Here is a 72,089-nt window from a genome sequence, read left to right as displayed (position 1 = left end):
TCCATCAAGGTATTTTAATGAAACTTAGCTACCAGATCTCAAGTAAACTCAGTGTCCTCTTGGTTTGCAATAGTAATGATTGAGTCTGCTAGATTTCATTAGAGATCAAACATCAGATGCTTTCATTCGTAGGCCATTTCTACTTATAAAAGTTTTAATTTGCTTATTAGGTTCTAGTTATAAGAAGTTCTTATTTGTTTGGTTGAGTTTGAATACAAAAAATAATTTTTGAAGCCTCTCTGATGGTTGTTCATTTGTTGTCGACACAATCTGTTGGTATACGTATTATATACGATGTTGCTTGACTGTTAGCCCATGCCTTGGATTTATTTGTGAATGGGTAATTAGCATGAGATTATGAGATGTTAGTTCCTTTCCGCCATGCTTAATGTTCGAGAGTTGGCCGCTCAAATGCTTTCTATTGAGGCCCGTGTAGGATTTTGCAAGATCAAATAGTCGCATAAAAAGCTTTAGTTAATAACTAATTTGTTGTCCTCATGGTAGTTTAAAATTCTGTTTAAGGTGGCTCTTGCTATATAATCTTCTCATTTGGTTGGAGTCCCAAGCTGTAGGTTAGTGAAGTATGCCCATTCTAAAATTAGTTCGTTATCCGAATTCCTCTATTCATTAAGTTCGGCGTGAGTTGTTTCTCATAAGCTGTTCTTCTGATCTTAAAGAAGTTGTTACTAATAATAATAGAGTTTATATGTCTATATTGGTTCGGTTGCCAGTGGGCTTGAACTTCTGTTGAGTGTCATGCGTTTCCTTGTTAGAATGCAAAATTGATAGCTAGTCTTTATTTGAACTTGCATTTTTGAGTATTTGTTTGTGTTGTTTAGACCTTCAAGGGCTCTTTTCATATTCTGACCAGCTGTAGTTTATCCCTCTTATTTTATATCATTTTGCCCCTCATGTGTTTTTGAGTATTTATTGTACTGTTCGTGCTTGAATTTGGGTCGTGGGGAGTGGTAGAAAGGCCAAAGCCCATTAGCAATTAATTTGTTCCATGCTTTAGGTATCAGGCTCGGCCTAATAAAAAAGAAAATTTTAAAAACAAAACATGAGCATGAATTGAATTGTTCTTCCACTTAGTTTCTTTATTTAGTTCCTTTTATTTTCTTTATTGATGATATTGTTCGCTAGGAGCATGCTTAGGCCGACCACCTTTGGGTAGACAAGCTTTAAGACTTCCGTTAATTTTGAGGCAAGAGGTCGTTCCCTTAGTTAAATTTAACCGGGGAATGCCCCGAAAGATTTGTATATATTTTATCCGGGGTATGCCCCATAGTACATGTAAATGAAGATTAGAGATTGGATGACGTGAGGAAGCGTAGAATAGAATTTTAATATTTTCTTTTATTTATTTTTATCTTTTTAGGCGGGGACGACCTCTAGCCTCTTGTGTGTTTATTTTTTTTTTTTTGTGTTTTTACCTCAATTGAATATTTTAAAAGTAAATTAGATCAAGTAAGAAACCGTACTAATTACGGGACTTGGGGAGTGCCTAACACCTTCTTCCCAGGTCAAACGAACCCCCTTTCCCGAATCACTGGTGCGGACTTGGTTTTAGAGTCTAAAATGTTTAAAAAGGAATTTTTTTTAAAAACGGTGACCTGGTACACCGAAATCAAAGTCAGGTGGCGAATCTGAGCTATTTCCTTTTGAACACAATTTTGTCACTTTTTAATTAAAAACCCTTGTTTGAGCTTTACTAAATCACTTTTATTATTTTTAAGAGGGTTAAGTGACGTTTAAAAAAAGGGGGTGTGACATCTCTGGCGACTCTACTGGGGAGTTGCAGGTTCGAGCTAGTACTTGATTTTGTTGGCTTTTTAGAATATTCGATTGAGGTTTTTTTTATGTTTTCTTTATTTGATTTATTTTTGCTTATATCGCTTTATTTGCTAGTTGTTTTATGTGTTTATAGTTTTTCCTTTATGTATTACTGCTTTATAACTGTCATCATATGCATTACCTGGTCAATTCTTTCTGCAATAAGTCTCGGAGTACGCATCACGTACACGAACTCTTCGACCATACGCTCCCCCGAATTACCTTGTTAGTGAACTCCAAACTTAGGTCAGCCTTTAGGTCATTCTTATTTGCATCATGTCATTTAAACCTAGCAGGGCTCATCCCAGGTATCGTGTCCCATTGTAGGAGGCCTATCCAAATTATGTCAAAAATGGGCCCGTGGCCCAAAATGACATTTAATCATCCTATGTGCTAAATATTGCATCTGTGAGGGTAGAAAGGTCATTTGGCGGACCGACGTTTTGGATAGAAGGGTGAAAAATGAAGCAAGTAGGGCCCGATTATATTTTCTTTCACAACTTTTTCGAGAAAAAAACCAAAAGAAAAAAATGAAAAAGAAAATCCAAAAAGATTTTACATTTTTCCATTATTTTCCAAAAATCCAAAAAATGAGAAAAAGAAAATCCAAAAAGATTTTACATTTTTCATCATTTTTCAAAAGACAAAAAAATATATTTTCCAAATTAGTGTCATTTTAAGCTTTCTCACATATCCAATCTTCCCGAACTACGTGAACCTGATTCTCGTCTTCCGGGGCAAGATACGTAGGCAACCCACATAGGGTCCGGTCTTCCAAGTAGGTCCTAGGTTCTTGGTCGTAGCCAAATCTTGCATGTATAGTCATATTTGGCCACATCGGTCGTTTTTGCAAAAATAGGAGTATTTTCTCAAAGTAGTTTGTTATCTCCTGTCTTAGAGCCCTGAGTCTACAATAAAGTTTCCTCTCGATTCTAAGGTCTATTCCTGTTAAATTTGTGTGTCTAGCCACTTTTGGCAACATCGGTCATCTTACAAAATAGGGTATTTTTGCAAAAGTGGTTCAATTATCCATGTTTTAGGATCTTGAGTTTACAACTCGGTGTCATATCACTTTAAGATCCATCCATGTCATGTTTGCGTCCCTAGCCACATTTGGCCATATCGGCCATTTTTGCAAAATGGGCCATTTCCGCAAAGTATTTTTTAAGGCCATGATAGTTGGGATGTTGGAGTCATGTAAGCTTTAAATGGAGTATTTTTCATGCATTAGGGGTCAACTTTGTCAAGTTTGCACTAATAGCCACTTTCAGCCACTTAGACCATTTTGCAAAATATAGCCAAATCGTGTCTTACATTTGTCCACTAGGAAACGTTGTGGTGTCACGTAGTGTCCCAAGTCGCTAACCATGTTTTCTTCATTCAGGTATGGACCCGCTAATTCGATCCAAAGTGTTGATGGTAGTAAAGATTCCTAGGAAATTAATCAAGTGGTGGAAAACGTTTTCGTTGTTAGAGCAGCATGAGTTAATGCAGAAATTGGGCACCCTCACTTCCCTTCTTGATATCACACCTCGCCCAGACTTAGTGGAGGCGATGTTGACCTATTGAGATCTGCAAAGTTTGATTTTTAGATTTGGAGAGTGTGAGATGACTCCTACCTTGGCAGAAATGTCTGGTCTCACTCGTTTAAGCTATATAGGCAAGGACATGATACTTCTCCGAGACCATTCTAGGACAAGATTCCTCAGTGACCTGGGACTGAAAGATAACAAGCATTTAAAATGCCTCGAGCAGTCCTGGATATCCTTGGATTATTTGTTTGCTAGATTTGGACCACATGATAGTTTTGACGTCTTTTGGGATGAGTTCTGCACAACCAAGGCAAAGTGGCAAAGACGTCGCCTCGAAGCTTTCAGCCTTGCTTTGTTGGGATTATTGGTTTTTCCATTAGATGAGAGGCACATTAGCACCCGTCTGCAGTCAGTGGTAATGGCACTATTTCATGAGAAGCAACAAAAAACCCTTACCGTTGTGCCAATGATCTTAGCAGAGTTGTATCGAGCAAAAAGGCGGATGACGAAATCAAGTACGTGCAATACTGGAACAATGCAAAGAGGATGAAGAAAAATACATTAGTAGAGGACGTTGACAGGCCCGAGTGTACTCAGGAGTACCTGATTTGGTTACAGTCCGTCCCACCAAGGGTCAGCACCCCATTGCCAGCACAACTTAGGGGTCGAGCAGTTCAGACAGATGATTTGAGGAGGCATCAGACCAAGATCCTTGGGATAAGCTTGAGTTGATAAAGTCTCAGTTAGCGGGATTGGCAGCAAACGTGGAGCAGCATAGCCAGTATTTGTTTAAGGTTGGCCTTCAGGATGTGGGGGCACACGCCAAGGCCTTTATTCCCAGCATCGGTGTTTCTTTACGAGGCATGTTACAGGGTTTGAACATGACGGACAGCCCAGGACCATCCTAGCCAGGACCGTCGCATTCAGGAGCAGCTTGAGGGGTCATTCTATTTAGGTGTTTTGACATTGTCTTATGTTGTCTTTTACTTTCGTGTCTTGTCTAGAAATACTGAGTCCTTTAGGTAGTTTCAAAGTCTGTCGTAGTATAGTTGAGTCTGTCATGTCTTGCATTATCGTACTTCCTAATGTATTTTAATATCGAAAAGTTTTTAAATGAAAAATCCCAAAAATATTTTATTTCTAGTTTATTTTCCATCACTTTTCCAGAACTACGCTCGGTTTGATTCATAAGGGACATGATACATAAGCAACCTACATCTGGTTCGATCAAATCATTTTGCAAAAGAAAAAAAGAAAAAAAAAGAGAAAAAAAGAAATAAAAAAGAGAAAAGAGTGATAAGAGGTGTTGGAAAAGAAAGAGAATGAAGGATGGAACTGAGCAAATTGGGATGATACCATATGATCTTGCGACCCTCAAAGCCATTTTAGAACCGCTAATTGTTGCTAGGTGCATTGCACGTAATGTGATATTATTATTTGATAAATTCCCTAATGCTAACATGGTGGTTTTGTGTTGTTGTCCTTTGTCATCTTTATTTAATAACATGAAGGTGGTTAGTTTGTTGGCATCCTGGCAAGTCATCCATACAACACCTGATCAAAGCATCAAACAATCATGGCTAGCAAGGAAACAGACACTAGAGTTGTAGACCCACCAAGGGAGATTGTTGAGTCGGAATCAGAACTGCAAGAGGATGTCTGAAGGCTGAAACATCAGATGGCGGAAATGTATCAGGCCTGGATTAAGGGACACCCTCCACCTCGTTCCCTACGAACTACACAGAAAACCCTGCTTCCATGCCACTACTCTCTCAATCCCAGATGCCCAATACCATTGATCTTTCCCCATAACACGCACATGGATTTACCCCTTACCACAACTACCCCGGCACTTCGGCCCAAACCTTTCATGCTCCACCAGCCAAAACAACCTCGTACCTTGCTCTGACATCTGCTCCTATTTTTGTACCCCCTCCACCAGCTACCCTCCACCGATCCTCTAGTGAGCCCGCATTCCCCGCTCCCGATGCCCACTACTATGCATTGGAGACCACATTCAAAGTCCCAGATCCTTACTCTTACACCTCCCAATTTGAGCCTCATGTTGAAACTGACAAACCACCCAAGAACGTAGAGCAAGAGGAGATGTTTAGGAAGGTAAAGAGTCTAGAGAAATCATTGAGAAATATGCAAGGGTTGGTAAACCAGGCGAGTGTGGCCTATAAGGATTTGTGTTTGTTCCCTGATGTCTAACTGCCTGCCGGGTTCAAGATGCCCAAGTTTGACTTGTACGACGAACATGGGGATCATGTAGCTCATCTGAGGGGTTATTGTAGTAAAATGAGAGGCGCCGGGGGAAAATATGAATTACTGATGGCATACTTCAGCCAAAGTCTGAGTGAGGCAGCTTTAGAATGGTACACCCGCCAGGACACTAGCAGGTGGTACATCTGGGACGATATGGCTCAAGCCTTCGCCTGGCACTTTCAGTACAATATAGACATTGTTCTAGACCGCCTATCTTTGACCAAGGTGGAACCCGGTGAAAGATTTAGAGAATATGGGTTCCGATGGAGGGAGCAAGCTGCACGAGTCAATCCTCCGATGGAAGAAGACGAGATGGTTGAATACTTTCTTTAAGCCTTGGAGCCCACTTACTATGGCCATTTGATGTCAGCCATTGGTAAGTCTTTCAATGATGTGGTAAAGATGGGAGAAATGGTGGAAGAGGGGCTCAAGTCGAGCAAGATCATGAGCTATTCTGCTATAAAAGCAACCACCCAGGCAATCCAGAGTGGTACCGGGAGTTTGTTAGGCAAGAAGAAGAAGGACGATGTTGCCATGGTTGTCTCTAGACCATGGCATGGCCAAAGGGTTCACCTCATCAGTACACCCATCCTCGACCCTGACCTCAAACCTATGCCCAAGCTCCATATAATCCACCACAATATTACTTTTCCCCGCAAAACCCCTAATACTCAGCTAGGCCATCCCAATACCTTGTTCATCATGCATAGTCATATGCTCAACCCCCTCCTTACCCACAATGGCGTGCCCCAGCCCCACAGAATATCTACCCAGCTCTACAAAACACCTATCCACCTTCGCAACCCTACCAAAATCCCAATGGTTCAAATTTTCAACCAAGGCCAGAGTATAGAAGAGAGAGGCAACAACAGAAACAAACTTTTACCCCGCTTGGGGAGTCCTATGCTAGTCTGTTTCAAGGTTAAGGCAGTTGGATGTCCTGAGGCCGATTGAGTCAAAGATATCAAATCCCCCTCCAAAGAACCTCGATTATTCCCTAAGATGTGTCTATTATTCTGATGCTCCAGGGCATGACATAGAGAAGTGCAGGTATTTGAAAACGGCAATCCAGGATCTCATTGATACAAACCAAATCGTAGTCCAAAGCCCAGACACGCCAAATATCAACCAAAACCCTTTGCCAGCCCATGCAGAGACGCATATGATTGAAATAGTTCACAAGGATGGGGAGCCCAAGAAGCCTTCTAAGTCCGTCATGATGATTCGGGCCAGTGAAAGTAATTTGGTTAAAGCTCCAGACTCTACCAAAGCAAAGCCTTTGATAGTTGAAGGGGCGACAGAAAAGCCGAGCTCGCTCAATTTGAAGCCGCCGGTGTTGGTCGTGAAAGGGCTGTCGAAGGATATTGGGGAAAGTCTAGAAAGCTCAAAAGTGGTAGTGCCAGGGATTCCAAGTAAGCCTGTCATAGTTGTGAAAGAGGCTCGTATTACCCCTATCATCATTAAACCAGTGACCCAGTTGCCAATGGTTGATGCCAAGGCTGTTCCGTGGAATTACAAATGACTGATGGTGACATACAAAGGAAAAGAAATAGAGGAAGAAGCTAATGAAGCTGGAATATTGACTCGTTCTGGGATATGTTTCACCCTAGAAGAAGATTAAGGAAAGCCAAGCCATTCAAGGATAGCCAAATGCCAGTAAAGAAATCGGTCGCCGAAGAAGAGGTTGATGAGTTCCTTAAAAAGATGAAAGTGCAGGATTATTCCATTGTGGAGTAGTTAAGGAAAACACCATCTTAGATTTCTCTTTTGTCTTTGCTGATACATTCAGACGAACATCGCAGGGTCCTGATGAAGATTTTGAATGAGGCACATGTTCCTGATAAGATCACATTAAATCACCTGGAAAGATAGCTGGCAAGATCTTCGAAGTAAACATGATCACTTTCTCAAATGATGAACTTCCTATGGAGGGTACAAAACACAACCGAGCTCTTTATCTCACGGTGAAGTGTGAAGATTTTGTCGTCTCAAAGGTTTTGGTTGACAATGGCTCTAGTGTGAATATTTGTCCCCTGTTTACTCTGCAAAAATTGAAGATTGGCACTGAAAGAATCCACATGAACAGTATGTGTGTTCGAGGCTTTGATGGGGGAGGTAAAGATTCTGTTGGAGATATAGTGCTCGAATTGTCGATAGGGCTAGTTGAGTTCACCATGGAATTCCAAGTGTTAGATATGGCTGTCTCCTACAATTTGTTATTGGGCAGGCCCTGGATACATGCTGCTAACTGTCACACCTCCTTTTTACGCACCCGCGAGGGTGCAAAGGAGTTTTTTCCAATTAAATGACAATCGAAACGGGATTTATTTATTTATTTCAGAGTCGCCACTTGGGAAATTTAGGGTGTCCCAATTCACCAATTTTAATCCCGAATCGAGGAAAAGAATGACTCCATATTACAGTCTGCGTACCAGAAATCTGGATAAGGAATTCTGTTAACCCGGGAGAAGGTGTTAGGCATACCCGAGTTCCGTGGTTCTAGCACGGTTTCTCAACTGTTATATTCGGCTTGATTATATGATTTTATACAAATATGAACTTATGTGCAAATTTTAACTTTTTACCGCTTTCATAATTATTATTATTAAGAATGTGAACATCGCTTAAAACATGTCATTGGACTGCGTCACATGAAATGCACCCACAATCCGGAACATATTTTATTTGATGTTTTGGGATTTGGATTTGGGTCGCATGAAATGCACACCCGAGTTTAAGAAAATAGATTATTAAACACGCGCCTAAAGAGACTATCGTGTTATTATTCTGGGAAGGCCGTGAAATTCGCTAAACGGCTCTCCCGAATTCTAGGTATTTTAATATATATATTTTGTGAGGGCCCCGCAATTGATATTTTTATTCGGCGAGGCTCATCTCCTTCTTATTTTTTTTAAGGAATTTGCAATGTCGTGGACATGCATCTCGAACCACGTTACAATCAATGTACCCGCGATTTAGAGACACATTTCAACTCCGCTGAGATTTGGATTTGGGTCACATACATATGCACCCGAGTTAGGGAGGATAAATTATTAAAGGCGCGCCTAAAGCAACTAGCGCATTATTATATTGGGTAGGGCCGTGAATTTTGCTAAACGGCCCATCCCGGAATCTAAGTATTTAATACATATATTTTGTGAGGGCCCCGCAATCTATGTGTTTTATTTGGCGAGGCTCGTCTCATTTTATTATTTAAGGGCAAACTTAAAACAACTACGATTTTCTACTAGTGAAGTCGTCCGAGATTAAACAAAAAACAACAATTCTAATAAGTAATAATATCCATGGTAAAAAATGGTAATAATATCCATGGTAAAAATGAAGAGAAATTCAACCAAGCCGATACACAAACAGTGCATAGGAAATCCATATCATTTCATTCCATTTAAGCAAATATCACAAGTTTAGAAATGCGTATGCACCTGTTTGAACTTTGAAGCACGAACGACAACCAACTGGACCGACAACTGTCGGAAACCTCTCCAACGACGGAACCTCGATGTCAAGCTCAACGATATCAGACCGGAAGCCACGAGCACATACCAACGACGACCTCAGACGGACTGCGCGACGACAGCGAAAAAACAGCGGTCACTGGGCACGCGAGTGACGACTGGATAATCGCCTGTTTGCGATGGAGATTGGAGGAGAAGGGGTGGTTGTTCGGAGAGTGGTCGACGAGTGTGATGAACACGAACAACAACAGCAATGGCTGCTGCTCGAACGGCGCAACAATGGTGACAGAGGTAGGGTCGACGGGCAGCAGGGCTTGTTGGCTGGGGGGTAGGTTGTTTGATGATGAGGGAGTGAAGCTGGGGGCAGTGACGACGAAGGCGAAGCAGCAGTGCTCGTCAGATTTAATGGAGGAAGAAGGCGATGGTCGTTCGGACGTGAGGGGGGCATCGCGACTGGTTTTTGGGTTACGACGGGGGTGATGAAGCTGGGCTGGTAGTTTGGATAGGTGTTTGGGTGGTGGTGTTTGGACGATGCAGCAGTAGCTGCTGCTTGATAGCAGCTGAGGCGTGGGGGGTCGTTTGGCTTGAGGAAGGAGCAACTATGGTGGTTTCACGGGGGTGGGGAAGTTCGGAGGGGTGACGACGATGGTGAATGTTCGGAGGAGCTGGGCGTCGTTTGTGGTGTGTCGATGGAGGTGGTGCTTGGGTGGTTTGCTGGTAGCGGGTAGTGTCGAGGGAGTAGGGGCTGGTAGGTTTTTTTGCAGTAGGGTTTTTGTTTTGGTTTTCTTCTTCTTTTTGAAGAAGAAAGATGAACAGTGCCTCTCTTTTCCAAATTTTTCAAGTCCGTTCGTTGGTCCCTTTGAAAATGTCCAAGTCCGTGCATTTGTAGCTTTGGCCAAGAAAAGTGGACCCCACGTATGTAGGGGTCCAAGGTTTGTGTCCCCCATGCGCGGTGGGGTTCCCCGTGTACGGTGTTCCGTCCGTGTTCCCCACGCATGTCCCCCACGTGTGGTGGACCCGGATTATTATGGGCTAGGTCCGAAAATTAGGCCTAAAACCGGGTAGTTTGAACCCGAATATTATTCTTTTGCCCGGATCCGAGAAATAGGAACACGACGTTGCTCAACTGATTATGTAAGCAAAGTAGCTACTAAAATAAGACTAATTATTTAAAACAAAACTATATTATTATTTTTTAATATTTTTTCGAGATTAAAATAACTACAAAACATTAATAAAACTATTTTTGTAATTTTCGTTTTTTAATATAAAGATAAAATATTAAGTAATATTTTTTGTATTTTTCAAAATTAAAATGACTACAAAACATTAATAGAACTGTATTTTTTTGGTAATTTTCGAAATTATATAAAGTACAAAAAATAAAGTGCAATTTTTGTATTTTTTTCAAGTTTATGAGAAATACATAAACCAAAATTTATATATATATATTTGTATTTTTTCCTTTTGCAACGAAATAAAGTAAAAATAGTCAAAATAGCTATATTAGATCTAAATTAAATATTTAAGCTAAAAATGTAAAAATTCCAGGGGAGGGTCAAAAATCAAGTGTCTACACTAACGCAGTCTCATCTTCTCTCCACCAAATGGTAAAGTTCAAATGGGACAGGCAGGAAATAGTTATGCACGATGATGAGGACCTGTTAGCTTGTAATGACACAATTGTTTCGTTTATCGAAGCTGAAGATGATAAGGGACCCTGGGTCTATCAAGCTTTCGAAACAATGTCCGTTGAGAAGATTCCTGAAGGAAAATGCATTCCGGGTCCTAAGCTATCCTCCGCATCTGTTATGGTAGTGAATGAAATGTTGAAGAATGGTTTTGTGTCGGGCAAGGGTCTGGGCTCATCTCTGTAGGGTATAGTGCATCCAGTGCGCCCTAGTGGGAATCCTGGTACGTTTGGTTTGGGATTCATGCCCACAGGGAAGAACGTGAAAAGGGTTAAAAATCTGAAATAGAAGGTATGGTCACTCTCTAAACCCGTCTCGCACATCTCCAAGTCTTTTGTCAAGCCAGGGGCCGAAAAACCTCCAACCTCCTCAATCCCAAAACCTATGGTCGATGTTGATGAAGAGCTAATCAAGAGGTTCCAGAGTCTGTTCGATGATGTCAATATGGTAGAAGTTGGTGAAGGTTCTAGTAAAGCAGATGTGCAGCTCGTTGGCCCAAACGTGAAGCTTAGCAATTGGGAATCTACTCCTCTCCCCACTAGGAAGGAGTTTTGGTAGTTTACTTTGTTTTCCTTTCTGTTGTCTGGGTTATTCCAGAGTTGTAATCAAGATTTTTATTTTTTGCTTGTTTTGATGTTCAAATCCTTCTATCCTTTTATTTTCAATGAAATGCAATTTTCCGTTTTCCGTTATTCCTAATAGTGTTTTATTTTATTCTTTTTTCTTTTGTACAGTTCTTTTTATGCTGGTTGCAATGACATGACATGCATGAAGAATTTTCAACCGAGTCTTAAAAAGCCAATCAAATTCTAAAAAATAATCCAAGAAGTAGAATATGATGATGAAATAGAATATGATGAAGAAGCAGAATTTGAGGAAATTAGTAAAGAGCTAAAACAATTTGAAGAAAAACCAAAGCCTAATTTGAGTGAAACTGAAGCAATCAATTTAGGGGACCAGATGATGTTAGGGAAATCAAGATAAGTGTGCATTTGGAGCTGCAAGTTAAGGATGAAATAATCAAAACATTGTTTGAGTACAAAGATGTCTTTGCATGGTCATATGACGATATGCCGGGCCTGAACACTGATCTGGTGGTTCATAAATTGCCCACGAATCCATTATTCTCTCATGTCAAGCAAAAGTTGTGAAAGTTCAAGACTGATATGAGTGTGAAGATCAAAGAAGAAATCACAAAGCAACTTACTGCAAAGGTCATTCGGGTCACTCGATATCCCACTTGGTTAGCTAATGTTGTGCCAGTATCAAAGAAGGATGGTAGGACCAGGGTATGTGTTGATTACCGTGATCTTAACAAAGCAAGCCCAAAGGATAATTTTCCATTGCCAAACATTCACATTCTGATCGATAATTGTGCCAAACATGAAATTGGGTCTTTTGTGGATTATTACGCGGGATATCACCAGATCTTGATGGATGAGGAAGATGCAGAAAAGACAGTATTCATCACGCCATGGGGAACATATTGTCATCAGGTAATGCCATTTGGTTTGAAAAATGCTTGGGCAACTTATATGAGGGCGATGACCACCATATTTCATGACATGATACACAGGGAGATTGAGGTTTATGTAGATGATGTGATCATAAAGTTAAAAAAGCAGTCTAACCATGTCAAGGACTTGAGGAAGTTTTTCCAAAGGCTCCGCAGGTACAACCTCAAGCTCAATCCAGCGAAGTGTGCATTTGGTGTCCCGTCGGGGAAGCTACTGGGATTCGTGGTTAGTAGATGCGGCATTGAGTTAGATGCATCGAAGATCAAAGCCATTCAAGAGTTACCACCGCCAAAGAACAAAACAGAGGTGATGAGCCTTCTTGGAAGGTTAAATTACATCAGCAGGTTTATTGCTCAGCTCACGACAACCTGTGAGCCTATCTTTAAGCTGCTGAAGAAGAATGTTGCAATCAAGTAGGCTGACGAGTGTCAAGAAGCTTTTGATAAGATTAAGAGGTACCTGTCAAACCCACCTGTACTGGTCCCACCAGAGCCTAAAAGACCTTTGATTCTCTATTTGACAGTCTTGGATAATTCTTTTGGCTGTGTATTAGGTCAACATGACATCATGGGAAAGAAGGACCAAGCAATCTATTATCTCAGTAAGAAGTTCACTCCCTATGAGGTTAAGTACACTCTGCTTGAGAGGACATGTTGCGCCCTGATTTGGGTGACACAAAAGTTGAAGCATTATATGTTGTCCTACATGACTTATCTCATTTCTCGCATGAATCCTCTAAAGTATATCTTTCAGAAGTCTATGCCCACGGGAAGACTTGCAAAGTGGCAGATTTTACTTACAAAGTTTGACATCATCTATGTGACTCGGACCGCGATGAAAGCCCAAGCCTTGGCCGACCACTTGGCCGAGAATCCGGTGGATGATGAATATAAACCACTGAAGACTTATTTTCCTGATGAAGAGGTCATGTGTGTTGACGAGGTTGACCGTGATGAAAAGCCAGGTTGGAAACTCTTCTTTAATGGAGTTGCTAAAATGAAAGATCTCAAAATAGGGGCTGTACTTATCTCTGAAATAGGGCAACACTACCCTATAACAGCCCAGCTTCGATTTCATTGAACCAACAACATGGCCAAGTACGAAGCATGCATTCTGGGTTTGAGGTTAGTTGTAGACATGGGAGTCTAGGAAATACTAGTTCTGGGAGATTCAGATTTGTTGGTTCATCAAATTCAAGGAGAATGGGTGACGCGGGACCTGAAGCTTATACCGTATCGACAGTGTCCGCATGATCTTTGTCAATGATTCAGGTCGGTAAAATTCAGATATATTCCCAGGATTCATAATGAGATTGTTGATGCCTTGGCTACTTTGGCATCAATGTTACATCATCCGAACAAGGCTTATATCGACCCCGTGCATATTTGTGATAAACATGCTTATTGTAATATGGTGGAAGAGGAAATCGATGGCGAACCTTGGTTCCATGATATCAAGGAATACATCAGGTTGGGGGTATATCCAATACATGCTACAAGTGACCAAAAGAGAACCATTCGACTCCTGGCTAGTGGATTTTTCTTGAGTGGAGGAATCTTATACAAGAGGACTCCAGATTTAGGACTGTTGAGGTGTATAGATGCTAAAGAAGCTTCAACTATCATGGCCGAAGTGTATTTTGGAGTTTGCGGGCCGCATATGAATGGGCACGTGTTGGCAAAGAAGATACTTCGAGCAGGTTATTATTGGCTCACCATGGAACGAGATTGTATCAGTTTTGTTCGCAAATGTCATCAATGCTAGGTACACGGTGATTTGATTCATTCTCCCCCATTTGAGTTACATACAATGTCTGCACCTTGGCCCTTTATTGCTTGGGGCATGGATGTCATTGGACCAATTGAGCCGGCAACATCGAACGGGCATAGGTTTATTCTGGTGGCCATTGATTACTTTACCTAGTGGGTCGAAGCTGCAACTTTCAAGTCTGTGACCAAGAAGGCAGTGGTGGATTTTGTTCATGCAAATATCCTTTGTCGGTTCGGAATTCCTAAGGTGATCATCATAGACAATGCTGCTAATCTCAATAGTCATTTGATGAAAGAGGTATGCCAATAGTTCAAGATCATTCATCGAAACTCCACTCTGTATCGCCCCAAGGCAAATGGAGCTGTTGAGGCTGCTAACAAGAACATAAAGAAGATACTTCGTAAGATGGTGCAAGGTTCTAGGCAATGGCATGAAAAGTTGTCTTTCGCCTTACTGGGTTATCACACTACTGTTCGCACTTCAGTAGGAGCAACTCCTTATTTGCTGGTATATAGAACTGCGGCAGTTATACTTGCGGAAGTTGAGATTTCATCCCTTCGGATCGTTGCAGAAGCTGAAATTGATGATGATGAGTGGGCCAAAACCCGGCTCGAGCAGTTGAGTTTGATTGATGAGAAAAGATTGGATGCAGTATGTCATGGTCAATTGTATCAGAAGAGAATGGCAAGAGCATACAACAAAAAGGTGCGTCCTCGGAAATTCGAAGCGGGCCAGATGGTATTGAAATGCATCCTTCCTCATCAGGTGGAAGCTAAAGGCAAGTTCGCCCCAAACTGGCAGGGGCCATTCGTTGTGACAAGAGTGTTGTCCAATGGTGCTTTGTATTTAACGGACATAGAATACAAATATGTAGATATGACTATCAATTCTGATGCAATTAAGAGGTACTATGTATGATTTCTTTGCTTACCTTCAATTGTATTTTGTACTTGACATGTTCAAAGTTGAAATGACGAAGGCATTTTGTTCTGCTACCCAAATACTTTCATCCTTTGCTACCCCCTTTTGAGCCTTATTTATTTTCTTTCATATCCCTCTTTTGGAATCAGTAGCAGAATTAGAAAAAAAATGAAATGATGAAAAATAAATGAAAAATAAGAAAAATGAAAAAAAAGAAGGAAAAAGAAAAGAAAAAAAGAGATAGAAAAGAAAGAAAAAAAAAAGAAAAAAGGAACAAAAACAAACAACTTTTTTTTGAACTACGTTCGACTTGATTCCTTTTAAGGATACGCAGGCAGCCTTACGGTTCAGTCCCATCAAAATAAAAATTAAAATTCCCCAGACTCAAAGAAACTGGGGCAGAAGTTTTAGTTTTGAAAAGATCTGATTCCAAAAGTTGTAATTTTGACCCCTTTTCATTGTAAATTTTTTTGAGCCTTCATGCCACCCTTTCTTTCTACCATTGTCCAAAAGCCCACATTACAGTCCAAAGAAAGACCTTCCGATCAATCTTTGAGGATGCCATGTCAAGCGAGATAGAGGTATGATTTACATTATGGGTAACACTTTGTTCATGGGCACAAGAGAGAAAATTTAAAATGCGAGAGTCTTATTAGTGAAAACCCTCACGGGCACCGTAAGGCGATGGTAAGCTGAGAGAAAATTTAAAATGAGAGAGTCTTATTGGTGAAAACCCTTGCAGGCACCATAAGGCGATGGTGAGTTGAGAGATGAACAAATGAGAGAGGCTTGTTGGTGAAAACCCTTCAGGGCACTACAAGTCGAATGAGACTCATGACTCTACAGAGGAATTGGATCAGTGAAAGCCCGATTTTTGAGGTATGAAGACACGACTTGAACTGAAATATGATTGGTTGGACGGATTAGGCTGATCAATCCGAAATGCATGTCATGATCATTGGAGCTAGCCGCTTCACTCAAATAAGTCTTCTTTTCCCATTCTTCTTCACATAGTCATCCGTGTTCAAAATTTTCCTTTGATTCCTTCTTCCAAAAAGTCTCTCACCATGCTCTTTGAGTCTATCTTTATGAGTCTTTTTCGAGTTAGCCTTGTTGAACAAGCAGGAAAGGATTCCAAAGCCTACTACCAGCTTCTAAATTGCACAAAGCGGAGTTCGGCCAGGCATATCACAATTGACATGATTTAGAATGAGAAGTATGGTGATAACTGAGGTTCATGCAATCATTTGAATCTTGAATTTTGAGAAAATACAAGGATGCAACAACTTTCAAAATGAAAACACAATACAACAAGTGAGTGTGAGAGATTCAGGTCATTCAGTGGTTTTGTGGTCCAGTTCCAACCAAAAGGTCAAACAACTCCTTGCTGGCCCGAAGTAGCTAATCAGAATGAAGCATGGCAGTGGCAGAAGTAAACGCTCAGCACTGATGCCACAAACTAACCACCACGTTTTCAAACTAACAAGATTTTATTTTTCTAAAGCAGGGGCAAGAAAATTCGTCAATCCACAGGGACCTCCTATGAAAAAGGCATGGTTCAGGGGCAAGAAATTCTGTTCAGAATCCTCCAAGACGAGAACATGGCTCAGGTAAGTTCATTCTCGGCTCTTCAGGACCCTCCTGGATAATGGGATTTAATTTTTTTAAAAGTTCTCAGGACCCTCCTAGATAATAGGATTTAATTTTTTAAAAGTTCTCAGGACCCTTCTGGATAATGGGATTTAATTTAAAATTTTCAGGACCCTCCTGGATAATGAGATTTAATTTTAAAAGTTCTCAGGACCCTCCTGGATAATGGGATTTAATTTAAAATTTTCAGGACCCTCCTAGATAATGGGATTTAATTTTTTTAAAAGTTCTCAGGACCCTCCTGGATAATGGGATTTAATTTAAAATTTTTATGACCCTCCTAGATAATGTGATTTAATTTCAAAAGAGTTTTTAGGACCCTCCTGAATAATGAGATTTAATTTTAACTTTTCAGGACCCTCCTAGATAATGGGATTTAATTTTTAAAAGTTCTCAGGACCCTCCTGGATAATGAGATTTAATTTGAAATTCTCAGGACCCTCCTGGATAATGGGATCTGGTTTAAAATTTTCAGGACCCTCCTAGATAATGAGATTTAATTTCAAATGAGTTTTCAGGACCCTCCTAGACAATGAGATTTAATTGAAATTCTTAGGACCCTCCTGGATAATGGGACCTTGTTAAATTTCAAGACCTTCCTAGATAACAAGATTTAGCGTAAGTTCTACCTTTAGGAAATATAACTTAGCTTTAAAGTTATAACTCTTAATATGAGATTTAATTTGAAGTCTTCAGGGCCCTCCTGGATAATGGGATTTAGATTTTAAATTCTTAGAGCTCTGTAGGTAACATGATCCGATTAACACTCACAAATATGCCCAGATCCCAAACTGGGACAACAAAATTTCCTTTGTTTTGTCTGTTTTGTTGTAATGGCAGGTGCCCACCGGAGAACAAGGCAATACAATTCATGTTTTTGGCAATCAGGTGCCCACCTGGAGAACAAGGGAATACAATTCAAGTTTTTGGCAATCAAGCGTCCACCTGGATAACAAGGGAATACAATTCAAGTTTTTGGAAATCAGGCGCCCACCTGGAGAACAAGGGAATACAATTCAAGTTTTTGGCAATCAGGCGCCCACCCGGATAACAAGGGAATACAATTCAAATTTTGGAAATCAGACGTCCACCTGGATAACAAGCGAATACAATTCAAGTTTTTGGCAATCAGGCGCCCACCTGGATAATAAGGAAATACAATTCAAGTTTTGGAAATCAGGCGCCCACCTGGATAACAAGGGAATATAATTCAAGTTTTTGGCAATCAGGCGCCCACCTGGATAACAAGGGAATATAATTCAAGTTTTGGAAATCAGGCGCCCACCTGGATAACAAGGGAATATAATTCAAATTTTGGAAATCAGGCGCCCACCTAGATAACAAGGGAATACAATTCAAGTTTTAGAAATCAGGCGCCCACCTGGATAACAAGGGAATACAATTCAAGTTTTAGAAATCAGGCGCCCACCTAGATAACAAGGGAATACAATTCAAGTTTTGGAAATCAGGCGCCCACCTGGAGAACAAGGGAATGCATTTCAAGTTTTGGCTGCATTTCAAGTTTTGGCAATCAGGCGCCCACCTGGATAACATAGGAATACAATTCAAATTTTGGCAATCAGGCACCCACCTGGAGAACAAGGGAGTTCATTTTAGAGTTACTTCAATTCGCAAATTTAAGAAGCATCAGGAGCCCGCCTAGAGAACTGGGTCCATTTTTTAGTTTCATATTGAAGATCAAGTAGAGATTCAAGGAAGATTCAAGACAAGAAGTATATAGGATCTTGTACTTTTCTTTTACTTTTGCTGTAATTTTTCCTTTTACTTTTGATGTAATGGCAGGAACCGTGGACCGGAACCTTGACGGCACTTCACTCGGCTCTCCACCTCGGTATACTCCATCGCTCTTCTCACTCCGAACTACACGTGGCATGATTCCTTTATAACCAAGAATATGTAGGCAGCTCAGATACCAGGGCTCAGTCACATTCTTTTTTTCTTTAGTTTTTGTCTCTTTAAATAAGGGTCGGGTCAAAAAACATGTCTTGTGGTTCTTTGTCTGAAAACACTTTATGTTTCCCGTCAAAGAGGGGCAGCCGTAGATATGTAATTTTTGACCCACGCATTAGAATCACCTCTAATAATCCTAATACTTTTAGGATATTTATTTGAGTTTATTTTTATAGGATTTTACTTTATTATTAATTTTAATTCTATTTTTAAGGCACAAAAAACTAAATATATATATATATATATATTCTATTTAGTTTAGATTATTAATATTTTATAGCCATATCTTTTGTTTTTACTATGATTTTCACTCTTATTTTTAATTTATATAAAACATGATATATTAAAAAATATATATATAGTTTCATATTATCATATAGTTTATTTAATTAATCGAAATTACTTTAGTTTTAATCTAAAAGATTGAGTTTGTTATTTAATGAACTTTAAAAATTGAAGAAGTACAAATTTGAAGCCTCATTTCTACACAAAAGGAAGCCCAAAATCGGACAACCCAAACCAACCCAATACCCGACCGGATCCAACCCATGACCCGCCCCATAACCCGTCTGACCCATCTCCCTCTTTGGTTTAATCCTAGTCTTTCATCTATTTCCCATCCAATGGCCAAGATATATCCTCACCTTAATATAAAAACCTAATATTTCCAAACCCTACCCTAATGTAACACCACCCAAACGGCGCCCCCTCTTCACCCCATCCCAGCCGCGCTTCAGCCATGGTAAGACCACCAAAAGCCTCGCTCACGAGTTAACTCATGGTCCCCCTCCTCTCCTTTCCTTCTTCCACGTCATCAAGACCATAACGACCTCTGACATGAAGATACCATCCCTCTCATGCGCTCTTCGCTCACACGATCAGTTAAGGCGAGGGAGGATGAATGGTGAGCGTAGGATTTAGTTCTAGCTCGATCTACTCCCTCCATTTGTCCCTTACTTGCTTCAACAAACGGATTTGGGGATTTTGAAGGATTCGTTTTTTTCGGAATTTCTTGGAGGAGAAGATAAAGAAGCTTCTAGGATCCCTATATATTTGGGATTTTTGGACCAAAAAAAGGAGGAGAAAATCAGAGAAGAGAGAGTTCGGAAAACAAGAGGGCTAGGGTTTTTCTGAGTTTTTTACTTTCTTCCTTCCAATTTTCAGTCGATTGGGCATAACATTTTAGAGTTCTCTTTGAGTCTTACTTTCATATTTAAAACAAAAAATAAAAAAAAATATATAATAGCTTCTGATTTGTTTAACAAGAATGGAGTTTAGCTGATGTCCGTTGACTGCTCGTGAGGTTCTTGTTCGTGGTTCCAAATCCATTTTTGTTGCTGTTTTGTCCTGCTACTAGTCGCGATATTGCTGTTATTTTGCTGGAATTTGGAGTAAAAGCTTTGTATACCCTGAATCTTCTGTTCTATCGAAATCTTAAGCTTCAACAGGTTCATTTTTGTCTCCCCTGTCATGTGTGTTTTTAGTTAGATTGGATCTTACTCTGTTACTTGTGTTCTGTTTCATTTTCATGCTTCAATGTCTGTGTTTTCCAGTCTGTTCTGTTTGGACATGTTGGATGAATTCTCTTAGCGTGCGATTCTGTTCTGCTCGTACTGCTCGTATGCTGCTCTGTTCTGTTTAGTAGATTGTTGTGTTCCGTTGTCCTGCTCGTATGTTGGTTTGGATGCTAGAAATAGGAATATAGTTCGTTCTTCGTTATTTCATTGGAATTCTTTGTTCTCACTATTGATTTTGGTTCTAAAAACTGTTGATTTCTTCATGATATGATCATGCATTTTTTTCAGTGTTTTAACATCACTCACCGCTTATGAGCTTCTTGTAGTGTCGTGTTGCTTATATATATGTTGTTGTCTGTTGCGTGACAAACGTTCCTCCTCCTAAGGTGTTATATTCTTGGCAAATCACCATAGCATCCATCAAGTTATTTTAATGAAACTTAGCTACCATATCTCAAGTAAACTCAGTGTCCTCTTGGTTTGCAATAGTAATGATCGAGTCTGCTAGATTTCATTAGAGCTCAAACATCAGATGCATTCATTCGTAGGCCATTTCTACTTATAAAAATTTTAATTCACTTATTAGGTTCTAGTTCTAAGAAGTTCTTATTTGTTTGGTTGAGTTTGAATACAAAAAATGACTTTTGAAGATTCTCTGATGGTTGTTCATTTGTTGTCGACCCAATCTGTTGGTATACGAATTATATACGATGCTGCTTGACTGCTAGCCCATGCCTTGAATTTATTTGTGAATGGGTAATTAGCATGAGATTATGAGATATTAGTTCCATTCCGCCATGCTTAATGTTCGAGAGTTCGCCGCTCAAATCTTTTTATTGAGGCCCGTGTAGGATTTTGATAGATCAAATAGTCGCATAAAAGGCTTTAGTTAATAACTAATTTGTTGTCCTCATGGTAGTTCTAAATTCTGTTTAAGGTGGCTCTTGCTATATAATCTTTTCAATTGGTTGGAGTCCCAAGCTGTAGGTTAGTGAAGTATGCCCGTTCTAAAATTAGTTCGTTATCCGAATTCCTCTATTCATTAAGTTTGGCGTGAGTTGCTTCTCATAACCTGTTCTTCTGAACTAAAGAAGTTGTTGCTAATGAAAATAGAGTTTATATGTCTATATTGGTTCGGATGCCAGTGGGCTTGAACTTCTGTTGAGTGTCATGCGTTTCCTTGTTAGAATGCAAAATTGATAGCTAGTCTTCATTTGAACTTGCATTTTTGAGTATTTGTTTGTGCTGTTTAGACCTTGAAGGGCTCTTTTCATATTCTGACCAGCTATAGTTTATCCCTCTTATTTTATATCATTTTGCCCCTCATGTGTTTTTGAGTATTTATTGTACTGTTCGTGCTTGAATTTGGGTCGTGGGGAGTGGTAGAAAGGCCAAAGCCCATTAGCAATTAATTTGTTCCATGCTTTAGGTATCAGGCTCGGCCTAATAAAAACGAAAAGTTTAAAAACAAAACATGAGCATGAATTGAATTGTTCTTCCACTTAGTTCTTTTATTTAGTTCCTTTTATTTTCTTTATTGATGATATTGTTCGCTAGGAGCATGCTTAAGCCGACCACCTTTGGGTAGGCAAGCTTTAAGACTTCCGTTAATTTTGAGGCAAAAGGTCGTTCCCTTAGTTAAATTTAACCGGGGAATGCCCCGAAAGATTTGTATATATTTTATCCGGGGTATGCCCTATAGTACATGTAAATGAAGGTTAGAGATTGGATGACGTGAGGAAGCGTAGAATAGAATTTTAATATTTTCTTTTATTTATTTTTATCTTTTCAGGTGGGGACGACCTCTAGCCTCTTGTGTGTTTATTTTGTTTTTACCTCAATTGAATATTTTAAAAGTAAATTAGATCAAATAAGCAACCGTACTAATTACGGGACTTGGGGAGTACCTAACACCTTCTTCCCAGGTCAAATGAACCCCATTTCCCGAATCACTGGTGCGGACTTGGTTTTAGAGTCTAAAAAGGAAAGATCATTTTTTTAAAAAACAGTGACCTGGCACACCGAAATCAAAGTCAGATGGTGACTCTGAGTTATTTCCTTTTGAACATAGTTTTTTCACTTTTTAATTAAAAACCCTTGTTTGAGCTTTACTAAATCACTTTTATTATTTTTAAGAGGGTTAAGTGAAGTATAAAAAAAGGGTGTGACAATTGGGAATATGATTTGGAGTTTATATCTCAATTTTGAGGGGTTTTGCTAAAGATTAGACTTGGTTTTGGCTGAATTTCAGATTGAAACTCGAAGAAGAAGAAGAAGAAGAAGAAGAAGAAGAAGAAGAAGAAGAAGAAGAAGAAGAAGAAGAAGAAGAAGAAGAAGAAGAAGAAGACATGACATACATTATATTGCAGAAATTGTAGATAAATTGTAGTCTGTTGTTTATTTATTTTTGAGCTTTGTGTTTTTATGTTAAAAGTTTTGATGGGAGCTTGTTATTCTAGTTCGTCTGTTTTGGAGCTAACTTGTGCAGAGGAGAAGATGTTTTTTAAGTTATATATATTGATATACCTTTAAATTCAAGAAAGTATGGTTGTATTGTATTTAAAGAGGCGTGAATTTATAGAATAAGTTGAATGTGCGGAATGAGTCAAATAAGACTTATAATGACTTGTTTTCTACATTTAATCTACAACAAAACTACATATCATTTGAAAAATTAATATGAAAATACAGAATTTCAATGTTTCTATGAATTATCTACAAAATTTCTTAGGAAGATCTATCCTTTCAGCATGTTTTTTTGGATTCCATATTTAGCATAGCAGTTTCGTAAGGAGTAACAAGAGCATATAAAAGAATCACAGAATTGTAGCATAATCGGGATTTTCGACATAATTGCGTTTTTTGCAGAAGATTTGTAGAAGTTTTAGTCGTTTTGATTTGTGAAAATAGAAAACAAAGCATCTACAATCATAATACAAATAATCTACAATTTATCGATAAAATATCTACAAACTGGGTACATTGAATTTTAATATTTCAATTCCCATTCAGTTGTAGCATAATTGAAATTTTCGACATAATTGCATTTTTTACAGAAGATTTGTAGAAGTTTTAGTCGTTTTTGATTTGTGAAAACAGAAAACAAAGCATTTACAATCAGAATACAAATAATCTATAATTTATCTACAGAATATCTACAAACAGGGTACATTGAATTTTAATATCCCAATTCCCATTCAATTGTAGCATAATTGGGATTTTTGACATAATTGCGTTTTTTCAGAAGATTTGTAGAAGTTTTAGTCATTTTTTATTTGTGAAGACAGAAAATAAAGCATCTATAATCAGAATACAAATAATCTACAATTTATCTACAAAATATCTACAAACTGGGTACATATTTGGACTCGACATGCTTCCCCTGAAATGTATGTTTCACATTTTTGATACATATTTTTGTCCAAAACAGTAGTAAATCATCCACTTAAATACAATTTTTATACAATGTTGTTCAACTTTCATACAATAGGTAAATGAATAAAAGAAAAATAAATAAACAACAATCTATAATTTTTCTACAATTTCTGCAATATATGTCTTCTTCTTCTTCTTCTTCTTCTTTTTCTTCTTCTTCTTCTTCTTCTTCTTCTTCTTCTTCTTCTTCGAGTTTCAATCTGAAATTCAGTCAAAATCAAGTTTAATCTTCACCAAAACCCCTCAAAATTGAGATATAAACTCCAAACTATATTCTCAATTATTTTCAACAACACCCAATCCAAATAAATAATGATTTTTGAAAACTCAAATTTGAATTCAAAGCTTTCAAGCTTTTTAATGGCTGTCAATGGTGTTGCTCTCTTTTCCTTTGCTTTGTATTACTGAAATTTGGGATTGAGAGATAGAGAGAGAGAGATGTAGAGAGAATTCTGGAAACAGAGTGTATCGCAAAAATAGAGTATGGAAAATCTTGATCTGTGTTGTGAAAGATCAAAGTGAAGCCGACAATAATTATGAATATGTGTGATCTGCGTTGTGGAAGATCTTGAAGAATATTTAATTCCCCAATTTTAGCGTGCCTAAATAAGGAATCCTACAGCTACAATGATTCCTTATTTAATGCATTGTCTATATTTTGTAGGAATACTATTAGCATGAAGGGTAATATGCAAACAATGAACATATTTGGTAATATAATTTCCTATATGGTATAGGAACGAAAATTTCCCATTCATTCTTTATAAACTTTTACCATTTAAACACAATTTTATAGGCTATTTAATATCTATGGAACTTGAATATGAAAAAAAACTTTTAAATACAATTAATATAAGTAGTTATTGTTTATTGTGAATGACACAACTTTTTTTAAAAAAAAATAAAAATAAATAAGAAGGCTTCTTTTGAAGCATTACATTAAATTTAGCCGCACTTGCTTTCATACGGGTAAATGTTATTACTAAAATTCTCATTTTAAATACAAAGAAAGAAATAATAATTGAAATTGTCTACTTGTCAATTAATTTTTAGAAATATTTGTTAATAGAACATATTCTTGGTGTTTGAATTTAAGATATAACAACCTATCCGCGAGTGTCGATTATATTCTTTTACCTATACGCACCATGGTTGGTGTTTGAATTTAATGATGAATGACTTAGGCTCAATATATTATTTCTTGTTTACCTAAAATAAAAAGCAAGCATGAAAGCGAAAAACAATAGAGAAATTTTTATTGTGGAACAAATACTTATATAATTTTTTTTGCTTCACCAATTACAGAACAAAACTTCTCCTTATTTATAACTGAAGAATGAAAGATACTACGTTATTATTGTAAGAATAGTATCAGAATTGGACAAAAAGGAAGTGAAATTGTAGATTCTTACTAATTGTTTGGAATTCTTTCTGTCCCAAGAAGGCAAGAATACGTCTATATTTCCATTCTTACCTTTGTTCCACAAATCACAATGACGTCAACTTTTTCATAATAAAAACTTTTATTCACTACTATCCCTTGTTTTCTTGATAAAACTTTCAACCACTCGAACATTGGAACTACTCTTCTCCTTCTTGTTTGAAATATATCTATGCGATTTATGAAAGGAAAAGTCGAATGCTTGTAAAAGGAAATTAGCAACGGTTGGAAAACAAATTTAAAATAGGAACAGTTAGTTTAAAGCTATTGTGAATATTAGTAATTAATGTGAAAGATTACAACCCTTCAAATAAACGTGATACTTTATTTTAATTGAGATATGTAATTAATTCATAAGGGTATTTTAGTAATTCAACTTTTAAGTTTAGGGCTTCTCACTTTTATAGTAGTATAGATATAGATATAGATTCATATCTTAATCTATTATCGTGTTCCTGTCTCGTCTATTAACTTTTATCTGCACCAGCTTCAGATTCGTATAGCTCAGTGAAAATATAATTCAAATGAAGTAATAATTAAATATTTCTAATAAAAAATTGATTTTTTTGTTAGTGTTATAAAAACTATTTTTAAACACATTTTAAAGTTACAATAATAATAGCTGACGGTAGTGAGAGTTGATTGCAATAATTGTAGAGTGGTGATTGATGGTTGTTGTGGTTACAGAAGATGGTTAGTGTTGATGGTTGTGCAGTAATGATTAGTGGTGATTATGCGGAAATGTCGACGGGTGATGGCAATGGAAAGGCTAGTGATGGAGGTGGATATGATTTGTGATTGTACAGTAGAAGTTGATCCTAGTGGTCAGTGACGGGTCTAGAATTTTAAAATCATGGATGCTTGTGATAAATATTCCGAAAGAAGAGAAAAATAAATTTAGCTGTGGTTGCTTACTCAATATTTGTTTAAATATTTTTATAATTATCTATTCAAATTTACTAAATTTGGTCAAAAGTAATAGGTGCTTGAGCACCCATAAGTATTCATATGGATCCGCCACTGCTAGTGATTAGCGGAGGTAGTTAATGATGGTGGTTGTGATTGTGGTTGCATGATGGTAGCCTAAGTTGCTCGGATGCGGGTGTCCGACATGGGTGCGGATCTAGAGGTCGGATCCTTCGAGATATAAATTCTAAGATTCGGGCATACGGATCCTAGTATGGATACGGTGTATTGGTAAAAATAAACATTACACGTGGATTTATGTAAATGGCTGGTAAGACAAGACACGTGGATCATCGAGAAAGCGACAGCTGGAGAAATGCATAAAAAGAGGCACGAGTCATAACAGATACGAGCAAATCACCCACAAGAGGAGAAGATATGGTCGTTCAAGTTTAAACAGTTACATGAAGAGGTACCGGTGGAATGAATCGAGACAGTAAAAAGGAAAGATTCATTTATCTCCAATTAATGAGCATGGATGATTACAAATGTTACAGAATCTTAACGAAACAGTTACGATTACCAATTATAACGCTTCATTAATGTCATTAATACTCATAATGACTCAGTCATAAAAGGGGAAAAGACGTTGTACTTAGAGGCTACTATATAAGGGAAGGAAATGTCATCTGTATGGACATGTTCTGATTATTATTAGAATATAATTATTTATTTTTGTTTCTATTGATTACTTTGCTATTTCATATTCCAATTTCCTTTCTTATTGCAAGAATACTAATTTTCTTAATTATCAGTATTCCGAGTACTTCTAAAAATAGGCTTTGACCGAAATTTCTAATTTTTGGTTAAACAAATTGGTTCCGTTACCGAAAATCTGATAATCATTTCACTTTCCAAATTCATTTTACTGTCAAAAAATCATGACGAACGCTAACGACAACAACCAATAAAACCTACAAAACCAACAAAACCAGCAAGACCAACTAAACCAACAGAATGAACAAGAGAATGCCACCCCAATCCCTTCACCTCAAAATTCTCCTCGACACTCCCAAGACAACTCACCTGATAGATCAACATCGCATGTAAATAATCAACAAGGGGGCGATCAAAATGTTGATGATGCATTAAAGCAACTAATTGTAGAACATGTGAACAATGTTTTTCAAGCTTTCGTTAGCGGATTACCAACTGTACCACCAACTCCACCTCCAAACAACATCGCAACCATAGAGAATCCACGTTCTGGACTCACTAATTCAGCAGCTGAGGAACTCCCAGCGAATCTCGCGATGGAGGGTCAGGTATCCTAGTTAATTCTGATTTACAAAGTTTAGTACTAACTTTGCAGAAACAACTCAAGGATCAGAACGATCGCATATAGCAGATACCAGGTGTTCCACCTATAATCAAAGGAGTGGATATGGATAAATATTCTCAACAACCCTGGAAGCCAAGTGTCGCTCCTTTGCCTATTCCAAAAAAAAAGTTTAAGATGCCCGATATCCCAAAGTATGATGGAACAACCGATCCACGAGATCATGTAACTGCATTTACAACTGGCGTGAAGGGCAATGACTTGAATAAGCAAGAGATTGAATCAGCGCTGGTCAAAAAATTTGGTGAAACACTCACAAAGGGAGCACTAACATGGTATTCTCTTTTACCTGAAAATTCCATTAATTCTTTTATTGAGCTTGCAGATTCATTTATAAAAGCACACCCGGGAGCTCAAAAAATTGAAAAGAGGATGGAAGACATCTTCAAAATAAAACAAGGAGATACAGAGCTACTCAGAGAATTCGTAGATAGATTCCAGCATGAAAGAATGATGTTACCATGTGTACCTGACAATTGGGCGGCTATGGCATTTGCAAGTAATCTAAATGCAAAAAGCTTAGAAGCCACGAGGAGACTCAAAGAAAGCTTACGAGAATTCCCGGTAACAACTTGGGATGATGTTTACAACAGGTATAGCACGAAGCTGTGGATAGAAGAAGATACTATTACTTAGTCCTGGGGAGATGAAAGTGTAAGTTCGAGGTGACCAGAAACTGAAAAAAGGTCCGGTAAAAATAGGTACGAACCTTACATGGGACCAGCAGGAAGGGATTCACGTTCAAAACAAGAGAACCCAAGGTACAATTCTAGAACAAGGGATAGAGATTCGGGTTCGTCGTCCAGGTTTGGAAAGGAGCGAGACACGCGCGACAATGATAGAAGTTCAAAAGCGAATATTGGTGGCTACAGTTTCAATGTTAGCTCATCTGAGTTGGTATCTTTTTTTAAGAAGCATGGGAGATAAGGTGTGGTGGCCAAAAGAAATGAGATCGAACCCAAATAGAAGAAACCCTGATTTCTGGTGTGAGTTTCATTAGATCACGGTCACAAAACAACAGATTGCAGATTGCTACAAGGTGAAGTAGAGAACTTATTAAAACAAGGATACTTAACCGATTTGTTTAGTGAGAAGGGTAAGTAAGCATATATGAAGAATAGACAAGAGTCACCAAAACCTCTGTCATCAAAAAGAACAGTTAATGTCATAAGCAGAGGGGAGGAGGTCATTGGCGTGACATATACGGCTGCAAAGTAGGTGTCGAAAATCACAGTCACCCACGGGAAACGAGCTCGTCAAGTTTTAGAAGAAGATAGTATAACACTTGATGATGCAGACGCAGATGGCGCATTGATCCCACACAATGATGCACTGGTAATATCTTTACTTGTACATGATACTAATATGAAACGAGTTTTGATTGATCCAGGTAGCTATATAAATATCATTCTTTTAAGAGTGGTAAAAAATGCAAGCTGATGACAAATTGATATCCAAAACACGTACCTTATCTGGATTTGACAATTCAAGTACTGTCACAAAAGGGAGATAATACTCACCACATTCACAGAAGGAGTAGTTAAAGATGCAAAAATTCAAGTAATAGATATGGATATGGCATACAATATTATCCTCGACAGACCTTGGATTCACGAGATGGATGTTGTTCCATCTTCTTTACATCAGGTTATTAAGTTCCCTTCACAATGGGGAATTAGGCAAATCCGCAGTGATAATTAGGCTTCTAAAACTATCAATTCAGTGGCAGATTCAAGCATACAAAATGACGTTGTGGATGTGAAATAGCAATTACAGAATTCGGTTGAGGGTTTACCAACTCAAATCTTAAGCGAAGATGGACAAACAGATGTAGACTCAAGGCATGATACTACTCAAGAGCTAGAAGAGAACGAAAACATCAAAACAACAATTTAGGAACTCGAAGCGGTGGTGTTGTTTATACATTAGCCAGACAGAAAAGTTTACATCGGAACCAACCTCAGCCTAGAGATGAAAAGTAAGTTAATTGAATTTCTAAAAGCTAACGCAGATTGCATTGCTTGGTTGCATTCAGATATGACAGATATACTACCAGAGGTGATGACCCATAAGCTAAATGAAGATCCAACGTATCCACCTGTCAAATAGAAGAAAATGAAGCAAAGATCCTTCAAAAACCAAGTGACTCAGGATGAGGTACAACCATGGAAGTCTACATTGATGACATGTTAGTCAAGTCGGCACAGGCGGGGGATCACATCCAACATTTGTCAGATACTTTTCAAATTCTCCGCAAATTCAATGTGAAGTTAAATCCCGAAAAGTTTGCATTTGGCATGTCTTCAGGTAAGTTTTTAGGTTTCCTAGTTTCAAACCGAGGAACTGAAGTGAATCCAGTATAGATTAAAGCCATTGAAGAAATACCGGATATACTCACGAGCAAAAAAGAAGTGTAGAGGTTGACAGGTAGGATAACAACATTAGGAAGATTTATTTCTAAATCTTCAGAGAAAAGATTTAAGTTCTTCTTAGTATTGAAAAAGCAAAGCCAATTTGAGTTTGAGTGGACTAAAGAATGCCAACAAGCGCTCAAAAATCTGAAAACATACTTGTCAAACCCACTGTTGCTGGCTAAACCAAAGAACGATGAATGCTACTCATCTATCTCATTGTGTCAGAAATGGCGGTAAGTGCAGTGTTAGTTCGAGAAGATAAAGGTAAAGAATCTCCAATTTATTATGTTAGCAAGTCCTTACTAGATGCTGAAACTCGATATCCTCATTTAGAAAAACTTGCTTTAGCACTAATTATGGGATCTAGAAAATTAAGGCCTTATTTTCAATGTCACCATATTTCTGTAGTGACCACCTACCCCTTACGAAATATATTGCATAAGCAAGAGTTATCAGGTAGGTTAGCCAAGTAGGCCATAGAACTAAGTTAATATGACATCACATATCAACCTAGAACTGCGATAAAGTCACAGGTTTTAGCAGATTTCGTGGCAGACTTTAGCCCAGGGATAGTAACAGAAGCAGAAAAAGAACTGTAGGTATTTAACGGGTCTAATCTAGGTACTTGGACCCTGTTTACCGATAGCTCCTCGAATGTTAAAGGAGCAGGTTTAGGCATTATTCTAATCCCACCTACGGGAGAAACTATAAGGCAAGCCATAAAGTGTCATCCTATTACTAATAATGAAGAAGAATATGAGTTGTGATTGCAGGTTTAGAATTGGCATGAGAGCTCGGAATAGAGCAGGTCATAATCAAAAGCGATTCGCAGCTTGTAGTTAATCAAATGCATGTGACTTATATAGCTAAAGAGGCGAGGATGCAGTAATATTGGGGAAAGGCACGAGATTTGATCAAGCAATTCCAATCTTGGAAAATCGTGCAGATATCCAGGGAAGAAAATGTCGAAGCAGACGCGTTGGATAATCTTGCATCCATTGCAGAAGTAACAAATGAATAAAATGCTTCCATAATACATTTATTTCATTCGGCACTCAACCAAGATAAAAACGAGGTAAATTTCAATAATTTCACCTGGGATTGGAGAGACGAGATCGTCAATTTTTTGCAGTACGAAATTCTACCTGAAGATAAGAAAAAAGCTCAAGTACTTCGACGAAAAACTACCCGTTATTGTTTGGATCGAGACAATTTATATCAAAAAATGTTCGGTGCTCCTTTAGCAAGGTGTCTCAGACCTTTTAAAATAGAGTATGTGATGAGAAAAGTACATGAAGGACATTGTAGAAATCACGCAGGAGGAAGATCCTTGGTAAAAACTCTAATTAGAGCAGGGTATTACTGGCCAAAAATGGAAGAAGAGTCAGAAAGTTTTGTGACCAAATGTGACAAGTGCCAAAGATATGGTAACAAAATGCATCGACCAGCAGAGTTATTACATCCGGTTGTTGCAGCATGCCTTTTATGAAGCAAGGGATGGATATCGTGGGTCCACTACCACAAGCCAAAGGAAAGGTACAATTGTTATTAGTACTCACTGATTATTTTACTACGTGGGTAGAAACAGGTGCCTTCAAACAGGTGCGAGAAAAAAAAGTCAGGGACTTCATTTGGAGAAACATCATATAACGGTTTGGGGTTCCAAAAGAAGTCATATGTGATAACAACCCGCAGTTCATAGGTGCGAAAATCACAGAATTCTTTCAGAGTTGGCAAATTAAAAGCATTACTTCAATACCTTATCATCTTGTGGCTAATGGACAAGCTAAATCAACAAACAAAGTTATTATTAATAACTTAAAGAAAAGGCTAGAGGAGTCAAAAGGTAAATGACCAAAAGTGTTACCTGGAGTCTTGTGTGCTTACCAAACAATGACAAAAACGAGTACACGAGAGACACCATTTTCACTTGTGTACGATGCTGAAGCCTTAATTCCAGTTGAAATAGGTGAACCAAGTACGAGATACACCCAAGTAGCCGAAGAGTCAAATGAGGAGGAGATGCGAATAATACTCGATTTGCTTGAAGAAAGGAGAAAAATAGCCTTGATAAGGATGGCTGCGCGGAAGCAAATTATTGAGCGATATTACAATCGGAAAGCTCATCTTAGATACTTCAAGATTGGGAACTTCGTACTCAAGAAAGTTTTTCAGTCAACGAAAGCAGCCAATGTAGGAAAGTTGAGTCCAAATTGGGAAGGACCTTACAAGATTCGAGGTATCACTGGAAAAAGGTGGCTACGAGTTAGAAACCATGGATGGCAAAGTTCTACCCTCGAGTTGGAATGTTGTTCATTTGAAGAAGTATTATTTCTAAGCAAAAGAAATACCCATGATCAGGTATCGCTCAATTACGATTTTTATTTTGTACAGTTAAAATTATACTAATAATTTTATATGATAGGCAAAAAGCTAGTCCACACTAGATGATGATATTAGACCTGAGGCAAAAGGCGTTTCCTCAGAAATAAAGCCAAAATTTTCTTTATCAAATCCACGAGAAAAGAGTTGTTTAGTAGGGCCACGGGGTACTGCAGGCGTCTCTTTATCAAAACTCACTAAGGTAGCATTCTCAGGCTCGAGCATGGGAACAGAACTAGAAGGGGGAGTAGCTTTGTCATTTGAAATGACCTGTCTTCTAGCTCGTGGCTTACGAACCAACGAGCATTCGTCATGTTCCTCTTCGTCTTCAGAGTTCTATGGTCTAACAGATTTTCTTTTTTGACGAAGAACTCAAGATTATCTCTTGAGCCTTTGATAGAGAGAGCCTCGAAGCCGTAATTGATGCAGCACTCACACCCTAAATGGGAAACCCTAATAAAGAAAAAGGTTAATGAGTTCCAAGATAAGCACAAAAATAGAGAAGAAAGTTAAAGAGAAAGTTACCGTAAGTCTCAACTTTCCATCCAAATCTGTTTGAAAGGTATTTCCAGGACCTTTCTTCCATTGGAACAACTTTTAGCAATTTTTCTACCCAACCACGAAAATTGGAAATTTTCTCAACAGTTCCTATGGTTGCTGAAAAAGAAAAGTAAAATAGTTACGAGAGTACAATTTTTTCCACCAAAAAAAAGAAGAGAAATAAAAGATTGGAAGAGAAACTTACATGCAAAGATCCACTTCTCAGGGAAGGACATGTTTTCTTCACCTACTAATCCACTTGTAGGAGCAACAACAAATCGGGCATACCAATGACGATCCTTGTCTTCTTCGGGGCTTATTAAAACCCTCTTACTCCTAGCCACAAGAGTAAACACCCCAAAACGAAATAACTTGGGGGAATAAAGATGAATCAGATGATAAAAGGTGAAGGGTAAAGCAGCCAAGTTTGACAAGTATATAAGGCATGCCACAACCCTCCATACAATAGGACCAATCTATCCTAAACACACATCAAAGAAACGACAAAACTCAATAACAATTGGATTAATAGGTGGCCTAAAATCTTATGTGAAGGGATATGTATACACGAAAAACCAGCTTTAAGGGAAGTGATCCTTTGATTCTCATTGGGGACTAGAATTGGGAAATCAAATTTTCAATGACAGTATCTACGCATAATAGAAATCAAACCCTCATTAATCTAGGAAGGGTAAACATCATCACGATCATGAGAAGTCATGGAAGTGACTTGATTCCTAATCGATTCTCTATTAGTAAAGAAGAAAAGTTCAGTAGGGATGGTCTCTTCAACAGAGGGTTCACGAAGTGGTTCACTAGAATCCCTATTTCTAACAGAAGATCTGTGTGAAGAAGAAACCCTAGTTGACGATGGAGGAGTAAAACTGGGTTGAGAAGAAGAACTACGTACAGAAATTGACCCTAAACTGCGCAACCTACCACCTCTCCTACTTCTAGTAGGAGTAGAAGAAAGGGGAAGTTTGTCTACTATGAGAACTTTTCGAGGATTAGAATTTGAAGATGACATAGTTGTATGAAAAAGTAGTATGTACTGAAGAACAAGAGTGAGTTGTGAACATTGAAGAAATTTTTTCGTAAAGCACAGGCAAAGGAGGTATTTATGTGAAGAAGAAACCGTCATGTAAAAGGGGTCATGATGAGAACGTCATAATGAAACAGTCACTTCATGACTGATGCAGCCATAAAAAAGCCCTAGAAATCGCTGAAGAGTTGCAGATCCAATTAACGAAGACCACGTGGCACATGCATTAAATGGAAGTGACGGATGACGTGTTGGTTTTGAAGAAGACGTAATGATACATGTGAAACATTGGCGAAAATTCCCGCCATAAATACATACCACTTACCAAATATTCAATTGCAGAATATTCGGCAAGTGGGGGGGGGGACTATCTGTATTGGTAAAAATAAATATTACATATGGATTTATGTGATGGCTAGTAAGACAAGACATGTGGATCATCAAGAAAGTGATAGTTGGAGAAATGCATTAAAAGAGGCACGAGTCGTTACAGATGCAAGAAAATCACCCACGAGAGGGGAAGATATGGTCGTTCAAGAAGAGGTACCGGCAGAATGAGTCGAGACAGTAAAAAGGAAAGATTCATTGATCTCCAATTAATGAGCATGGATGATTACAAACGTTACAGAATCTTAACAAAACAGTTACGATTACTAATTATAACGTTTAATTAATGTCATTAATTCTCATAATAACTCAATCATAAAAGGGGAAAAGACGTTGTACTTAAGTCTACTATATAAAGGAAAGAAATGTCATCTGTATGGACATGTTCTGATTATTATTGGAATACAATTATTTACTTTTGCTTTTTATTGATTACTTTGCTATTTCATATTCCAGTTTCCTTTCTTATTGCAAGAATACTAATTTTCTTGATTATCAATACCCGAGTACTTCTAAAAATAGGCTTTGACCGAAATTTCTATTTTTTGGTTAAACATACGGGTGCGGGGATCTGGCTAAAAATAATTCAAAAAAAAAGATAAAAAAAATATCTCTAAATTATGAGAAGTTTTGTGGAATACTAATATATAACTTGTAAAGTGTGAATTTCTTTTTTATTCTCAAGTTAGATAAGTAAATGATTGATTTCCTAGATAAGATATACTATTGTCTTCAAATTTACCCTATGTTTGGTCTTGATTTTGGGAATCATATTGTATATCGTCTCGAATTCCGTCCGTCGTGGTCAAAGTACCTAAAATTGTTTGACCAAATTTGGTACGGATCTTGTACCCACATCCATACTAGTGTCGTGTGGACACGGGTGCGGCACCTAAACTGCCATGTCGGAGCAACTTAGATGATATAGCTGATGATAAAACTGGTTAGTGATGATAGTTGCATGGTGGTCAAAACAGGTGGTAAAGGTAGTTGATAGTGGAGATTAGTGATGATTGGCGAAAGTAGTTGATGGTGATGGTTGTACGATGGTAGCTGATAGTGAAAGTGGTTGGTGGTGATAATTATGCGGTGGTAATTGTCGGATCATCTATGCCAATGAAGATAGTTGATAGTTATTGTGCAACGACAGAATATGGCTAAAGATCCATTCACATGAATTTTTAAGGGAAACTTATACAAATGTCCCAAATAAATCTCAACTTACCAACATCTAGCCATTAATCATAGATTTACCAAAACTAACCAATAAAAATTGAAAAATCAAATAATAGGGTTCTTTCTTTCACAGAATCACATGCACAAATCACCTTTCATATTTTTAAGCGTGATTAGCAACACTAGATACAAGACGGAAAGGAAATTTTATGGATGAGGTAACAAATAAAGTGATGAAATACAAAAAATATATACAATATTCCAAAAATCTAAACAAAAAAGGAACTTTTTCAATGGGTATAGTTGAAATTCATTGAAAATATATAGATAAGTCAATATACAAAATTTGAGGAAGATTGGAGGTGATTTGGACTGGTTTTGTATCAAAATTCTTAATTAAATCGAGTTCAAAAAAGTCTTCTGCAACACATGCATCAAACATGTATCACGCATGTATCTCACACACATGTATACATGGATATACATGTGATACATAATAGATACAAATATGATACATATGTGATACACAAATGATACACAGTGTGATACACATATCATTTTTTTCATGTTCAGTTTTTACCAAATTTTCAATTCAAATCACCTCAAAACTTCACCAAATCATCCCAAAACTGAGATGCAAGCTCCTTAAGTTGTGCCAATCTATTCTAATAACAACCACTCAAAACAAATCAAAAATTTGATATAAGATCTCAAGATTTAAATGAACCAAAACTATTTTGAGCAATGAATGACCGTAAAAGGAGAATAAACAAATGAACTTAAGGAGTTGAGTTCTAAATTAAATTATTAAAATCTGGACCTTCCACAAATCAAAAATCAACCGGCCTTACAGCTTGTTTGGATGGTTGTTATGTAGTGTATTGTTACTTTAAATACGATGTTTGTTTTGATTGTTACTTAAATTTTATTGTATTGTATCGTTAAATCCGTCGTTACATAACGGCGAAATGTGTCACTTTATGTAACGACCGATTTGGTGTGGTCGTATCGTTACCTTTGTCTTTTTCTCTCAATCTCACCCTTCATTATAATTAAATGTTATTTTATCATTATCTTATATTTTCATATAATAATTTTACCCGGTATCATAATTTTTATTTATAATATTGCAAGTTTATTCCTCATATTGCTAGTGCATGATATCATGAAATGACGTCAAACGATATAATATATTCAAACATTGTATTCATCAAACAATATAATAAGATACATTATGAAACGATACGTAACAACCATCCAAACAAAGGAGTACTCACCGTTCAAAGATATCTATAAATTTCACTAAACTATAATTACATAATCATAGGATCCTAAAAAAACCAATTCATTCATGTGAAGACTCTATTCTTGAAATATTTTACACTTTAGCTGAGATCTAAACATAATGTAGTTGTCATTTATCATTAATTTTACGGAAAAGGTCCAAAAATATCCTTAAACTATTTAAAATAGCTCAAAAATATCCTTCGTTTGTTTTTTGTTCCAAAAATATCCCTGCTGTCTATGTTTTGGCCCAAAAATGTCCCTAAATCGTTAGTTTTGCCATTGAAGCTGACATGGCTGTCCAACTGGGTTAGAATTGCTTACATGGTCGTCCACCTAAGCAATCCATATGTGAAAATTATTTTTTCAGAAATTTTTAATAAAATATAAAATCGACATTTATTCTGAAAAAGTAAAAAAATTCGAAAAAAATATTTATTTCGAATTTTGTAAATTAAAATACAAAATCAACACTTATTCCGAAAAAAGTAAAAATTTTATGAAAAATTATTGTTGATTGGGTTTATGATTTGATTAAAAAAACTTCATTGTTCTCTTATGTGAATTTATGATTAATTTATGAATTTCGGAGTTATGTCTTTGAATGCTTTTGAATCCAGTAATAGCGTAGTTATGTCTTGGAACATTATCCATGTATAATTTCAACCCCATTCTTTAGCTCCCCAAAAAAAAAAATTAACACACAACATTTACAAGAAAAAAATTAAAACTTTATTTGTACAACAATAAAGACACTGGTTTCTTAATCCTAAACAAGTTGGGCCGGTTATATGAATTCTCGATATCTATAATCATAAATTCACAAAAAAAAAAACAATGGAGTTTTTTAATCAATTCATAAACCCGGATCAAGAATAATTTTTTCGTAAATTTTTTACTTTTTTCGGAATAAGTGTTGATTTTTTATTTTAATTACAAAATTCCGAAATAAATATTTTTTTCGAATTTTTTTACTTTTTTCAGAATAAATGTTGATTTTGTATTTTATTAAGAAATTTTGGAAAAATAAAATTTCCGAAAAAATAATTTTCACATATGGATTGCTTAGGTGGACGACCACGGAAGCAATTCTAACCCAGTTGGACTGCCATGTCAGCTTCAATGGCAAAACTAATTTAGGGGCATTTTTGGGCCAAAACATAGACGGCATGGATATTTTTGGCATAAAAAACAAACGGAGGATATTTTTGAGTTCGAATAGTTCAAAGATATTTTTGGACCTTTTCTGTTAATTTTATTATAAAATATGAAAATTTCCTACCCAGCGCTGAGAATTCTAAGAGTATTCATAATGGCAAAGCGAAAAGAAAAATCGATGGGGCACAAGTCCGGTTAATCCAAATTAATGAAGTAACTTTTAAATATTTTCTCATGAGAAAGTCATTTTCCAATAAAAACAGAACTAAAATTATTTTTTCATGAGGAAGTCATTTTCTGATAGTTGGTTACGAAAAAAATGTTTTCAAGGAAAGTAACAAGCAAACACACTTGCCATTTCAAATAAAAATTTTGGGAGCTGTTAAGTAGAGCCTGTTTAGCCAAGTTAAAGCAATTTTGGGAGCTACTTATAACTTATCTACAAACTTTCATCTCTTCATTAATTTTAACACTTTTTCAGCAACTTGTATTTCCCTTTCATTTTTTTTAAGTAGTTGCAACTTGTATAATTTAATGTTTATTGAGGTCTGTGGAATATATAGCATACATGTTAGGACTTATGGAAATGGCTGCTGTACTATTATTAAGCCTATCTGGAGACAGTGAAAGCTTATCATCAGCTTGTTAAGCGGATCTTGATTTGTAAGCTAATAATGGGGTACAATAATTTAAAGCTTTGGGATATGTTTCATCCTTTTCACATTCATAGCAAGCTTTTATTGGTCAAACTAATATTTACTTGCGAGTCAATGTGAAAAGGTTTATACTACTTTTATATTATTCTTAATTCTTAACTTAAACTTAAAGTGCCAGAGTGATGCCCAATGAGGGATCAGGTCAACAAATTACTAGTCAACATCAAGCCTTTATTATATCCTTCAATCCGTGGGCGCCTAAATTAATCCATGTTGGACAGACAATAATATGTATAAATGATGACCCAAGTCTTGTTAACCCAAATTAGTTACGGAAATAAACTTTTTGAAAATGTTTTTCCATGAGAAGATCATTTTCTATCGAAAGTAATGCCTAAAATCATTTATCATGAGCAAGTCATTTCACTCTTGCAGCAACTTTTCATTCTTTTTTTTTCTTTTAATATTTAAAACTAATAATATGTAAAGTGTATATATATATCACTGTTACAAGTTCATGCAATTAAAAAATGGTAGCATATTAGAAGTTGGTGCTATACTAATGCTAAACATATCTGGAGACAGTGAAAGCTTGTTAACCGGATCTTGATCACATTCAAGCTCTGTGAATATATTACCAGGATCATATTTTTTTCTACAAGGAAGGATCAAGTCAAACTTGTCCAGCTAAGATTTAGAATTTCTTAACACCAACGTGGATGCCTCAATTGATCCAAGTTGGGATTCCAACGATATACAAGTCTACTGCAGCTATAATAGTACACAAAAGTCTATCACTGTTGTTGCACTAATACAAAGAGGATACATTTGCTTTATTTCAACTCAAAAACATATCTTTAGGACTTGTTCTGTATCTCCATTTTGTTCAATGGGGATCTTTCCACCATGTTGTACAGAGGTACTGGAGAAAATGCTGGAAATGGTTTGCGGGAAGCAGCATGACGTTCCAATAGAAAGCAATTCTAGCAATCAAACCAGTTCCATTAAGATCAAGGGGACAGTTGTACTGAGGAAGAAAAATGTATTGAACTTCAAGGATGCTGGTTCTGCCTTCCTTGATCGAATGCACGAGCTCTTTGGCAAACGCGTCATCCTAGAGCTCATTAGTGATGTCCATGCTGATCCTGGTAATTTACATTTTCTCCCTAGAGCTGAGCAAAGAGATGCAAACAAACTTGTTAGTTATTATACTTGTTAGTTATTATGTCAGATACAATGTTCTTCCCACACCACAAAGAAAGATCCGTACAGCATCTAGATATTACATTTGCAATGTTATCACTCTTATCATTAAAACATCTGTTGCTTTCTATCTAGTCAAGTATTCAGAATATGCAAGTAGGAACTGCATTGCAGCAGTGTTTGCTGCCCCTAGCAAATGGCTGTGCATACGAGCTGTGTAAGGCAAGTTTTATTCTTCCTGGCGTAACCAATTGGACTCCAAAAATGCTCCGGAACATTGACCATATTTTCTTGGTAACAGTGCAGTGGAGCAAGCAGCTCTACGGGGACAATAGATTTCCAGATTATCTTCCACGGTCAACAGTCATGGATTCCACCTATTTTCCTCAAGAGGCTTTTATAACATTACTTTGACAGTACATTTACCATTTTCTTAACCGTCCGCAACAAAGAATCAGCCACCTGATCATCAAATAGAGACAGGTTTTAGCTGTTGAATGAAGTCATTTATGCAATCAATCTCCCAGTCATCCAAGTTCCTTCTTAAATAAAAGTAGAAATCAGCCATAGAGTGCTTGTTCGATATGATTGCATAAAGATCTGGAAACTGCTCAATTAAGGAAGTGTCATAGCCACCTATTTGACCACATCTTCACTCTTCTTCCATTGCCAACTTTCAGCTTAAACAGTCATAAAATTCTTCCCATAGACTCCTAGTAGGCTTCCAAACAGATACACCATACACACCTCTTACACTGTTAGTGCACCTCTCCTCATTCTTACCATATATTTAATGGTTATAACATTGTTCCATAGTTCATTGTTAAAATCATTAAACCTCCGACGCCATTTTAGTAACAAACTCTTATTCTGGAGTTTCAAAATTTTAACTCCTGAACCTCCACTACCTGAATTCTGAATGCCTGGTTATTCCATTTTCACCAACAAATTTTGCGAAAGTAAGCAGCAGAATAAATCTAAAGGTTTTATTTCCCTGGTTTCCTCCCATTTAGAAGCAAAAATACCATAAGAAAACCTTGATAGTTCCTTCTCTGCAGTCGTTTAAATGTTTGAAATCAACTACTTCGGATTAATTTGGAAGCCTTAATGCAATAAATGCAGAATGTATGTTATTCTGTACAGTAACATTGAAGCACAATTTTTTTTTTTCATTCTTAAAGGAAATGGATCAAAAGGGAAGGTGGGAAAACCAGCAATTTTGGACTGGACATCCAGCAAGACTTGGATATCAGTGGAAGAAGCTACATTCAATATTACATTTGAGTTGGATGAGTCAATAGGAGTTCCAGGTGCTTTCATTATAAAGAACTATCATCATAGCCAGTTTTACCTGAAGACCGTTGCTTTAGAAGATATTCCCGGACATGGTGAAGTTCGTTTCGTCTGCAATTCTTGGGTGTATCCAGCACATCGCTACAAGTACGATCGGGTGTTTTTTAGCAACAAGGTATTCATATTTCTTAACCTTACTCCAGGAATCTATATGATGCCTGCAAAACATTGTAATCACTCAACAGGAACTGGCAGAGCTTATTACACGTAATTGCAGAAGAAAGCACTAAGGTTGAGGATGCACTTCAATTTTCTAGGCAAAAAATACATACTGATAGGTTAAACCTAACTGTATGATTCCCAGATACACAAAAAAAAAAAAAAAATACATTTTCAAGTTAAATAAGATATGTTCCTCTTCAAAATAGTTCTGAACTTCCTGACTTACAGGATTATGATGACAGTCCTAAAGTATGACAGGATAGAAGGCTATGTAAACCTAGAGTTTTTATATAGATGAAAATAAGACTGTCATATCAATCAATCAACTATTCCTCAATCCAAACTAGTTGAAGTTCTCTAATCTCACATTATACCTACACTGACATACTAAATCTTAACCAAGTCGTGCGTACAGGATTTAATTCAAACTTATGGATCATGATAGAGACTGAATCTCTAATTTTTGGTGTTATCAGACATACCTGCCATGCAACACACCAGAACCCCTTCGGCCATACAGGAATGAGGAGCTCATTAATCTTCAGGGTACAGGTTCTGGCAAACTCGAGGAATGGGACAGGGTTTACGACTATGCAGTCTACAATGATTTAGGACATGGTCGACCAGTGCTTGGTGGGGGAAAGGATTATCCATACCCCCGAAGGGGAAGAACGGGCCGTCCACTGACTAAAAGAGGTTAGGCTGCAAACATATTAATGTCATCATATTTCCAGGTGTTGTCTTAGAACCACTAATAGAACATGTTGAAAGAGTTAAGTTTGCTGTTACAGATTCTAGCTTAGAGAGCCGGCTTCCACTTCTGAGTTTGAACATTTATGTTCCACGAGATGAACGTTTCAACCATGTGAAATTTATGGATTTCCTTCGATATGGTGCCAAATCAATGGGTCGGGTCATAATTCCACAGCTTGCATCTCTGTTAGCCAAACCTTTTAATGAGTTTAACAGCTTCAAACATGTACAAAAAGTCTATAAAGGTCGAGTTCCTGATAACTCCACGGAAAGCATGCCATGGGAGATGCTTAAAGGACAACTTCATAAATTTCCAATTCCTCATGTAATTAAAGGTGCTTATGTGTTCTCTTTCTCTGGCTCCACAACTACTTTAGCCTCTGAGTACTTCCTAAGGTGAAAAAGTAAATTAATTGTGAACCCTTTCCCAAAAAAAAAAAAAAATACAGAAGATAACTCTGCATGGAGGACAGATGAAGAGTTTGGACGTGAAATGCTGGCTGGAGTCAATCCTGTGATTATCCAGCGTCTCCAGGTAATATCAATTACGAATTTTTTTATCTTTTCTATGTGTTTTTGTACTCTTTGAATGCAGATACTAAAAGACTAAATGCCTATCAGGAATTTCCACCCACAAGCAAGCTAAATCCTGAAGTATATGGCAACCAAACTAGTAAAATCACAAGAGAGCAGATTGAGAAATACATGGATGGACTAACTGTGGATGATGTAATACTCATTCTTCATTTCTTTTTCTGTTTTTTTTTTCTTTTTCTGAGGACCAACTTTTTTCTGGTGATTTATCATAAAGAAAGGAAGAGAAAACCAAGGCATCCTTTGTATATGGAAACTATTCATCTGTTTCCATTTTAGATTCTATATATTTTACACATTTATCTTTTGTGGTCACAGGCAATAAAGTATAACAGGCTATTCATCTTAGATTATCATGACGGGCTTATGCCTTATCTTAATCGGATTAACTCAACATCCAATAAGATCTATGCTAGTCGGACCCTCCTTTTACTCCAAGATGATGGAACATTGAAGCCACTTGCAATCGAACTGAGCTTACCACACCCACAAGGAGATAAACATGGTTCCAGCAGTCAAGTATTTACCCCATGTAATGATGAGAGTGCTGAAGGCTATGTCTGGCATCTGGCTAAAGCCTATGTTGCTGTAAATGATTCTGGGTATCATCAGCTCGTCAGTCACTGGTGAGCTACTTAACAAAGCAGATGAAAAGGTAGAAACTATAGAAGCAGGTCACCTCTTGAAGTCACTACATTAATTTTGTTACATACTTTGCAGGTTGAATACCCATGCAGCTTTAGAGCCATTTATTATAGCAACAAACAGACAATTGAGTGTGCTTCATCCAATCTATAAGCTTCTACATCCCCACTTCCGTGATACAATGAACATCAATGCTTTGGCTCGGCAGATCCTCATTAATGCAGGTGGAATACTTGAGTTGACAGTATTTCCATCCAAGTATGCCATGGAAATGTCTTCTTCCATCTATAAGAATTGGGTGTTCACTGAGCAGGCACTCCCTGCAGATCTACTTAAGAGGTAGGTCACTAGTTGTTACAGCTTAAAATTCAATGTCATATCCATCTTGTCCAAGTAATGCTCTCAATTATTTTTAATTTATAGAGGAGTTGCAGTACCAGACCCAAGCCAGCCTCATGGCCTTAGACTTCTGATAGAGGATTATCCTTACGCCGTTGATGGACTTGAGATTTGGTCAGCAATTGAAACCTGGGTGGAAGAGTATTGCTCATTCTATTACATAGCGGATGAAATGATCCAAGATGATCCTGAACTTCAATCATGGTGGACAGAAGTTCGCAACGTGGGTCATGGTGACTTGAAAGATGAACCATGGTGGCCTCAGATGCAGACAAGAGCTGAGCTTGTCCAAACATGCACCATAATCATATGGGTGGCTTCTGCTCTTCATGCAGCAGTTAATTTTGGGCAATATCCTTATGCTGGTTATCTCCCAAATCGCCCAACCGTAAGCCGGCGCTTTATGCCAATGCCAGGCACTCCTGAGTATGTTGAGCTTGAGTCAAACCATGAGCGAGCCTACCTAAAGACCATCACAGCCCAGTTCCAAACTCTTCTTGGCATCTCTTTGATAGAGATGTTATCCATGCATTCTTCAGATGAGATTTATCTTGGACAAAGAGATGCTCCTGAATGGACTTCTGATAGTAAACCACGACATGCATTTGAGGGATTCCATGACAAACTGGTAGAAATCGAGAACAGAATAATGGATAGGAACAACGACAATACATTGAAGAACCGAAAAGGACCTATACAGATGCCTTATACGTTACTGTACCCAAACGCGTCAGGTGACAAGAGTACTACTGGACTTACTGGAAAGGGAATTCCCAATAGTATTTCAATCTGAAGTCACATGACATAAATGGATTGCTGAATCTGAAATCACACAAGTTGAACATACCAGCGGCAACAAATTTTAGTACAGCTAATTTCTCAAGTTTACATGTTTGAAAAAATCCCTCATTTGATCCTTGCTTCCTTAGATCATGATTTCTACTAACCAACCAATTCTTAGACTCACTCATCTTCTTCAGTATGTGTTGTTCACATAAGACCCAATTCCTAGAACTGAATTGAAGAGGGAATCAAAAAGATATCATCACTAATAAGTCAAGAAGAAACGACACAATGGTCATCTTTCTACGTGAGAAACACACCATATCTCGGTAATGTTACAGCTCTTATATAGTTATTGTTATCATTTTTTTCATTGTGCATAGCAGGAGGGGAAGGGGAAATGGGGGAAGATATTGCAAGGAGGGGAATCGAACCCCCACCAACAAGGTGAAAATTCAAGTAGCCAATCAACTGGACTACTAAGATTCTCCTGTTATCAGCTTTTGATTTTACATTTTACAAGCTAGAAGCACACACACTTATGCCCAACCTAGAGAAAGAGCCAGACAAACACACCAGAGTGATGCTAGAACATAGCATCTAAATTAATAAAGAAAGGTTATATTTCCAAACATCCCATGATCAGTTAAGAAATTTTGAAACAAGATATATAAAAATAAGGGCAGCCCGGTGCACTAACCTCCCACTATGTGTGGGGTCTAGAGAGGGGCCGAACACATTTGGTCTATTGTTCAAAACCTTACTTTGCATTTTTGCAAGATGTTGTTTGCACTTTGCACGGCTAGAACACATGATTTCCTTTTCACACAGCGACAACTCTTACACGTCGCGATAAGATCCCCTTCTTGAAGCAAGACACTTAGTGAAAAGTGACAACTTGATTAACTTGTCTTCATAATTCTCATTTTATTATTTCTAGCACGATCACAGTAGGCCACTTACCTAAGAACATAATAATTACTTAAAGAAAACTGAGAGCTTATAAAGAAGGAAAGAAACTGTAAACTAAGAAGCATAGGTTGAGGACAAAATTAATACAGAATTCTATGGTTTTTAACTAATAAACTCATGCGTTGAGTTAAACACACTAATCTATGATTCCACAGGGAAAGTTGAGATGAATGATCCAATCCAATTTGTTACTCTTAATTTTAGACAAATCTATTCCAATTTCCCTACCAACATTTAGCTGAGTTAAACACACTTATCTAATTTCAAGGGCATGTGGTATTGCAATACGTTTTTAATAAAGACTTCACATATTGACTGTTGTAACAGAAACACTTCACATACCTCTTTTCTCAAGTGTTTGAGCATTTTGCCATCTTACCCTGTTTTAACTAATCTGCATACTAAATCCACAACTCTGCTATGCTGCAAACTTCAATCGAGCGGTAGATAGGTCATGGTCCTAGTTGAGGCGTCTAAACAATTTTTACTAAAAAGTTAAGAGGTGTCTATGTATTCCAGCCATTGAAATCGGCCTGTTCTGGGTTATGAGAGGGGTTAAAAAAGAAGAGTTAAATATATTCATATGACTGGAAATACACTGTTTGCTCATATTCTAATTCCACTTCTAAGGTACATCGGGTGGCAAAATGGTTAAAATATATATATTTAATCATCCATTTTATTTATTAAAAAATGAGTTAGATAATATTTTTTTTTTTAAAACGGGTCAAATATAGATAAGAATTATATTATCCATTTAGAAAATAGTTAACCAATAGATACTTAATGGGTCTAACTTTTACATCTGTAAAGCCTCAAATTGGTGTTCCTCAAATTAGAGACTAAGAATTCTCTCAAAATTGATCATATGCAAGAAGTCATGGACAAATATGGTTACCCATATTATCCGCCGGTTAACCATTTTTTATCCGTATTAAATATGGATCGGACCGGATAATTTATTCATTTTTTCGTTACTCGTTTCGCCCCGAACCATAGGCACCTCTTCCTATGTTTGACTTCCGATCTATATATTACGCCTACGTTTTTTGTTCTAATTATTATCATTAATGAAAAAGATTATGATTGACCAGACGCGAATTCGAGATTCTAAGAAGATGGGTGCACTATTTCAAAGTGATAAATCTAGAATTTATATTTTACGGGTTCAACCTTTAGGCTTTTACCATGAATCCATTACCAATTAAAAATTATAGGTTAAAATTATTATTTTTTCTTGCAGTTTTAGTGATTTTTAACATATATACCTATACTCCATATCAAAAATACTGAAATCATTGAATTATGCTATATAGTTTTAATTATATAAAATCTTACAATGACAAAGGTAGATCAAGGATTTCAATTTGTTAGATTTGGGGAATTTGAATGAATAAACCAAATGAAAAAAAAAAGAAAAAGAATACTTAAGTATAACACAAGAGAGGATACTACATATGCCTACAAGCTAAGATTTGAGATATAACTTCACTTGTAAAAGTGCATTCTACAATTATTGTAGGATTCTTTGAGCTTGAGTCGATACATGTATATTTAAGGAACTAATTTCTACGAACATGTGTTGCACGTTAATAATAGTACGTATTGGTATAATACGTAAATTCAAAGTGATTAGACATCATTATTTGAACCTGCAAAAATGATTGGTTTTATCATGTTAGTTAGATAATATGACTATCTACTTATAATTTAGAAATATGCAATGTGGTGATATTTTATGAAAAAATTCTTTGTAAATGTTATTGTATGTGTATGTTTCCTTCTAACAGTTTGGTTGCTCCATAATAACTAGAACTTTTTTCGTCGATATTGATATTCCTCTTGAAAGTGCACCATATAGTTATCCGTACAAGAAAATATATTGCAGCAAATATAATCCAATATTTGGATTGTTTGCCCTTGTCCTTTATCATTGTCATTACAAAACATAATCATAAAAAAGGCTAGTTCAGTATACAAAACATCCCTCATTCACGCATAGTCTGGAGAAGGGACATACCCAAGGAGTGTGATGTACATAACTAACCTAATGTAAGTATTAATGGCTGCTTTCACGGCCTGAATCCGTGACTTATAGGTTATACAGTGTAACGACCCGACCAGTCGTTTTGAGCATTTGCACTTCGCTCGATTGTTTGAGGGCATCAGTAGCTCCGTATGATGTATTATGACTTATGTGAATCGTCGGTTTTGATTTTCAGGTTATTCAGAATTGATTTAGAAGAATGATTCCCAGCTAGAAGCTTCAAATTGGAAAGGTTTGACCAAGTTTGACTTTTTAGTATTTGACTTCGGATTGGATTTTTGATAGTTCCGTTAGCTTCGTTGGGTGATTTTGGACTTAGGAACGCGTCCTGATTGTGATTTGGAGGTCCGTGGTAGAATTTGGCTTGAAATGGCAAAAGTTGGGATTTTGGAAAGTTTGACTGGGAGTGAACTTTTTGATATCGGGGCCGGATTCCGATTCCGAAAGTTGGAGCAGGTCAGTAACGTCAAATGTGACTTGTGTGCAAAATTTGAGGTCAATTGGACATGATTTGATAGGTTTCGACATCGGTTGTGGAAGTTGAAGTTTCAAAGTTCAATGATTCCAAATTGAGGTGTGATTCGTCATTTCGATGTTGTTATGTGTGTTTTGAGGCCTCGAGTGGGCCCGTATTATGTTATGGGACTTGTTGATATATTTGTTCGGGGTCCCGAGTGGCTCGAGTGAGTTTCAGATCATTTTCATTTAATGTTGCATTGCTGAAGATTTTTGGTTCTGGTATGACCGCACCTGCGGCTGGTTTGTGCAGGTTCTATGGCCGTAGATGCGAGCCAATCGTTGCAGATGCGAATTTTCATTGAGGAGTGAAGGTCCGCAGGTGCGGAGGTATTTTCGCAGAAGCGTAACCGCAGATGCGGTCATGGCTATCGCAGAAACGGTTTATCTCATAAATGCGAGCCCTTTTCTGCAAAAGCGAAGGTTGCAGATGCGAAAGTGCTGGGCAGAGTTATAAAAATCGAGGGTTTTGTTCTTTCATTATATTTTGAGATGTGAGACTCAGATTGAGGCAATTTTGGAGCAAATTTCATCACAAAGATTGGGGTAAGTGTTCTCTACTCAATTTTGAGTATATTCCATGAATCCATCTTCATTTTTAGCAATTGGTTGATGAATTGAAAGAGAAAAATTAGGGGTTTTGGCCTAAAGTTTCATAATATGAATTTTTGAGTTTTGAACACCGGTTTGGAGTCGGATTTGAGTTAAACTAGTATGGTTGGACTCGTAATTGAATGAGTTGTAGGATTTTGTGAGTTTTGTCGAGTTTCGAGGCATGGCCCGGGTGTAATTTTTGGTTGGATTTGAGATTTGATGTAAAATTTGATCTTTATCATTTGAAGTTGTTTCCTTGGGCTTTATCTGATGTATTTGAGTTGCTTTTGGCTAGTTTTGAGTCGTTCGTAGGTCGCTACGCACGTGATGGCATCCTTGGAGAATCGCTTGGCTTGCTCGACGTTAGAATTAGCTTGTTTAAGATAAGTAACTCTTCTAAACTTAATGTTGAGGGTATGAAACCCCGATTACGTGATATGCGATTGATGTTGAGGTGACACACATACTAGGTGACGTGTGTGTGGGCGTGCACCCTGTGAATTGTGACTCTGTTGTGTCCAGGGCATTGGATAGTGGCCCTATTTTGTTGATATCTGTATTTTCACCATGTGATTAAGTAACTGAGCTGTCAATCATGCTAGATATCATGTTTATGCTTTATGCTGATATTGTTAGGGCCCATAGTGGTCATTCCTTGCTGTCATCTCACTGATTTTATTGATATTTCGTACTCAATCATATTCATGTATTCATATCATATCTCAATCTCAGTTGTTGTTTATTGATACATCATATCATTATTGTCGGGCTAGTTTCATGATATTGTGAGCCCGTGAGTGAGATTGGAGGGATTGATGGCTGAGTGAGGCCCATGGCCTAAGTGAGAGTGATATTATGGGATCGGGCTGCACGACGCAACATGTTATATTGATTACACTTTTGGGATCGGGTTGTGCACCGCAACGATATAGCGCTTGGGCTGAAGGAGCCCCTCCGGAGTTTGCACACCTTAGTGAGCGCATTCGACTATATATATGTATATGGATCGGGTTGCACGCCGTAACGAACCTTATGGCTATATATATGTGGATCGGGTTTCACACCGCAATGAGCCTTATATATATATATATATATATATATATATATATATAGATCGGGCTGCACGCCGCAACGATATTGTACAGTGTTGAGTATGCTGAGTATTGATCACAGGAAGAGATAATGTGAGACGGTGAAGTTGAGTACTCTGAGAGTGTGAGTACATGAGTTCATCACTGAGAGACATTGCATTTGACATGCGTACTTGATATATATGCATAGAGATGCATTTGCTTTTGCTGCTAGGTTTTGGTGACATTCATGATTTTTACCTGTATCTTGACATGTAGGCATAGATATGTACTTTCTTCATGCTATCTGAAAATGAAACATTTACGTGATGAAAAGTTTTTGGGAAAAAGTTATAGTTTTTAAACTTACTCATATTCTTGATGATTTCGTTAAAGGATTTTGATTTTCACTGATGTACTTGAAAAGCAGAACTGTTTCGAAAAATTGTGAAAAGCTAATTATTTTGTCTCTGAGTTACTTCCTTATTTATATATGCTCTACGATGTTATGAACTGTTATTGGTTATTGGTGCTGGACCCGACGTATTTTCCAGCTCGTCATTGCTTTCAGCCTAAGTTTAGGTTTGTTACTTTTTTGAGTACATGGGGTCGATTGTACTCATACTACACTTCTTGCACATTGCGTGCATATTTCAGATGTCGATATTGCAGTGTTCGACGAAATCTTGATTGGAAGATGTACCTGCGTCCCTGTTGTAGCTGCCTATTGTTCATGGTAGCCTTAGACTATAAAACTCTGTTTATGTACTTTTCAAACAGAAGATGTATTTACTTCATATCAGCTATGTAAACTCCCTTCTTAGAAGCATATGATTTGTAATACCAGTCCTTGGGAAAAGTATAAAATTTAGATAATTCCTTTGTTTAATTGTTTTATTAAGTTAAATGAAAATAGATAATTGTTAATTAGCTTACCTAGCGGGTTAGATTAGGTGCCATCACGACTAGTGAATTTTGGATCGTGACATACATAGAACACTTTACTATTGCTCCAAGCCTCCCCTTCTGCAAAATTCAAGCATACTAAAAATTATTTTCAGTTAAATTTAAAAGGATATCTTTCATTTCTTAGAGGCAAAAGTTAAATTCAGGGGATAAATATATGCTTGGAAGTATATTGATCCATCATGATTTCTGCATATATGATGTTATTATTAAAATCTCTACATATCATTCTTGTACCATTACATAATTCGTTTGATGATCTAAGTGTCTCAGTAGCATTATGGGCACATTTTCTTTAAATTAACTTGTATGCGATGCAAGATCAATCCCATTTTAAATTAAGATTATCTTCAATTGTCTAGTTAAAGCAACAACCAATTTTTTTTAAAATAAAAACCTAATAGGAAGACTCAAAGAGAACCAAAACCATGTAAAAGAAAATAAAAGAATTTAGCTGTCAAAAAGAATTAAAAACTTCCCAAAGTATGCATTTTGACGGTTAGCTTTCAAAGATTTAACTATGGCTGAGTGGAAGAGGAAGAAGGAATGAGGTGAAATCTATACAAATTAAATCTGTAATGATTCCTAATTAAATAGGAACTCTTTAAGCATTTAGAGAGTTAGAACCTAACCCATTACAAATTTGACTATTGGCGGGGAAATATTTTTGGTGTCTGTTTCATACATACATGATACTAATATACAAAAGAGATAATAAACTTGATAATGAATTTGTGTAGTGGAAGGCCATTTGGTATTTATACAATATTCTTTCTGGTAGTAGTTGTTGATATCATCTTTTGCCGACATACATAAAAAAAAAGATATTTTGCATTCACCAAGGAACGTGAAAATCAACATCTGTATCCGACAACCAGTTCGGGTTCATGCCGGGTCGTTCTACTACATAAGTTATACACCTTGTTAGGAGGTTGGTGGAACTGTACAGAGAGAGGAAGAAGGATCTGCACATGGTGTTTATTGACCTAGAAAAAGCGTATGACAAGGTTCCTAGAGATGTTCTCTGGAGATGCTTGGAGGTAAAAGGTGTGCCGGTTCCCCATATTATGGCGATTAAGGACATGTATGATGAGGCTAAGACTCGAGTTAGGAAAGTAGGAGGCAACTCTGAGCATTTTCTGGTTGAAATGAGGTTACACCAAGGTTCTGCGCTCAGTCCGTTCTTATTCTCCCTGGTGATGGATGTGTTGACAAACCATATTCAATGGGAAGTGCCATGGTGCATGCTATTCGTCGATGACATAGTTCTAATTGATGAATTGCGAGCCGGTGTTAACGAGAGACTGAAAGTTTGGAGACATGCTCTTAAGTCTAAGGGTTTCAAGCAATGATGTATGGGACTGATTGTTGGCCTTTTAAGAACTTACATATCCAAAAGATAAAAGTAGATGAAATAAGGATATTGAGGCGGATGTGCAGGCACACTAGGATGAATAAGATTAGGAATGATGATATTCGAGAGAAGGTGCACGTGGCTCCCATTGATGACAAGATGCCGGAAGCGGGGTTCAGATGGTTCAGGCATGTTCAGAGGGAAGCCTAGATGCTCTGGTAAGGAGGTGTGAGCAGCTGGTTGTGGAAGAGGTATAGGGCGGCCTAAGAAGTATTGGGGAGAGGTGATCAGGCGGGATATGGCGAGGCTTCATATTTTCGAGGACATGACACTTGATAGGAATATGTGGAGGTCGAGTATTAGGGTTGTAGGTTAGGAGGTAGTTGAGTCTTGCCTTACTTTGTACCTTTGTGAGCCTAGTCTGGTACGTTTTTTGTCTAATATAGCTAGTGGCAATGTTGTGTCGTACTATTTCACTTTTCAATATAGGACCTATTTACTAGCCATCACCTTTGCTTTGCATCCTTCTTCTGGATTTCATGTTGTTCCTATTTTTCCTATGATTTCTGTGGTGAAACTAATATTCTCTCATTTTGTCCTTTTGTTTTCTTGAGCCGAGGGTATTTCGGAAACAACCTCTCTACTCCTTCGGGGTAGGGGTAAGGTCTGCATACACACTACCCTCCCCAAACTCCACTAGTGGGATTTTACTAGGTTGTTGTTGTTGTTAATATTAGTAACCCTTCGTGCTTTAACATTAACGGCGTGATAAGAAAACATACTAAACATTTTTTTCACACAAATTCAAAAAGATATTCCTTAGTTCGGAAGACCAAAGTTGAATTCAGGGATAAGAATATACTTAGAAGCACATTGACCAGTATCATTATTTTTGCATGTATGATGTTATTGTCAAAAACTTCTATATACCATCTGTGTGCTATTACATAAGCTATTCGGCGTATCTAAATTTTTCAGCAGCATGACAGGCATATTTTTCTTCAAAATCAACCTATATACAATAGAAGATTAATTTAAATTTAGTGTATTATATAAACGATGACACTAATATATGTAAGAAATATTTCTCTTATTAAATGCACTACTATCATTATTGGGATTGATAACCAAATATTCAGAAAGAACCAAATCATCTTTTATTGGATGCTCTTCTCCATTTCCGACACAAAGCAAGAAGACACTAAATACTGGATTTGTTCTTATTTTATATTTCTTGTTAGTTGAATCTTTTTCATTTGAGCCAGAAGTATAACTTGGCAAGCTAGCTTTTACAGTGTCTCCTTTTGTCATTTTGGAACTATTGGTAGTACTTAGAATTACATGGCTAACATCTAGGATTTCGGTACCTAGTATGTCCTAAAATTAATAGAATTATATTGGTAACGACGTCTAAAAAAAGGTAACTAGGTAAGGATATCAAAGGAGATATTGTTCCAAAAATGATGAGGATATTGACTGCAAATATACATTCAGTGAATTATATTTATAGCATCAAATGAAAAAGATTCAGCAAACAAAAAGAATATGAGAGCAAGAATAGGTCAAACATTGAACGATTTCTTGTCTGTAAAAAATGATCCTTTCTTCTTCTATATTATTTCTTAATAAATTTAATTTGTTCCTCTTTTTATTTAATTAGTAGAACTTATGATACTATCAATGTGCTTTTAAGTATGTGTTTATTACGGAACTAAAGAATATCCTTTTAAATTTGTATGAAAGTAATTTTCAGTATATTTATATTTTGTAGTTCTAATAAATAAAGAGCAAAAACCGGGAGATTGATTGCATAAATGTTGGAACCTGTCTCTCTTGATGATCAGGTGGCTGATTCATTATTGTCGAAGGTTGATAATGAGGATAAATTTACTGTCTAAGGCATGTTATAAAAGCCTCTTTAGGAAGGATATCAAAGGAGATATTGTTCCAAAAATGATGCCATTTGAACGTATTTTTGGAACAATATCTCCTTTGACTTGTCAAAGTTCCAAGTCAAAGGAGATATTGACTTGAATTGGAGATTGTTTATATTTGATGCATAAGTATAATTTCACCGAAGGTATATTTGCAGTCAATATCCTCATCATTTTTGGAACAATATCTCCTTTGATATTCTTATCTAGTTACCTTTTTTGGACGTCGTTACCAATGTAATCCTATTAGTTTTAGGACATACTAGGTACCGAAATCCTATATGTTAGCCATATAATTCTAAGTACTACCAATTGTTGCTAAATATATCACAAGTTATACCTCTCTCGATTACATGAACATGTGAGTATAGATGCAACAATTAAATCATCCAATGACTCTTCAATAATAAAACTAGAGTTATAATCCACAAAGAATCATCAATACACCAAATCCAGCAAACCCTAAAGTAAACTACTCCATAGACATGGAGTAATTCATCACAAATATGTTAAAGTATAGGAAAATATAAAACGTTCAAAACTCGTGTCTTGAGTGAGGATTGAATGATGAATTCCTTGTGCTTTTGCTCCTCCAACTCCTCCTTAGCTTCCTTAGGTCAAATATGTGTCAAAAGTCACAAAAATAATGTTTTACCTTGAATTTATACCAAGTAGGGCCGCATGGGGTGACGCGCCAGGTGGGGCAGCAATGGAATTTATCAGGGAGCTAGCAATTTGTCAAGGCAGCAAAAATGGACAGCCGCAGTGCGTGTGCAGATTTCTTAGAGCCTATTTTTTTGCTTGATTTTTGAAGTCCAGACATGGTTTTCGACCCCTGAGCGCGATCCTTGCATAGTCCTTTGGGACTTTACTCAGACTTTAAAGCTCCAACTAGCTCAAATTAGCTCCATAACATCTACATCACTCGGAATCACCCCTACAAGGCATAAAACACACAATTAGTACAAAATACTAGTGATTAAAGCTCAAGCACAATAAAAGTACAGTGAATTAGAGTGCAATAAGCGACTAAAATATGAGATTATAGCCTACCATCAACACCCCACACTTAAATCATTGCTCGTCCTCGAGCAATCAAATTACACTTTATCAAGACACGACCTTTTTTCAACAACTCTCCTAACTCATTATACCAAGAATATTTAAAATAGACTAAGCACAATAGTGTAACATCCTCGCCTTAAGATTTGACTCACAAGTGCCACACATTATTTATAACTTACTCACTTACTCTAACATAAATGTCAATGATATTACCTTTCCTTCATGAATCAAGTGCCATCATACAACAATAGAGAGTAGTTCCACATACAATAGACATTAAAACAATTAGATCCTCAAGATAGAAAGAATTCGCTCACTATCAGAAACAACATTCATATGCCACAAAAGACGTATCATAGCCTTGCCTGTAGTGTACTACTCTACTTATTGAGCTCATTCAATCAAGGATCAAGTAGGTAGGACTTTAGTGGTTGTAATGTAGGCTGCGAGACGGGTAGGATACATTTAGATATAAGAGTGACTACACCTCCCTAAGCACTTTAATACATACAGTTTACCTTTCAAAACCCCACACTTATGTCAAATCATAACTCCACCTTCACATCAATATACATTAACTTCCTACTTCTATAAGCATAATTACATCAAGATTTACCACTATCAACGAATATATGCACATCAATACAACTATATTTCTCTTTTCTTATTTAATTCAAGTGGCTCTTACTTTTTTAAAATATTGCACCTTCAACTTTTACAAAATCCAAATCAACCACCCCACACTTCAACTATAAATTCAAGTGCTCACGAAAGGTACAAAGTTCAAATTAATAGTAAATTCAAACAAATGGGTAATGCTTGAAATGTGGTTGCCAAAGAAAACATGATTACATGCTCAAAGAGGTTAACTTAGATACTTCACAATTAGGTGGGTAAAACATATATCTGGCTCACAAGAGATGCCTATATCACTTTTAAGACTAAATAAAACTACTATTTTACTTTGCAAACACACAGGGCAAGTTTTAGACATCAAATGCAATGCATATAACACAAAACCTCACATACACATGGCACATAACTCACTCAGGATTGGACTCATCAAGACACTCTAGTCAAAGAAGTTAAACAAAGTTAAGATCATACAATTTAAGGTACTTATACAAGAGTCAAAAACTGAGCCTAAGCGTCACAACTAAAGTACTCACTATTCTCAAGGTATAACAAAGTCAAGAGATATTGCTTCAATTCAAATCATAGCACAAGGTTCCCTACTCCTAACAAATATAAAAACTAACTACACTCAGTTTAAACAAAAACCTTGGAAAAAAAACCACGACCCAAAAAAACCAAGGGAAAATAATACACTACCTAACAAAAGAAAATCTTTATGTTCTTTTTCCTTCGACTTTAATCCCTCAAGAAACCTGTCGTTATGATATCCATCATCGGAAAAAGTCAATTTTTTTATATTTTTTCATTTGTTTTCTATATCTAACTACTAACACTAACAAAAGCAAAACTAACTAATATACATACAACATACAACTATCCCCCACCCCACATTTTAAGTTGTGGTATATCCCCATGACACACAATTAAAAAGTATATGGTAGCGAAAACTTCCCTGAATATTTTGTCAGGATCTGAATCAAAGTCGGGATCTATTCTTCACGCCCGAACTCGTGCACACATCCATGCGGACAACTTCTTCTCAACTTCTTGGGGTACACCCCACACTTTTGTTTTTCACTCAATGTTGCCTTCTCTTTCATGCCCTTCACCTTCCACTCAACACTTGCAATTGGATTCTCCTTTTTCACCCCCATTTCTACATCTATCTTGAAAGTCATTTTCTCCTCACTCACTCTAAAAATGAGTTTTCTTTCATGTATATCTAATATAGCTCTACCCATTGCTAAGAATGGTCTTCCTAAGATGAGGGGGCCTCCTTGTTCTCCTCCATTTTTACCACTATAAAATCTACAGTAAATACGAACTCATCCACCCGCACTAAGATATCTTCCACTATCCCCTCGGGTGTTATAGTCGTTTGGTCTACTAGCTGCAAAGATATTGGTGCAAACCTTATCTCTTCAATCTCATTCTCCAGCTTCCTATAAATAGCAAAGGCATTAGATTAATTAATGTACCAGAATCACATAAAGACTTATAATTAATAGACCCTAAAGAGCAAGGTATAGTAAAGGCTAAATACCTAGACAACCACTTAAACTTGGCTTCAGTTTTTATTTTAACACCTTAAACTTAGGTTAGCACCTATTGAATACTCTAACTCCAATAATGTAAACATATTAAATGCCTCATGTAAAATGCCTAAGTAAATTCAGCCACGTGAGCTGCATGCACAACAGTGTGGCAAAATGGACGAACTAAAAAATGCCATATGACTTTTGAAGATAAAAAAAAGACCTTTGAGAAAACCCAAAAAAAAAAAGGAAACAAAACAAAAGAAAAACAAAATAGCAAAATAACTTCTTCCGTAACTCCATTGTAGCCACTAACATGTCCCGAGTCTTTCAATCTCTACCATCCTTACAATTTTAAGATTCCCCAAAACATTCCTTTTCAGACCCTGTTTTCTTCCATGGCCCCCAGCCCCTACGATTTTTAAACTTTTTTCTATCGGCCTCCGTTGCCCTACCTCCTCCCCCCCCCCCCAACCATGTCTTCATCTTGGTAGACACACCTTCATATTTCCCCCCACCTCACACAACTATTAGATCCTTGTATCAGTATAATCAACAACTATTTTTTAATCTAACCAAAAAGAATAAATAGAAAAATAAAGAATGAATTGAAAATTGGTAAGTAAAGAAGATCTTGAGGAGAAGGCCATAAGAATATTGAAAAAGAAGATGAGAATAGTGAAATGCAAAAGTAAATGAGTATGATCTTGGCCATGATAGTTAAACTTTAGAATATGCCGGAATTCTCATTACCGGCCAACACTAGTTTGGCCACCGACATTATTCTGTTCATGTAATGCCAGGAGCAATTTTTTTCTATTTAATTTGATGTTATTTATGTTATATTAGAAAATTGTTGCAATTATTATAATTGATTAGTGAATTATTTAAGGTGTGTCAATGGAGTAGTGATTATAAGAAGAGAGAAGGGAGAAAGGAAAGGTTGATTTGGTGGTGGGAGAGACGAGGAAGAGAAAGAAAAAAAGATGTGCCTTTTTGGAAAAGAAAAGGAAAAATCTAATTTGAGACCCATTCATGTGCGATGAAGAATATTGGTTTTGTCACATCAGTGTTTGTATGTAATAGGTATATTTTTATTGAAGTTGGAGTGTTCAATAGGTATTAGTGTGAGTTGAAGTGCCAAAATGGAAATTGGAGTCAACTTTAACTGGTTGTCTAGGTATTTGGCCTATAGTAAAACTCTTTGGATCTCCACACTTTTTGTGGGAGTTTGTTTTACAATATTGCACTGCACTGCTCTATGAGCTTAACCGCTGAGGTCTCTTCTATTTTCCTCTTCTTTTTCATGATCTCCTTCAAGAATTTGGCATAAACTAGCATTTGCGATAACACTTCAGTGAATGACAAATTTACATTAACCTGTTTCAGCATATCCAGAAATCTCTCAAACTTCTTGTCCAGCTTTTCTCTATGCAGGTTTTGGGGAAAAGGTAAAACAGACATGTGCTTGCTCTCTTCATGTTCCTCCCTTCTCGAATTCTCTTCCTTCTTCTTTTCCTCAGCTCACTTCTTGCCTTTCTTCTTCTTATCAACTTTAATTTTCAGCTGCTCCCCACTTTCTTTTTCAAGTATCACCTCTTTTTGGATCGGAGTGGGATCTTTCAACACTTTTCTGCTGCTCAAGGTCACAACATTCACCGTTTCTTTGGGATTTCTCTCAGTATCAGCAGGGAGAGTTCCTGAAACCCTCTAAGATAATATTGTTGCAATTTATCCCACTTGATTCTCTAGATTTTGAATTGCTACCGCATGAGCATCTAGCCTCTTATCTGTCTTAACAATGAAGGCTTTCATTAGATCTTCTAAACTAGGCTGATTGTACTGCTGAGGCTCTTCGGCCTCGGCTGATTCACAAAAGCAGGAACTCCTTGTCCCTATAATTTGGGGTTGTTTTGTTGCCATGCATTTGCAGTACCCCTAGGTGAACTCCATGAAAAATCGGGGTGCTTCCGACCCATTGCATTAAAGTTATAATTCCACATAGCATTCACTTCCTCAGTTGAGGCTTGACACTCATGAGTATGGTGTCCTCTTCCACATATATCACACACTGCGCGAGGCTCATTTTGTATCGAGGCTAAGGTTAGCCTCCATATTTCTTTGGCCATAGCATCAAGTTGTACCTGCACAGATGTATTAGCATCAACTTGGTGAACACCAGTTGATCTTCTTCTATCAGCACTCTCAAAGGGCCACTGATTTGCATCTTCAGACAACTCATCAATAATTGTAACTATCTCCTCTGGAGTCTTCTTCATCAATGGGCCTCTAGCTGCATTACTCAATGTTCTACATGAGGCCAGTGCCAATCCATCCCAAAAGTCCTGGAGTTACATCCAGAGTTCAATTCCACTATGTTGACATTTTCAAACAATCTCCTTAAACCTCCCCCAAGCTTCAAAAACAGTTTCAGTCTCTTTCTGGCAGAAGTTATGGATTTCACTTCTAAACTTGTCCGTCTTAGCTGATGAGAAATATTTATCAAGAAATTTTCTAGTCATCTCATCCCATGTTCTAATTGATCCCGTAGGCAATCTTCGAAGCCATTGCTTTTGCATCATCTTTGAGTGTGAATGGGAATGCTCTTAAATGTACTGCATCTTGTGAAACACCATTGTATTGAAAGACATTCATAATCTCCTCGAAGTCCATTAGATAGTTGTTTGGATCTTCGTTTGGCTTTCTTCTGAAGACACAACAATTTTGAAGGGTTTGAAGCAACCCTTGCTTCAACTCAAAATTGTTAGCTGCAACTGGAGGTGGTCTCACACTTGATAAGCCTTGGTTGTAGAGCGGTCTAGCATAATCACCAAGTGGTCTCCCAGCACCGGGAGCTATGTTCCGAACTGGTCTGGAACCAAAGGTTGATTTTGAGCAATTCTCCGAGCCCTCTCCTCTTCGTAGGAAATTTTCACATCTCTTAAAGCTGCTTCCTCATCATCCCTTGCAACTTTCTCTCGTTGTTGGTCTGCCTCTCTTGCAACCAAATCTACATTATCATCATTCCCAACCATAATTTTTTTGGTTGAGGATTACCCAACCTTTTCTATATTCTCAGGGAGATTTCTTTCCTTCCCCATCTATCGCAGTTGTTTCTCGATTTATGGTTCGTATGGTAGCTCTTCCTTCCTGGACGATCGAGTCATGCACCACTCCAACCTGTGACCTACGCACTGTCAAAGAACACCAAACATAAAAAGGGGAAAATAAAATAAAAAGAAATTCTTGAATTAGCACTACAAACTATTTCCAACACTATTGATTTCCAAGCCACGATAACAATGCCAAAATTTGACGAGCGCAAAACACATACTTAAATATGCTCGCTAGTCGAATATAGTATAATATAATATCGTATCTACAGGGATTGGAGTTAAACAGTATTATCATAGTTTATAGCTAGATTTCTATCCAAGATGATCAAAAATTGAGACTTTTGTGATTAATACTAAAATTAACTAAGAGTCTACGGTTATTGACTAATGACAGTCGAACAAGAAGCAAGCAAAGAAGGTTATTAGTGGGAAAAATAGGGGTTTATAGGATAGGTGCAAGATAATTGTCTGAGATTTAACTCTAGATAATTCACTTCTAATGTTCAAGTGAGTCTCTTGAATTTACTCAATTATCAGTTCACACGTTCAGTAGAAACTCCTCTCTCGATTAAGTCTCAACCTCACAAGATGAACCAATTTAAGTCCGGTGAAGATATGTAAGAATGCATAGTGGATTGGTCTTTAGGAGAACCTCTCTCGATTATCCTCCTAACTAGGTTTAATCAATAATTCAACTAGCATCTTCCGATTATTAAGAAGAATTAAAGAATTCAACCAACGATATAATGCAAATATATCATAAGTTATGCCTCTCTCGATTACATGAACATGTGAATATAGATGTAACAATTAAATCATCCAAAAATGCTTCAATACATAAAACTAGAGTTATAATCCACAAAGAATCATCAATACACCAAATCCATCAAACCCTAAAGAGAACTACTCCATAGAAATGGAGTAATTCATCACAAATATGTTTAAAGTATAGAAAAACATAAAACAATCCAAATTCGTGCCTTGAGTGAGGATTGAATGATAAGTTCCTTTTGCTCCATAGAATTTGGCTTTCTCAAGCCCAAATGGGTATTGCACAAATCAAGTAATATATGCTCAAGTCGGGTCTTGCTATCTCTAGATTTGACCCTTTAATTGGGGCTATCAATTTCTTGAGTTCACCCCAATTCCTTGTTAGCCAAGTTTTCCTAAATCTAGTCTCTCTTTCTCAAGCAAAGACTAGGTCATAGGCATGAATCAATATTTGCAACTATTAATTCTAGGATTTAAGCATAAACATGGCTAAATATCACTAACCCAATCACAAACAAGCCCTAAAATTAAATACCCATTAAGTACCCATACTAGGGTTGAGCCACAACCCTAACTAAAGATTTAGCTACTCATAAAAAATAAAATAAAAATAAGAAGAAATTATGATAGAAAGCATAATCATTGATTAAACAAAGAAAATCTAATATTAAATCTAATACAAAATTACTCAAAGAAGTAAATAAAACTGCTCAGGGGCACCTCTACAAACTAAACTTAACCTAAAAATGACAGAAAGTTCTATTTATACTAAGCTAAAAATATCGGACAAAAATACCCCTACTAAGGTTGTGCGGCCGTATAATTCTGGTGCAGTCCGCACAATGGGCTCATGTAGCCGCACAATTATCGTGCGGTCCACAGTCTTTAGGTATTTAAACTAGGGACTTCAGGATTCTGCGATCTGCATAAAAGTGGGTGCGGCTGCACTTCTGATTATGTGGCCGCACAAAAGTGGTGCAGTCCGCACTCTTCTACTTTTGGTCTTTAACCAACTCTCTGATTCTTCAATCTTGTGAACCACATAATAATAATTGTGGACGCACTTGACTTCCTACGGCCACACAATTTTGGCGCAGTCCGCAGTCCTTGAGCTGACCAAAACACTATTATGTGAATCTCACTTCTGCGGCCGCACTAGAATTGTGTGGTCCACACTGCTAGCCTTTTTGCCCAGTTTTCGTTCTTGTTCACTTTTGATTCCTTTATGAGTTTATTTTGACTTCTTTGGCTCGTTTCCCAATATTCCTGCAAATAAGCACATTTTATTAGTACCCGGGAATACCTTTAAGCATTTTTGAGCTAAAACACAAGTAAAAGAGAGCAAATAAGCGGTCAAAATCCCTACTTATCAGGTAATCAATGCGTGATGTTTCACATTCGAGGAAAGTCAATCGACAGTTGGCACGTGTTCGAAGTCAAAACGACGTGACTGATAGGATGTTCCCTTGATTCATCTCGATTGTAACGTACGAAAGAAGGAATCGAGGTTAATTTATCGCTTTCCATCACTTCAATAAATTTACTTTCCAAAAAATGAGGGGACTATCTGTGTACAAGTAAAATCAGGGGTAGAGTTTTTCCCGATTTCTCGATGAGAGAACGAAGGGGAAGCACGACTCGACGTGGTTAAAATCGAAGATAGGAACCCCTCGAATCGAGATTCAGGAAGGATGAACGATATATCTGAGTTCGGACACGGCAAAGCGATATATCCTGACCGAGTATGGCTTATGAACCTCGGGAGACGTGGTGAATAGATATGCATGACGGATAGGGGATCGTAATTCGCCCTCAATCGTATTTTACGGCACGCAATCCCGTTCGGTATCAATTATAGATCAATAATTATCGGAAAAATAAGATTTTTTACCTTTCTTAAACTTGTATTAGGACTGACATTCTCCTACAATATAAACTAGAAGTTTTTCTTTAGTATGACATATTGTAACAAGCAATTCAATCCAATAAAAGTTTACTTTTGTCTTCTAGCTATTGTTCAAGACATACTCACTTATTCTTTTCTGCACGCATGACCGAGCTTGTACCGAGGGTCCGATCGAGGACGAGCTCCACTGTTCAATCTAAGATCAGGCTTGGTCATTACATTGTGATCGATTTGATTGTTTATTTTGTCTTTAATTCACCTATATGTTATTTATAATTATTCGTATTGAATTAAACCACGTATCCTTTAAACCGCGTATAAATTTAATTGTTACTCATTTTTTGGGATAAATATATCTAAAAATGACCAATGCTCTTTTAATTTTTTTATAAGATTAATTAAACAAAATTGTATATTAGAAGGGCAAATAAGTTCGTTTACAATTTTTTATTTAATAATAAATAAGTTAAAGTTGTTGGAAAATTAAAATAAAGAAGGTGTTACGAAAACCATAAGAAAGGTTACTGTGATGAAGTCAAATGTGAGAGTCCGGAACCCAATTGTGGTTCTTTTGGACTCAAAATACATAAATAGGTGGGGGAAAAAGGTAACATTTTTATGTATAGCGCCACAATACTTGGCGCTATACAGTAACGTTAACTGTGTCGTTACTGTATAGCGCCAAGTATTGTGGCGCTATACTGAAAAAGCTGACACGCCCAGGTATAGCGCCACAATACTTGGCGCTATATATAAGTTTTATATATAGCGCCTGGTATTTTGGCGCTATACTCCTTTTTCCTGGCCCTATCAACAATTCATGACTTCAATAATTCAAAAGCATATAGTGCCAACTTTTTGGGCGCTATATATATATATATATATAAAAAATTCTGGCTAGCCATTTACTATATAAAGAGGTTAGGATTGTATAGAAATTCATTCAAAAAAAATTTAACTCTTGTTGAAACGTTTATTGTTGTTAAATTCTCTAACATTTTTATTACGTCTAAAGAGCGTAGAATAAGAGTTTCATTATATTGGAGGGGGGGGGGGTGAGGTTGTGATGGAGAATAACTCCATGGGCTACAGTTTACCTGCTCAGTGTCATGTTAAATTGCCACTTACAATAGAGTACGATAAATTGATATCGTTGTTATGCAAAAAATGAGTGTGAGGAAACGTTCAGTGATACTTAAAGTAACTGGAAGATATCCATATTCCGCCACTCCACAAGAGGTTGTTTTTTACTCGAAGTTTAACATCAACGATGATGAAACTTTGAGTGGTTTTTTGAGGACTCCGGACAAATGCCGGGAATTTATTGTAATCACAATGTTGGAGATGTACGTGAAGGTTGAAGCCATTCCAAAAAACGAGATTGTGCGTAGTAGAGATAACCCCCAATCATCGGGTGATTATTCTGGAGCAGTTTTTGCCGGACAGGTTCCGGATGAAAGAGTTTTCCTTGATTTAAACTTATCACCGACGGCGAATGAGCAGCGAGAAAATAATTTATACCCTGCTTTCCATAATTCACAAGACAAGTGGTAAACTTCAATTTTTATTTGTGTTAATTATGTATATTTTTGGCGTATTGAATTTGTATTAACTCTCATATATTTAATAGAGGGTATCGGCCGAATATGAATTTTACAAGTGGCCCATCCGGTAGTCATCACCTAATTGAAAACGTCCATCATGGAATTTTATCACATTACGACTTGTAAGTGAAGTGATATAGCCATATGGAAAGCATTTATTAATTCAGTAGCTTATATTTTGTTGGTTGTGCAGTGAAAACGAGCAAGTTGAACCACCCGTACTCACTCAATTGACCGAAAATGACATATTACATCGGGAGCTGGAAGATGCACATAGTGAGGAACGAAACAGTGATTACGATAACAATGCCGATGAATCCGGAGACGAGACACCCTTTTTTCGTGAGGATGGTGATGAGCAGGATGAGGAGGAAGGACCTGATTTGAAGAGAGACCCCCCTAGACGAAGAATGTACGAGTCTGAAGTGCCGTTTTATTCAAGGGAGATTCCTTACATTGATAACTTGCCAACCGTGCCGGATGTGGAAGCTCTCACAAGGATTTTGATGAAATCCGAACAACAATGTGGGATGAGTCTAGACCAACGGTGCTTGCAAAGGGGATGCTTTTTCCTGATAAAGCGCGCTTAAGCAGGGCTTGTAAAATGAACAACGTAAAAGAGTATCGTGAGATGCAGTTATGGGAGTCAAGTTTGATGGTATACAAGGTTGTTTGCCGCAGGTGGTTTTGGCCATGTAATTGGATGTTGCATGAGACCAAGAAGAAGACAGGTATGTGGAAAGTGGGTAAATACATTCCTACCCACACATGCGAAATGGACACATTCAACGGGAATCACTTCAACTTGGATATTGACTTGATTTCTCTTGTACTTATTCCGCACCTCGAAGCGTCCATAAGGTATACAATCAAAGAGTGCATTACATCAGTCCACCAGAAATATGGCTATACCATTATGAAAAGAAAGGCATTTCTCGGGCGCAAACGAGCGTTTCAAATTGTGTACGGTAATTGGGATAAGTCATTTGCATCTCTGCCAAAGTACATGGCCGCACTGCAGCACTTTAACCCCGAGACAGTTGTTGAATGGAAGCTTGAGCAGAGTTCAGGAACACCAGAATACATATTCAATTACGTGTTTTGGGCGTTTAAGCCAGCAATTTATAGTTTTTCGCATTGCCAGCCCGTAATATCCATAGACGGAACTCATGTTTATGGAAAGTACGATATCAAGCTATTGATAGCCGTGGAAGTGGATGCTAATGGACAGATATTTCCTCTAGCTTTTGCTGTTTGTGCCAATGAAAGCACAGAGACGTGGACGCTATTTTTGAACCACCTGAAAGAGCACGTTGTCAAACAACGTTCAGGTATTTGTCTAATATCTGATCGGCACGGTGGTATATTAAGTTCTATGGAGAACTTGCTTGCATGGCAAGAACCTTATGTATACCACCGTTACTGTGTGAGGCACTTTAAGGCCAATTTCCAGAAGGCACATCCCAACAAGGATCTACATGATTTGATGTGGATGGCAGCAACGGACCACCACCAACATAAATTCCGGAGGCATATGGATTCTATCAGGCAAGAAGACAAGGCAGCCTATCGTTGGTTAATGCGACCTGACCCTGAAAAGTGGATGTTGCATGCAGATGGTGGCAGACGATGGGCAATTATTACTGCAAATATGTCAGAGTCCTTCAACGGGTTATTGAAGTCGGCAAGAGGATTGCCCGTCACAGCCATAGTGCGGATGTCGTTCAAGCAGATGGCGGAGAGGTTTGTTGAATGGTCTGCAGCTGCAACGGAATTGATGGAGAGGGGTGTTGAATTTATGCTAGTGCTAATGCAGAGATTTGAGAAATACAAACGGCGAGCACATTGACATTCATTTTTTGCAGTATGATAACGAAAGAGGTATTTTTGAAGTTCGCACCGCTATCCATAATAATCGGGGTAATAATGTACATGCCCTAAATGAATCAGCAAGGTTATGCTCCTGTGGGAAATGGTTCATCTACCACATGCCTTGCTCACATGCCATTAAGTGTTTTCAACGTGTTGATTATGCGGAGACCAACTATGTTAATCAACAATATAGTGTTTCCAAGTACCTAAACACATATAGTGGTCAATTGCAGCCAGTGGGTGCTGAGTATTATTGGCCTCCAGAACCATTTAAAATGGTGTGTAACAAGTCCTATTTGCGTAAAAGACAGGTGCAGAAGAGAACGCGTATACAAAACCAAATGGATGTTAGTGACACCGTTTATGCGCGCAAATGTGGTATATGCTCGCAAACAGGACACGACCGTCGTAAATGTCCTTCATCTGGTTTGGGTGGCAAAACTAATCAAGCTCGTGGTGGGTGTTCTTCTAGTGTACCTAACTACCCATGAGTTGATGTTGTAATAATTAGTTGTTATGTCTATGTTGCAAGATTTATGAAATAAAATTATGCTTGTTAACTATGATTTGTAGTTTCCCATTTTACCTATTTAAATAATAATTTAATAAAATTATCTATATATTTATTATGTGTGCGTTGTCTTATCGAATTGAAAAAGATGACCAACTGACATAAAGTTGTCTTGTCAACATCATGATATTTAACACGCAAAGTATAACGCCATTAGATAGTACGTTATGTGTGTGTTGTCTTGTTGAACTGAAAAAGCTGACCAGTTGAAATAAAGTTGTCTTGTCAACATCATGATATTTAACATGCAAAATATAGCGCCATTAGATAGTACGTTATGAGTGTGTTGTCTTGTCGAACTGAAAAAGTTGACCAGCTGACATAAAGTTGTCTTGTCAACATCATGATATTTAACACACAAAGTATAGCGCCATTAGATAGTACGTTATATGTGTGTTGTCTTGTCGAACTGAAAAAGCTTACCAGTTGACATAAAGTTGTCTTGTCAACATCATGATATTTAACACGTAAAATATAGCACCATTAGATAGTACGTTATGTGTGTGTTGTCTTGTCGAACTAAAAAAGCTGACCAGCTGACATAAAGTTGTCTTGTCAACATCATGATATTTAACACGCAAAGTATAGCTCCATTAGATAGTACGTTATGTGTGTGTTGTCTTGTCGAACTGAAAAAGCTGACCAGCTAACATAAAGTTGTCTTGTCAACATCATGATATTTAACACGTAAAATATAACGCCATTAGATAGTACATTATGAGTGTGTTGTCTTGTCGAACTGAAAAAGTTGACCAGCTAACATAAAGTTGTCTTGTCAACATCATGATATTTAACACACAAAGTATAGCGACATTAGATAGTACGTTATATGTGTGTTGTCTTGTCGAACTGAAAAAGCTGACCAGCTGACATAAAGTTGTCTTGTCAACATCATGATATTTAACACGTAAAATATAGCACCATTAGATAGTACGTTATGTGTGTGTTGTCTCGCCTATAAATAATGGGCTCATTGTAGTTATTTTGTGTGCTCAAAATTTACTAAAAGCAAATATTTTATTAAAAGTAAGGTTTTTTTTTACTAAAAGCAAATATTTCACAAATGGCTCAACCTCTTCGTCCACCAAAGTGCAACTGTGGAAAAGCATGCTTGATGCAAAATTATTAGGACGATGGTGAAGTTGGACGCCGCTACTGGCACTGTATGAACCAGTTTTACAAGGTTCCCGGCGAACCTATTTGTGATTTTGAGGAATGGGTTGATGAACCATGTTATCAGGAATGTTACAGAGAACAACTGTAGTTTCTTCATAATATGTGTTTAAGACAACGGAAACATGAAAAAGAAAGTAATAATTATTGCAGACTTGAGGGCGAAACTGAAGGAGGTGGGAGAAGAAAAATGGAAAACACAATGGAATTGTGAAGCACAAAAGGAACGTAAAAAAAATAGAGGTGACGAAACTGAAAGAGGTAGAAGAAGAAAAATAACAACTGGAAGAACGATTTAAGTGGTTGGAGCGGAGAATAAATAGTAACCGGGGCTAAACATTGGAATATATGTGTTTAGTGTATTTTTCATATTTCATATATTTTTATTATGTTGGTCTGCTATGTTTGTGTTTGTGATTGTGTTTGTGTTGTAGTAATGTTTTCCTTGTTTGTTGTACTAAATTTTATTTTAATTGAAGTAGAAGTTAAGTTTAAGTGCTTGTGTTGTACTAAATTTTATTTTAATTGAAGTGAAAGTTAAGTTTAAGTGCTTGTGTTGTACTAAATTTTATTTTAATTGAAGTGGGAGTTAAATTTAAGTGCTTGTGTTGTTCTAAATTTTATTTTATGAAACAATCAAACGAATGGAGAACTAAAAAAAGTAATGGGCATATTCGATTAAATATTGTTGTTAATGTATACAAAAATATTATTTACACCATGTCAATGTGTCCCGCATCCGGTGTGTCTCAATGCAGCCGCTGGCCTAAGGCGCATCCCCTCCCGCCCGGGTACGCTATCAGGATCATCATCATCAAGTCGTCTCCTTATAGACGAATGCAGCGCAGGATGACATGTATCGGTGGTGCTGTCAGCTCCAGTAGAAGGCTACATAATAATATGAAACTTAGTATAGAAAACTACATAGCAATTCACAACAATTTATATTGTCTTACCATCATCGTCTCTAGATCCTGAATGTAGTTGTCACACCTCCTTTTTCCGGCACCGCTAGGGTACAATGAGTTTTTTCAATTAAAGGACAATCAAAACGGGATTTGTTTATTTATTTCAGAGTCGCCACTTGGGAGATTTTAGGGTGTCCCAAGTCACCAATTTAATCCCGAATCGAGGAAAAGAATGACTCTGTATTACAGTCCGCGAACCATAAATCCGGATAAGGAATTCTGTTAACCCGGGAGAAGGTGTTAGGCATTCCCGAGATCCATAGTTCTAGCACGGTCGCTCAACTGTCATATTCGGCTTGTTTATCTGATTTTATATACAATTATGAGCTTATGTGCAGATTTTAACTCTTTACCGCTTTCATTATTATTATTATTATTTTACACTTTCATTATTATTATTATTATTTTACAGGGAATTGCAACGTTGTGAAAATGTATTTCGAACCGCGCCACAATCAATGTACCCGTGATCGTCGACACACTTTGACTCCGTTGAGATGTGGATTTGGGTCACATAAATGTGCACCCGAGTTTAAGAAGATTAAATTATTAAAGACGCGCCTAAAGCGACTAGCGTATCATTTACTTTGGGTAGGGCCGTGAAATTTTGCTAAACGGTCCATCCCGAAGTCTAAGCAATTTTAAAGCAAATATTTATTGAGGGCCCCGCAAATTTGTATTTTTATTTGGCGAGGCTCGTCTCATTATTTTTATTTAAAAAAAAATAATCTTAGAATGACTACATTTTTTCTATTAAGTTTAGTCTCTAAAATAAAGAAAGAAAATCCTAATTAATTAGGAGTTAGAAAAATTAAGAACATGTAACATACTAATTGCTAGATTAGGACCAATATTAAATGAAAGAATTTTAAAGAAAAAAAATATCGAAATTATAAATAAAATAAGAAATCCGACAACTAATATTCAAAAGAAATCAAATATAGCTAGATTGAAGCTCGCATTGTTATATATATAAAAAAAAAACTATTGGAATTAATTATTCATAACCATTTAAAACTAGATTTAACCACAATTACTAAAGCTTATTAGAAAGATGATTAAACTTAAACATTATCTAGTCTTGTTTGGCTTTAACTAAATTTGACTAGCCATTCATGATTGACCTACTGTTGACCATATTAAAACTTTCATAGCTAGTGAATTAACCCATTTTGCCCAGCTGATTCACTAAAGACCAACTTATATTATTTTTCTCTTATTGCAATTATTAAACAGTAATACATGAAATAGCCTAAATACAATCAGTAAAAGAAATGAAGAAAAAAAAACGAAATTAAAACTTCAAAGCTCCATTCTTCATGTATTCATGCTTCACATTTTTCAGCTTGCAATAGCTAGTATTACAGTCTTGTACCTGGTATTTGAATACAAGGAAAGGAAGAATAAGATCAGCAGCAGTAGAAACAGCGCAGCAACAACAAACAACCAGCAGTCTGAAAACCCAGTAGTAGACTTGACAACCAAACAGAAATTCCAGCAACCACTCAATAAAGCAATAACAAAGGACCAACAGTTAACTCAAAAAGCCAATTGAAAATCCCGGAAGCAAGCATAGGCAGAGATCACACTCAGGAATACACGGAAATAGTATTCGGATATTTTAGAAATCCTCTTCTTCAAGATTAAAAGTATGTTCTTATCTCCTCTTTAGTTCTGAAATTTTTTATCTCTCCCCAAAATTCTTCTCCTTTCTGATCTGTCTTCTCCTAGGTATATATAATAACCAAACAGATTAGCCCCCCTTTGAAAAGCTTCAATTACCCGACCAAAATCCCAAAATATCTGCCCATTTTCAACAAAATCCCACTAAGGAATCTTTTTCTTATTTTATTCCCTAAATTAAGGCATGATATAAGGGCTTGTCCTCTACTAACATTAAACTAATGTATCAACCCCAACCCATTACCTCTTGTCCCCCATGCCTAATATAAATAATTATATCACCCACACCCCATTACATTTTTCCCCCATGCTTAACATAAAGAATTATTCAAAATGTTCAATTACCAAACTACCCCTCCGACCTTATTGCAATTACCATTTTACCCCCATCAGCTATAACCAATCAATTAATCAAACTCAACCAAAATATAGCCAATAAGACCAATTTCTTAAACAAACTCAACAACAAACCATATGAACACAGATGAATCATTCAACTTCAAATTAATAGAAATAAATTACCATATTGGGAACCAATCCTGGTTAACTTAGACCAAAAATGGATGAGCAAGGAAACAACTATATTAACAACACAAATACATGATTCAAATTAAATCAACAAATCAAAAACCAAAACAAACTCAAATTAAATTACTGGATGAACTTCAAACAAAGAATAAACATGCATTAAAATCTATTTTAAACAACAAACATGACGGATTCAAACGATTTAAACAACGTTAACAATTTCTGAAAAAATACATTAAACACATGAAACAAATTGAAGAAATAATTACTTAAATTTCAATTTGAATCTAACAAACATTAAACTAACAATTTCACATGAACAAACTAAAACATTAACAAAACAATGAACATGAACAAAACAAAAATCAAACATTTACCGATTTTAGATTCGAGAATATTAAAACATAATACGGACAAAAATAAAACTCAAAACCCACTAACCGGATCGAAACGACGAACAATGACTGACCAACGACGAACTCGTATGGACTGTTTTGACTACCCCAACCAAAACTCGAACAAACGACGACGAAGACGAATTTAAGAAGCAACTGAAGCAGCGATGAAGCAGAAGCCGAAGCAGCTGGGGTGTGTTTGGTTTGTTTGGACGAAGAAGATGAAAGCAGAAACAGCAGCAGCCATGTGCATGGAGGAGACGCAGCAAGCAGAAGCAGAAGCGTGAGCAGCAGTGTGAATGGAGATGCAGTAGCGCGGCACAGTAGCAGCAACGCGAATGGAGAAGATGCAGCGACAACCATGGGAGCTCGAGTTCGAGCTCGATGAAGCTCGTCCATGGCTGGACGTAGCAGAAGGAGCAGAAGAAGTAGACGATATAGCAGCAGCAGACGGGCAGCAGCAACGCAGTAGCGGCATCCATGGGTGTCGAGCTCAAACTCGACGATGACGAAGCTGGAAGAAGCGGAAGCAGTGGTTGCTGCTGCAATAGGCGG

General features: G+C 37.1%; 2 protein-coding genes, 2 long non-coding RNA genes and 1 other non-coding gene across 6 annotated transcripts in view; 4 read left to right on the top strand and 1 right to left on the bottom strand.

The window, feature by feature from the left end:
* LOC107784699 (uncharacterized) overlaps window positions 1-4,486 on the top strand; it is a 5,731-nt gene extending 1,245 nt beyond the window's left edge. Inside the window, exon 2 of the long non-coding RNA XR_012711666.1 lies at window positions 3,218-4,486. This is a non-coding gene — a long non-coding RNA (uncharacterized LOC107784699). The remainder of the gene's footprint in view (window positions 1-3,217) is intronic.
* Window positions 4,487-31,634: 27,148 nt separating this feature from the next.
* On the top strand, window positions 31,635-32,178 carry LOC142162128 (uncharacterized). Its single transcript, XM_075218437.1, has 2 exons — window positions 31,635-32,066; window positions 32,167-32,178. The coding sequence occupies exons 1-2, from the start codon at window positions 31,635-31,637 to the stop codon at window positions 32,176-32,178; spliced, it is 444 nt and encodes a 147-aa protein (XP_075074538.1).
* A 6,794-nt stretch (window positions 32,179-38,972) lies between these two features.
* Window positions 38,973-45,827, bottom strand: LOC107784701 (uncharacterized). 2 transcript variants are annotated; one of them, XR_001647734.2, is made up of 3 exons: window positions 45,573-45,827; window positions 40,921-41,080; window positions 38,973-40,031 (listed from the first exon to the last, which is right to left on the bottom strand). It is a non-coding gene; the product is annotated as an uncharacterized LOC107784701 (long non-coding RNA). The 2 variants fall into 2 exon arrangements; XR_001647733.2 differs by having other exon boundaries at window positions 38,973-39,538; window positions 45,573-45,821.
* LOC107784700 (putative linoleate 9S-lipoxygenase 5) lies at window positions 39,256-44,951 on the top strand. Its single transcript, XM_016605861.2, has 9 exons — window positions 39,256-39,514; window positions 40,751-41,037; window positions 41,561-41,780; window positions 41,876-42,172; window positions 42,287-42,372; window positions 42,459-42,566; window positions 42,750-43,057; window positions 43,152-43,415; window positions 43,500-44,951. Exons 1-9 carry the CDS (start codon window positions 39,256-39,258, stop codon window positions 44,266-44,268), a joined length of 2,598 nt encoding a protein of 865 aa, XP_016461347.2. The 3' UTR covers window positions 44,269-44,951.
* Window positions 45,828-59,314: 13,487 nt separating the features above from the next.
* On the top strand, window positions 59,315-59,421 carry LOC142162534 (small nucleolar RNA R71). Its single transcript, XR_012693784.1, has one exon. It is a non-coding gene; the product is annotated as a small nucleolar RNA R71 (small nucleolar RNA).
* Window positions 59,422-72,089: the final 12,668 nt, after the last annotated feature.

Source organism: Nicotiana tabacum, chromosome 7 (assembly GCF_000715075.1).
Source record: "Nicotiana tabacum cultivar K326 chromosome 7, ASM71507v2, whole genome shotgun sequence".
NCBI classification, from domain to species: domain Eukaryota; kingdom Viridiplantae; phylum Streptophyta; class Magnoliopsida; order Solanales; family Solanaceae; genus Nicotiana; species Nicotiana tabacum.
Note: the sequence above shows the minus strand (reverse complement) of the source record. Positions and strands in the feature narration are given on the sequence as shown.

Bases quoted from the DNA above. Each gene is read 5' to 3' on its own strand.
- LOC142162128 (XM_075218437.1), top strand. From the start codon at position 31,635: ATGACAAAAACGAGTACACGAGAGACACCATTTTCACTTGTGTACGAT.
- LOC107784700 (XM_016605861.2), top strand. From the start codon at position 39,256: ATGGGGATCTTTCCACCATGTTGTACAGAGGTACTGGAGAAAATGCTG. The intron at 42,373-42,458 runs GTAATATCAATT...AATGCCTATCAG, and splicing joins TGATTATCCAGCGTCTCCAG to GAATTTCCACCCACAAGCAA. The intron at 43,058-43,151 runs GTGAGCTACTTA...CATACTTTGCAG, and splicing joins CATCAGCTCGTCAGTCACTG to GTTGAATACCCATGCAGCTT.